This window comes from Myxine glutinosa, chromosome 5, assembly GCF_964187855.1.
Source record: "Myxine glutinosa chromosome 5, kmMyxGlut1.1, whole genome shotgun sequence".
NCBI lineage: Eukaryota > Metazoa > Chordata > Myxini > Myxiniformes > Myxinidae > Myxine > Myxine glutinosa.
In genome coordinates this window covers 139,530,390-139,602,478 of record NC_136265.1, presented here as the reverse complement: position 1 = coordinate 139,602,478, position 72,089 = coordinate 139,530,390, and the positions used below count along the sequence as shown (strand labels likewise).

General features: G+C 48.0%; 1 protein-coding gene across 2 annotated transcripts; it reads right to left on the bottom strand.

Moving 5' to 3' along the window:
• Window positions 1-28,814: 28,814 nt before the first annotated feature.
• LOC137426982 (limbic system-associated membrane protein) lies at window positions 28,815-67,829 on the bottom strand. 2 transcript variants are annotated; one of them, XM_068116064.2, is made up of 9 exons: window positions 67,639-67,829; window positions 66,508-66,933; window positions 59,927-60,205; window positions 58,533-58,817; window positions 57,880-58,164; window positions 57,090-57,491; window positions 36,026-36,048; window positions 34,811-34,959; window positions 28,815-31,548 (listed from the first exon to the last, which is right to left on the bottom strand). In XM_068116064.2, the coding sequence occupies exons 1-8, from the start codon at window positions 67,694-67,696 to the stop codon at window positions 34,819-34,821; spliced, it is 1,899 nt and encodes a 632-aa protein (XP_067972165.2). In that variant the 5' UTR covers window positions 67,697-67,829; the 3' UTR covers window positions 28,815-31,548; window positions 34,811-34,818. The 2 variants fall into 2 exon arrangements, with proteins under 2 accessions (XP_067972165.2, XP_078634925.1); XM_078778799.1 differs by lacking the exon at window positions 58,533-58,817.
• Between the last annotated feature and the right edge of the window lie 4,260 nt (window positions 67,830-72,089).

The following is a 72,089-nucleotide window of genomic DNA, read 5'->3' as shown; positions in this document are numbered from 1 at the left end:
TTTATCATATTTTAATGCCACCAAAACAGCACAACCATGTCATATTCATTATTTTCTCAGAGAATGGAACCGACAGAGGCTTGGTGAATGGAAACAAAATGGCGTACACGAATCACGTCACCAGAATTTTCCGGACACGTCATGTCGGAGAGAAGTAAATAGGGACTCGATACCCTCGATACTTTGATATGTAGTGACTCGATACCCTGGCCTGCCCCTCCCAGCTTTCCATCTCAGCCTTTCTCAGCTTCCCCATTTTTACACCTGCTCACCACGTGACCCACTCCATTTACACGATCCCCCACTATTCTCCTCGTTTCCCCCAACCCTCTCCACATCCATCAATGTCCGTGTACTGCTTTTACTCCAAATCCCAAGGAGTACCTTTGACTGCGACTTCCCCTCCGCTCCCATTTCTTGTTAATTGTCGGTGTTTTGTACTGTCCTCATAACAGTGATGACTCTATTTACCTCTCTCACTCAGCCAACATGGACCAATTTTACCCACTCTCTCTCTCTCTCTCTCTTCCTCATATGTGATGAGTTCAACTATCCCAATTCCAATTGGTGGGGTGTTGTTATCTCTTTAACCAGCCATGGCACTGCAGCAAAAGGACTTCTGTGACTCAATGGCCCTGAATCTCAATCTGTGGTCATTCTGCCCGGGATTTCTGCCAATGGCAAATCCTCCATTCTTGACTTGGTAATGACCAACTTTCCTCCCACCGTCTCCTGTACTTGCTCCACGTTCCCATCAGCCGCTGGACCTATTTTTCCTCTGCTACAATTAGTTGCAGTCTGATTCGCCAAACCTGATATTAACTACGTTGGAACAACTATCAGAGACACCTCTGCATGGTGGTTGTCCCCCCAACGCAAGTCGGGGGCAAATTTTCCCCATTCTTCCATGCTGCCCGGATTTGCCAGGGCAGCGCGGTCACTTCGTCAGGGCAGCACGGTCACTGTCAGAGTGCTAATCAGTCGCCATGGACCCTCTTTTCTCTGTCTCTCCTCTCTCTCTAACTCTATCGTAACCTTGACTTTGTGAAGACGGGGGTCACTGGGTCACTGGTCTGCAAAATCGATCGGCTGTCTCCATGCCACTGGCTTGTTCGAGAGAACTGTCTGGGGCTATACAACAGCAACTGCAGCAACAACTCAACTGGAAATTCTTCCACAATAACCTGCTCTCTCTCTCTCTGTCTCTCTCGCGTGCAGAGATTCTTCCCATCTTGTCTTCAGTTATCCTCTCCGCCTTCCTACCCATGGAACATTCCTGTGATGAGACGGGAATTTCCTGCTCAGTCTGTTCCTTCCAGGACCTCGAGATGGTGGGACACTACTACCTCAGGTCATCCTCCATCCCTACCCATGAATAAAAGCCTGGTGTTGGCTTAACGCTTTTAAGGTGGCTGGCTTGAGATGTTAGGGTCCTGCGTTTCAGCCCATGTCGGCCTTTAAATTAACACCAGGGGGTTGATTCAGCCTGTCATTCTTCCGAGGTTGGCAAAATGGAGTACCAGCTTATTGATAATAGCGGGAATTGCATCAGCGGCACAGCCGTGTCTCCAGAAAATGATGCAACCAGCAGCGACAGGTGGCACATGGAAGTTACTGAAGAATGATCTTTTCTACCCCCATGAACCATTACACCCATACCGTTTACTTTCTGGTTACAAATGTTTCCTTTCTCTCCTCCGATTTGTTCTCCCAAATTCTAATTGTGCCACCTTGTGTTACCCTACTGCCCCAAAGTCTGTTTGTTGGCTTCTGGTCATCTCGCTCTTCCATGAGCCTGGATCTTGCATGGAGCTTATACTCACGGAAATATTTTTAATACAATAACAATATGCAGATATGCAGAAGTAAAATAATTGACCACAAATATTTCAGGAAATCCCACAATGTGAGTTATGCACTTTTTGTTGCATTGTAATTAGTTTCCACTCTAGTTTAGTAACTTCCTCATATAATTCACAAGGCTGGCATGCGAGCTTGGAAGTTGTGTGCAGTCGCCTGTGAGTTGTCCAGCCTTGGTTCGAATCTCGACCCAGCGGTAACACGCGAGCTGTCACCCAGGTGTTTCGCAGCAATCTATCGCAGACTTCGGCTGGCAGACGAGTCTGTCAAATTGTGGAAGCTTTCATGTGCTGTCCAAAATGCTTTGGTAGTTGGTGAAAAGAGCAGTTAGCAATACATAAAATATCTGAGCACCTGCCTCTTAATAAGGGGCCATGGGTACATTTGAAATTCACAAACCTCTTGTTGACCCTGAGAAAGTATTCTTACCACCACTTCATTTGAAACTTGGTTTGATGAAGAACTTTGTGAAGGCCATGGATCAAGATGGTGCTGGCTTCCGCTACTTGCTAATGAAGTTCCAAGGCATTGTATCTGAGGCCAAAGTAAAGGCGGGTGTTTTCAATGGTCCTCAAATTCGTCTTGTACTCACTAATCAGGACTTTGTAACGAGACTATCTGAGCTGGAAAGCGTTTCTTGGGATAGCTTTGTGGATCTTGCCAACAATTACCTTGGAAATTTTATGAAGAACACCAAATTATGAAGAGCTTGTGGACAAGATGTTGAAGAGTTACCAGGCGCTCGGTGCTCGAATGTCACTCAAGATACATTTCTTCCATTCTCATGTGGACTTCTTTCCACAAAATCTTGGCGATGTCAGTGATGAACATGGAGAAGGGTTTCACCAGGAAATTGCCATCATGGAGACTCGATATCAAGGCCGATTCAATCCAAACATGATGGGCGACTACTGTTGGACTTTGCAGCGTGAAAGTGATTGCTCCTACAAACGCAAAAGTAAAGTTCAGAAGCACTTTTAATGTGACGTAAATAAAAACTTAAAGTTCATATTATTTTTTGTGATATTTTATAAAGTTCATATTATTTTTGGAGATTTACATTTTTTTATGTGATGTAAATAAAAACTTAAAGTTCATATTATTTTTTGTGACAATAAATAGACTTATTGAGACTTAATCAAGAAATTCGCATGCTCCAAAGATTTTTTTCCACACTTATGATGAACTACGTCAAGGTTACGTGATAGCGAAATCTTAAGGTCAGATTCGAATTCGTGGGCACCAAATTAGTTAGAAACAGTTGAAAATAATTCAGAACCAATTTGGCTGTTGACCAGTGTTATAGACGTTATAGTCTATTAAGTTTGTTATTGTGCAAAGTATGTTATGCATCTCTTCTTGGAGCTTATCTGTTCCGAGAGAGGAAGAAGAAGTATAACTTTAAAGGGACACAATCATGAAATTTTTTGAAGAGATATATTTTAGAGGATGATATTCCTGACCCATTAGCACAAAAATAAAAATAAATTGGGAAAATTTTCACTTCCGTTATGGAAATAAGATACTTCCGTCGATGTCACGAGCGCACAACTCATTCATTCACAGGCGTGCAGATCTGTTTTTCTTCAGAATTATCACAAGCTATTGACATGGAAAATGTATACAGATCAAATGTCCGCACACACACCACCAATGATTTATAAAAGACTAGCAGAAGTACCCGGCATTGCCAGGCGGGGGATGGGAGGGGGATGGGGGGGAGGGGGAAGGAGAGGGGAATGGGGGGAAGGGGAGGAGAGGGGGGGAGGGGGAGGGGGGAAAGGGAAGGGGTAGGGGGGAAAGGGAGGGGGAGGGGAGGGGCTAGGGTGGAGGGGGAAGGGAGGGGGAAGGGGAGGGGGAAGGGGAGGGGGGAGGGGAAGGGGGGAAAGGGAGGGGGAGGGGAGGGGAAGGAGGGAAGGGGATGGGAGGGGGTTAGGGGAGTGTGGAGGGGGGAAGGGGAGCGTGGAGGGGGAGGGAGAGGGGGAAGGGGAGGGCCAGTCAACAATGACGTTGCAGTTCTCATGGGAGGAGAGCAGCACAACAATCGCGACATCGTCCTGCATCTTCGCAACAACAGCACGAAGCGGATTTTGGAGACTCACCGATCCTGTGACACCCTCTAGTACCGGCGTTGCTGGGTGGGGGAAGGGAGACCCGTACATTCGCCCTCTCGACTCAAGCTCACTCGGACAAAAGCCTCACACAAATTACACCGTGAAGGACCAATGGCCATGTCTATGCCACAAATCAAGTACGTGAGCGAGTCTGGCGCACTGAATTGAAAATATATAGAACGCTCCTACTCCGTGAAAAGTGTAGCCGCCGTGTTGCCATCTTGGTTAGTACGACTCGACCAACTCGCTTCGCGGATCTCGTTTGTTTTGAACATGTCCCAGATTTTAAAAGCGAGACAACTGTTAAAATGCCATTTTGTGCGGCAATAAACTGCTTCAATCGGTTAAGGAAGGGTTGTGGAAAGACGTTTCACAGCTGTTGCAAAGACGTTTAATTCATATCGCACAAAATCGCCAAAAAACACGATCGCGCAAAAGGTGAAAAAACGCAATTGCTTTTCACTCTGAATTACGTGCAAACGCATGACGGAAATCACCATCGCCCAGCATTGAGGGCCAACCAAGATGGCGCCCGGTAGCTGCATCTCCACCTATGTGGTGTGAATTGCAATGGTCATTCTATATATTTTCCGTTCAGTGGTTTGGCAGCGAGGATGGAACATCACGTGATCGCTCTGAGCGAATCAGCGAGCTGCTCTGGCACCGGCTGAGATTCCGTGTATAATGTTCCTCACTGAAATAAATATGAATAAAAAATATGGATCTCGTCAAATATTTTTAAGGAGGCCATGTCCTTCCCAGGCTCATTGGCCATGTCTATGCTAAATATCAAGCATGTGAGCCTCTCCGTTTAGGAGTCTATCGGTAACATACTCACATACACACAAACTGTGTTTTATTTATATAGATTTATTATCAGGAGAAGATTCACGGGTATAACGAGTATTGCAACAGAGTTAACAGTACTATGCCGGCATACACAACCATTGGCTCAACACAAACGTTTCCAGCAAATCAAGCTTTTGGTACTCACTATCTGCCATGATTCTATTTCCTGGGAAACCCACATTTCCAATCTAGCCTCCAAAGCCAGTCGCCGACTGGACATCGCCCATCGTGCGAAGTCCTTCCTTGGCACACCTGAGCTCCTCACCACATACAAGGCTTTCATCTGCAGCTCAATGGAATACTATTCTCCCCTCTGGGCCAGTGCTCTTACCTCACACCTAGCACGTCTTCACGCTGTTGAAACCAAAGCTTTCGGAATCATTGGAATCTCCCGCGATGAAGCTAACTCCAAGGGCCGCGATGAAGCTAACTCCAAGGGCCTTTCACTCACTCACCGCAGGCAGGTTGGTGGTCTTTCTGTCTTCTACCGACTCCTCTCCGGCCTAGCTCCCCCAGCTCTGTCTGTGCTCTGTCTCCCAAATATTCCTTCAGGTCGCACAGGATCTGCCTGCAACCCTCTTATGGTGAAATTGCCAAAATCAAGACTCTCTGCTCACCTTCACTCTTTCATTCCTATTTTCTCCCCGCCTCTGGAACAAACTTCCTCACTCTCTTCAATCCCACTCCTCCCTCCAGGTCTTTAAAACAGCTGTTCACCACCATCTCTTATCTTCCCCCATCCAAAACCTTGATCTTTTCTACCCCTGTTAATTCACCCCAGATCCACTTTTTTGAAATTCCGACTTCTTTCCTGGAAGTCCAAGCTGTGTACATGTGTTTTATACCTTTCCTATTCCCCCCCCCCTTCCCATGCCTCCTCCCCCCCCTTCCCATGCCTCCAAACCCCAAGCCCTCTCCCTCCCACAGATCTGCCGATGTCCCTGTTCTCTACTGTTTTGCTTGTGTGCTTCCCTCTCTCTCCCCATCTTGTCTCCCGCTCCCTTTATCTTGTTTTATGTGTCCGTTTTTTTTTTTTGTGATTCATGTTAGCTCTTCCACGAGCCTCGATCTTGTATAGCAAAAAAAAAAAAGAAGATGAGCAGCATGAGATGAAAGGGTGTGCACATGGTGTTTGGCGCCGCTGGAGGGGACTGTCTGGTTTGAATAAGGAAAACAGCTTCGTTCGCCCCTTTTGTATATCTCCCTAAAATATATTGTGTTTCTTCCTTGGCCAGATCATCAATATAAGCTATATTCCCTTAAGTATTTATAAGCATAGTGAACACGCAAGTTCTATAATGGATAATGCAGATTACTCAAATAATTTTTCACTAAGTATGTGCTTCACCTTTATTCGCAATATATTGTAGTGCGGTGCTATGCGCACAACTTATTTGCCAAAACAGTAAGCCACAACGCGTAGGATCAAAACCAAAAGAGTCTTTATTGTAAAGCTCAAACTGTAGCACTGACTCGCTCGGGGCTCCGAGCCCCGTGTATATCCCGAGGCCACGCCCACCCCTCGGGCGTGGCCGACACCCCATTGGTGCATGGAATGATGTCACCGCGCCAGCGAGCCATCGTGTCCGCCACACGCGCCCCCCCAGAATTCCCACGCACCTGAAGGGTCAGTTTGCGGGGCAAACGGATGACCCGGCCAAAGCGCCTTCTGCCGGCTGGCGGCGTTTGGGATGGCGGGATGCCATCTGGGATGCCTCTGGCGGCATCTGGGATGGGTGCAGGACAGGGGGCCGAGCCGCTTGCGGGGGGTGGTCCACGTCGAGGTGGGCCGGCTTGAGGCGGTCCACAGAAACGCGGTCAGGAGTACCGCCGATGTCCAGGGTGAAATGCTTCGCCCTGGTCTCCAGCACGCGGAAGGGCCCGTCATACGGGGTTCGCAGCGGTGTCCGGTGGGCGTCGTGGCGGACGAAAGCGTACTCCGCCGTACGAAGCTCCAGGGCGACGTGCGTTGGCGGGCACCCGTGGTGCGCCGTCGGCACCGGGGTGAACATCTGGGTGGTCTCCTGCAGTGCGGAGCGCTGCTGCGCCGCGGACCATGGTGCAGTGGGGTCGGGGAGGAACTCGCCCGGCACCCGCAGCGGTTGTCCGAAGACCAACTCCGCCACAGATGCGCGCAGGTCGTCCTTGGGCGCCGTCCTGAGGCCCAGCAGGACCCAGGGGAGCCTGTCGACCCAGCCGCCGTCGCGGAGGGTGGCCCGGAGCGCGGCCTTCAAGGAGCGATGGAAGCGCTCGCACAGGCCGTTGGCCTGGGGGTGGTAGGCTGTGGTGCGGTGCAGCTGGACGCCGAGCCCCCGCGCTACCGCCCCCCAGAGCTCCGAGGTGAACTGGGGGCCACGGTCGGACGAGATGTCCGAGGGGGCGCCGAACCGGGCAACCCAGGTGGCGATGAACACCTGTGCGACGTCCGCCGCCGTCGTCGCCGCCAAAGGCACGGCCTCCGGCCACCGGGTGGTGCGGTCCACCATGGTGAGGACATGGTTGAAACCCCGCGAGGGGGGCAGAGGTCCCATCAAGTCCACGTGAACGTGGTGGAACCAACGTTCGGGCACAGTAAACGGGGCCAACGGGGCCTGGGTGTGGCGGTGCACCTCCGCGCGCTGGCACGCGAGGCACGTCCTGGCCCAATCGCGGACGGCTTTCCAGAGGCCATGCCAGACGAACTTGTCGGCGACCAGCCTCTGGGAGGCCTTCGTGCCCGGGTGGGACAGGCCGTGGATGGCATCAAAAACCCGGCGCTGCCAGCCAGCGGGCATGATGGTGCGAGGCCGGCTGAGGGAGACGTCACACAAGAGGGCCGTACCCGCGCCGTCGAACGGCACCTCGGTGACGCGGAGGCCCGTGACGGTGGTCCGCAAGGCCTGGACATCGGGGTCGGCGGTCTGGTTCGCCGCCATCCGGGCATAGTCGATCCAGAGGTGGACCGCGTGTGCGACGGACCGGGAAAGGCAATCCGCCACCGGGTTGTCCTTCCCCGCGACGTGCCGGATGTCCGTCGTGTACTCGGACACGGTCGAGAGGTGACGTTGGTGCCGGGCCGACCACGGCTCGGTGACCTTGGCCATCGCGAAGACCAGGGGCTTGTGGTCGACGAAGGCCGTGAACGAACGGCCCTCGAGCAGATGGCGGAAATGCCGGACCGCCAGGTGAAGCCCGAGGAACTCCCGGTCAAACGTGCTGTATTTGAGCTCGTTCGGCCGGAGCTGCCGGCTGAAAAAAGCGAGTGGCTGCCAAACCCCGTTCACCCATTGCTCATGTACGGCGCCCACCGCGTAGTCGGAGGCATCCGTGGTGAGGGCGATGGGAGCATTGAGCACCGGGTGAGCGAGCAGTGTTGCGTCGGCGAGGGCCCACTTTGAGCTTTGGAAGGCCGCATCCATTGCTGCGGACCAGGCAATGTCGTGCTTGGCCGGCTTGCCCCGGAGGGCTTCGTAGAGGGGCCGCATGAGTTGAGCAGCGTGGGGCACGAAGCGGTGATAAAAATTCACCATTCCCAGGAATTCCTGCAGGGCCTTTATGGTGCGGGGATGCGGGAACGTGGTGATGGCCTCGACCTTGGGTGGCAGCGGCACGGCCCCGTTTTTGGTGATGTGGTGGCCCAAAAAATCAACGGCCGTGGTGCCGAAGTGGCATTTGGCCGGGTTGACGATGAGGCCGTGCTCGCTGAGGCGCCCGAACAGTGTTCGGAGGTGGAGGAGGTGCTCGGCCCGGGACGTGCTGGCGACGAGGATGTCGTCCAGGTAAACGAAAAGGAACGGCAGGTCACGCAGCACGCCGTCCATCAAGCGCTGGAACGCCTGAGCCGCGTTCTTGAGACCAAACGGCATCCGCAAGAATTCGAATAAGCCGAACGGCATGATGACTGCCGTTTTAGGGACGTCGGCCGCCCTGACAGGTACCTGGTGATATCCCCGTATGAGATCAATTTTCGAAAAAATGACCCGTCCCGCCAGACGGGCGGAGAAGTCTTGGATATGCGGGATCGGGTACCTGTCGGGGGTGGTAGCGTCATTGAGACGGCGGTAGTCGCCACACGGGCGCCATCCACCCCCCGGCTTTGGCACGATGTGCAGTGGCGAGGCCCACGCGCTATCGGAGCGCCGCACGATGCCGAGGTGCTCCAACGTGTCGAATTCGGCCTTCACCACAGTGAGCTTGGCTGGGTCGAGGCGGCGGGCCCTGGCGTAGACCGGCAGGCCCGTGGTTGGTATGTGGTGCTCGATCCCATGCCGTACTGCGACGGCCGAAAACGTCGGCCGCGTGAGGGCCGGGAACTCCGTGAGCAGGCGAGCAAACTCGTTCACCGCCGGGACGGCGCATGCCAGCTCGGTCGGCGCGGAGCTGCTCAATGTGCATACCAGGGAGCTGAAGGTTTCGGCGTTGATTAAACGACGCCGTTGGACGTCCACCAGCAGTCCGTGTGCGCAGAGGAAGTCGGCGCCTAGCAGAGCCATGGGCACGTTTGCGGTTACAAACGTCCAAGCAAAGCGTTGGCCGCCAAAGCAGAGGGTGACGTTGCGCGGGCCGAAGGTGCGGATGGTCGATCCGTTGGCCGCAACCAAGGAGGGGCCGCAAACCGCGGATTGCCTGTCCTGGTCAGAGGCGGGTATGACGCTCAGTTGGGCGCCGGTGTCGCACAGGAAGCGCCGTCCGGACGCTTTATCCGTGATGAACAGTAAGTTGCCCGTGTGGCCGGCGCTCATGGCTGGTAATGAACGCCGGCCCAGCCATTTCCCGGCCTGCCGAAGGTGCACGGGGGTCGGCATGTCCGGGCCTTCTGTCCGAACCTGGCATGATAGTAACACCACGCTTGGTCAGGTGGAGGCCCCGGTCGTCGTGCTGGAGGTGGTCGGCTCGGTGTAGTGGCCGCCAATTGCGTCGGCAGTTCGGTCGTCAACCGTGCCGGGTGCTCGGGCGCCATGGGTGTTGCGTCAGACGGCGGTGGGTCCCATGTCGCCGCTGCGATGCGCTGTCCTGCGGCGGAGATCTTGTCGGCTTCTCTGGCAAGGGCCCGGGGATCTGTGATCGTCATGCTTGCCAGGGCGAGGCGTACCGGGTTAGGCAGCTGATGGAGGAACAGCTCCCGGAACAGGAATGCCGGAGAGTGCTCGCCGAGCAGTGAAAGCATGTAGTCCATTCGCTCGGAAGGGCGCGTGTCGCCGAGCTCGGGCAGGTCGAGCAGGCGCCGTGCGCGTTCCGCCGATGGAAGGGCGAAAGCGTCGAGGAGAAGCTTCTTAATCGCGCCGTATTTGTCAGCGGCTGGCGGGCTCTCGAGGAGGCTCAGGGCGCGGGCCGCGGTGGCCGAACCGAGCGCTGTTACCACATGGTGGAAGCGGGTGTCGTCGGCCGTGATGCCTCGCAGGGCGAACAGGGAATCCGCCTGTGCGAACCAAACCGCCGCGTGAGCCTCCCAGAAGGTAGGCAGTTTAAGGGCGACTGCCGTGTCCATGTCGGTAGGTCACCAATGAAGGAGCTGGGGCTCCCACGTCGATCGGAAGAATGGACGCGACAAAAAGCTGGAATTCATCCGAGTTGCTTTAATCAAACCAAACACTCAGGCACTCTGAAAAGCCCGTTTATCGGGCAGCAATATATATACATATTATCCCGGAGCGTTTGCCCAGGAAAGGCGAGAGGGGGCGTGGCCCAGCGTCCTGGCTGCGGCCTGGCAAGTTGAGGGCGAGCCTGCCCGGGCGTCCTGGACGAGCCCGGCATGGTGATCGCTCCGCGTCCTTGATAGGTGCAAGGCGATTGTGAAAACACAGCGGTAGCCGCTACAGTAATTTGTTTAAGGTTCAGTTGATAGCTTGCCTACTCATGGTGAAGGACACCGTGGGATCTCACACACCAACGAATGATAGCAGGCGGGATACCCGGCTTAACGTCCACCCGAGGGACAGCACACACATTGATGAATCACCCGACCTGTGAAACACTGGCATGACGTCAGTATGTCTGTCTATCCTTGCCCAGTGTGGTGGGGCGTGTCTGGTATGCCCCGCCCAGTGTGCATATCATTAGCACTGTGGGTCTTGCACTTTATCAAACTTTCCCTGAATCCAAGATGACGATTAGATGATTGTTTTTAGTTCATTATTTAGCTAATCAACATAATCTATGTCCACAAGATAAATTTAGAGTAGGGAGAGAAAAGGAAAAGGAAATGAAGATGGACGGAGATATGAAACAAGTAGATAAAAAGGTATAGAGGTGAAAGTTAAACTGATGGAAATACCGATAGATAAAGATAGATATGCAGTGACCATAAGGAACGACGTGCAGAATAAATAAATAATTATAAGGAGACAAAGAATAACAATGTAATATAGTTATTACATTTAAATTATATTTGGCCATCAATAAAAAGGTCTTTCTCCCACGATGTCTTTATCATATTTTAATGCCACCAAAACAGCACAACCATGTCATATTCATTATTTTCTCAGAGAATGGAACCGACAGAGGCTTGGTGAATGGAAACAAAATGGCGTACACGAATCACGTCACCAGAATTTTCCGGACACGTCATGTCGGAGAGAAGTAAATAGGGACTCGATACCCTCGATACTTTGATATGTAGTGACTCGATACCCTGGCCTGCCCCTCCCAGCTTTCCATCTCAGCCTTTCTCAGCTTCCCCATTTTTACACCTGCTCACCACGTGACCCACTCCATTTACACGATCCCCCACTATTCTCCTCGTTTCCCCCAACCCTCTCCACATCCATCAATGTCCGTGTACTGCTTTTACTCCAAATCCCAAGGAGTACCTTTGACTGCGACTTCCCCTCCGCTCCCATTTCTTGTTAATTGTCGGTGTTTTGTACTGTCCTCATAACAGTGATGACTCTATTTACCTCTCTCACTCAGCCAACATGGACCAATTTTACCCACTCTCTCTCTCTCTCTCTCTCTTCCTCATAAGTGATGAGTTCAACTATCCCAATTCCAATTGGTGGGGTGTGGTTATCTCTTTAACCAGCCATGGCACTGCAGCAAAAGGACTTCTGTGACTCAATGGCCCTGAATCTCAATCTGTGGTCATTCTGCCCGGGATTTCTGCCAATGGCAAATCCTCCATTCTTGACTTGGTAATGACCAACTTTCCTCCCACCGTCTCCTGTACTTGCTCCACGTTCCCATCAGCCGCTGGACCTATTTTTCCTCTGCTACAATTAGTTGCAGTCTGATTCGCCAAACCTGATATTAACTACGTTGGAACAACTATCAGAGACACCTCTGCATGGTGGTTGTCCCCCCAACGCAAGTCGGGGGCAAATTTTCCCCATTCTTCCATGCTGCCCGGATTTGCCAGGGCAGCGCGGTCACTTCGTCAGGGCAGCACGGTCACTGTCAGAGTGCTAATCAGTCGCCATGGACCCTCTTTTCTCTGTCTCTCCTCTCTCTCTAACTCTATCGTAACCTTGACTTTGTGAAGACGGGGGTACATCATCCAGGATGTGGGGGATCTCTGGGTCACTCCTGCAAAATCGATCGGCTGTCTCCATGCCACTGGCTTGTTCGAGAGAACTGTCTGGGGCTATACAACAGCAACTGCAGCAACAACTCAACTGGAAATTCTTCCACAATAACCTGCTCTCTCTCTCTCTCTGTCTCTCTCGCGTGCAGAGATTCTTACCATCTTGTCTTCAGTTATCCTCTCCGCCTTCCTACCCATGGAACATTCCTGTGATGAGACGGGAATTTCCTGCTCAGTCTGTTCCTTCCAGGACCTCGAGATGGTGGGACACCACTACCTCAGGTCATCCTCCATCCCTACCCATGAATAAAAGCCTGGTGTTGGCTTAACGCTTTTAAGGTGGCTGGCTTGAGATGTTAGGGTCCTGCGTTTCAGCCCATGTCGGCCTTTAAATTAACACCAGGGGGTTGATTCAGCCTGTCATTCTTCCGAGGTTGGCAAAATGGAGTGCCAGCTTATTGATAATAGCGGGAATTGCATCAGCGGCACAGCCGTGTCTCCAGAAAATGATGCAACCAGCAGCGACAGGTGGCACATGGAAGTTACTGAAGAATGATCTTTTCTACCCCCATGAACCATTACACCCATACCGTTTACTTTCTGGTTACAAATGTTCCCTTTCTCTCCTCCGATTTGTTCTCCCAAATTCTAATTGTGCCACCTTGTGTTACCCTACTGCCCCAAAGTCTGTTTGTTGGCTTCTGGTCATCTCGCTCTTCCATGAGCCTGGATCTTGCATGGAGCTTATACTCACGGAAATATTTTTAATACAATAACAATATGCAGATATGCAGAAGTAAAATAATTGACCACAAATATTTCAGGAAATCCCACAATGTGAGTTATGCACTTTTTGTTGCATTGTAATTAGTTTCCACTCTAGTTTAGTAACTTCCTCATATAATTCACAAGGCTGGCATGCGAGCTTGGAAGTTGTGTGCAGTCGCCTGTGAGTTGTCCAGCCTTGGTTCGAATCTCGACCCAGCGGTAACACGCGAGCTGTCACCCAGGTGTTTCGCAGCAATCTATCGCAGACTTCGGCTGGCAGACGAGTCTGTCAAATTGTGGAAGCTTTCATATGCTGTCCAAAATGCTTTGGTAGTTGGTGAAAAGAGCAGTTAGCAATACATAAAATATCTGAGCACCTGCCTCTTAATAAGGGGCCATGGGTACATTTGAAATTCACAAACCTCTTGTTGACCCTGAGAAAGTATTCTTACCACCACTTCATTTGAAACTTGGTTTGATGAAGAACTTTGTGAAGGACATGGATCAAGATGGTGCTGGCTTCCGCTACTTGTTAATGAAGTTCCAAGGCATTGTATCTGAGGCCAAAGTAAAGGCGGGTGTTTTCAATGGTCCTCAAATTCGTCTTGTACTCACTAATCAGGACTTTGTAACGAGACTATCTGAGCTGGAAAGCGTTTCTTGGGATAGCTTTGTGGATCTTGCCAACAATTACCTTGGAAATTTTATGAAGAACACCAAATTATGAAGAGCTTGTGGACAAGATGTTGAAGAGTTACCAGGCGCTCGGTGCTCGAATGTCACTCAAGATACATTTCTTCCATTCTCATGTGGACTTCTTTCCACAAAATCTTGGCGATGTCAGTGATGAACATGGAGAAGGGTTTCACCAGGAAATTGCCATCATGGAGACTCGATATCAAGGCCGATTCAATCCAAACATGATGGGCGACTACTGTTGGACTTTGCAGCGTGAAAGTGATTGCTCCTACAAACGCAAAAGTAAAGTTCAGAAGCACTTTTAATGTGACGTAAATAAAAACTTAAAGTTCATATTATTTTTTGTGATATTTTATAAAGTTCATATTATTTTTGGAGATTTACATTTTTTTATGTGATGTAAATAAAAACTTAAAGTTCATATTATTTTTTGTGACAATAAATAGACTTATTGAGACTTAATCAAGAAATTCGCATGCTCCAAAGATTTTTTTCCACACTTATGATGAACTACGTCAAGGTTACGTGATAGCGAAATCTTAAGGTCAGATTCGAATTCGTGGGCACCAAATTAGTTAGAAACAGTTGAAAATAATTCAGAACCAATTTGGCTGTTGACCAGTGTTATAGACGTTATAGTCTATTAAGTTTGTTATTGTGCAAAGTATGTTATGCATCTCTTCTTGGAGCTTATCTGTTCCGAGAGAGGAAGAAGAAGTATAACTTTAAAGGGACACAATCATGAAATTTTTTGAAGAGATATATTTTAGAGGATGATATTCCTGACCCATTAGCACAAAAATAAAAATAAATTGGGAAAATTTTCACTTCCGTTATGGAAATAAGATACTTCCGTCGATTCGCGTGACGTCACGAGCGCACAACTCATTCATTCACAGGCGTGCAGATCTGTTTTTCTTCAGAATTATCACAAGCTATTGACATGGAAAAAGTATACAGATCAAATGTCCGCACACACACCACCAATGATTATAAAAGACTAGCAGAAGTACCCGGCATTGCCAGGCGGGGGAGGAGAGGGGGAAGGGGAGGGGAATGGGGGGAAGGGGAGGAGAGGGGGGGAGGGGGAGGGGGGAAAGGTAAGGGGTAGGGGGGAAAGGGAGGGGGGAGGGGAGGGGCTAGGGTGGAGGGGGAAGGGAGGGGGAAGGGGAGGGGGAAGGGGAGGGGGGAGGGGAAGGGGGGAAAGGGAGGGGGAGGGGAGGGGAAGGAGGGAAGGGGAGGGGAGGGGGGAAGGGGAGCGTGGAGGGGGGAAGGGGAGCGTGGAGGGGGAAGGGAGGGGGAAGGGTAGGGGGAGGGGGGAGGGGAAGGGGAGGATGGAGGGGGGAGGGAGAGGGGGAAGGGGAGGGCCAGTCAACAATGACGTTGCAGTTCTCATGGGAGGAGAGCAGCACAACAATCGCGACATCGTCCTGCATCTTCGCAACAACAGCATGAAGCGGATTTGGAGACTCACCGATCCTGTGACACCCTCTAGTACCGGCGTTGCTGGGTGGGGGAAGGGAGACCCGTACATTCGCCCTCTCGACTCAAGCTCACTCGGACAAAAGCCTCGCACAAATTACACCGTGAAGGACCAATGGCCATGTCTATGCCACAAATCAAGTACGTGAGCGAGTCTGGCGCACTGAATTGAAAATATATAGAACGCTCATACTCCGTGAAAAGTGTAGCCGCCGTGTCGCCATCTTGGTTAGTACGACTCGACCAACTCGCTTCGCGGATCTCGTTTGTTTTGAACATGTCCCAGATTTTAAAAGCGAGACAACTGTTAAAATGCCATTTTGTGCGGCAATAAACTGCTTCAATCGGTTAAGGAAGGGTTGTGGAAAGACGTTTCACAGCTGTTGCAAAGACGTTTAATTCATATCGCACAAAATCGCCAAAAAACACGATCGCGCAAAAGGTGAAAAAACGCAATCGCTTTTCACTCTGAATTACGTGCAAACGCATGACGGAAATCACCATCGCCCAGCATTGAGGGCCAACCAAGATGGCGCCCGGTAGCTGCATCTCCACCTATGTGGTGTGAATTGCAATGGTCATTCTATATATTTTCCGTTCAGTGGTTTGGCAGCGAGGATGGAACATCACGTGATCGCTCTGAGCGAATCAGCGAGCTGCTTTGGCACCGGCTGAGATTCCGTGTATAATGTTCCTCACTGAAATAAATATGAATAAAAAATATGGATCTCGTCAAATATTTTTAAGGAGGCCATGTCCTTCCCAGGCTCATTGGCCATGTCTATGCTAAATATCAAGCACGTGAGCCTCTCCGTTTAGGAGTCTATCGGTAACATACTCACATACACACAAACTGTGTTTTATTTATATAGATTTATTATCAGGAGAAGATTCACGGAAATAACGAGTATTGCAACAGAGTTAACAGTACTATGCCGGCATACACAACCATGGGCTCAACACAAACGTTTCCAGCAAATCAAGCTTTTGGTCCTCACTATCTGCCATGATTCTATTTCCTGGGAAACCCACATTTCCAATCTAGCCTCCAAAGCCAGTCGCCGACTGGACATCGCCCATCGTGCGAAGTCCTTCCTTGGCACACCTGAGCTCCTCACCACATACAAGGCTTTCATCTGCAGCTCAATGGAATACTATTCTCCCCTCTGGGCCAGTGCTCTTACCTCACACCTAGCATGTCTTCACGCTGTTGAAACCAAAGCTTTCGGAATCATTGGAATCTCCCGCGATGAAGCTAACTCCAAGGGCCGCGATGAAGCTAACTCCAAGGGCCTTTCACTCACTCACCGCAGGCAGGTTGGTGGTCTTTCTGTCTTCTACCGACTCCTCTCCGGCCTAGCTCCCCCAGCTCTGTCTGTGCTCTGTCTCCCAAATATTCCTTCAGGTCGCACAGGATGTGCCTGCAACCCTCTTATGGTGAAATTGCCAAAATCAAGACTCTCTGCTCACCTTCACTCTTTCATTCCTATTTTCTCCCCGCCTCTGGAACAAACTTCCTCACTGTCTTCAATCCCACTCCTCCCTCCAGGTCTTTAAAACAGCTGTTCACCACCATCTCTTATCTTCCCCCATCCAAAACCTTGATCTTTTCTACCCCTGTTAATTCACCCCAGATCCACTTTTTTGAAATTCCGACTTCTTTCCTGGAAGTCCAAGCGGTGTACATGTGTTTTATACCTTTCCTATTCCCCCCACCCTTCCCATGCCTCCTCCCCCCCCTTCCCATGCCTCCAAACCCCAAGCCCTCTCCTTCCCACAGATCTGCCGATGTCCCTGTTCTCTACTGTTTTGCTTGTGTGCTTCCCTCTCTCTCCCCATCTTGTCTCCCACTCCCTTTATCTTGTTTTATGTGTCCGTTTGTTTTTTTTGTGATTCATGTTAGCTCTTCCACGAGCCTCGATCTTGTATAGCAAAAAAAAAAAAAAGATGAGCAGCGTGAGATGAAAGGGTGTGCACATGGTGTTTGGCGCCGCTGGAGGGGACTGTCTGGTTTGAATAAGGAAAACAGCTTCGTTCGCCCCTTTTGTATATCTCCCTAAAATATATTGTGTTTCTTCCTTGGCCAGATCATCAATATAACCTATATTCCCTTAAGTATTTATAAGCATAGTGAACACGCAAGTTCTATAATGGATAATGCAGATTACTCAAATAATTTTTCACTAAGTATGTGCTTCACCTTTATTCGCAATATATTGTAGTGCGGTGCTACGCGCACAACTTATTTGCCAAAACAGTAAGCCACAACGCGTAGGATCAAAACCAAAAGAGTCTTTATTGTAAAGCTCAAACTGTAGCACTGACTCGCTCGGGGCTCCGAGCCCCGTGTATATCCCGAGGCCACGCCCACCCCTCGGGCGTGGCCGACACCCCATTGGTGCGCGGAATGATGTCACCGCGCCAGCGAGCCATCGTGTCCGCCACACGCGCCCCCCCAGAATTCCCACGCACCTGAAGGGTCAGTTTGCGGGGCAAACGGATGACCCGGCCAAAGCGCCCTCTGGCGGCTGGCGGCGTTTGGGATGGCGGGATGCCATCTGGGATGCCTCTGGCGGCATCTGGGATGGGTGCAGGACAGGGGGCCGAGCCGCTTGCGGGGGGTGGTCCACGTCGAGGTGGGCCGGCTTGAGGCGGTCCACAGAAACGCGGTCAGGAGTACCGCCGATGTCCAGGGTGAAATGCTTCGCCCTGGTCTCCAGCACGCGGAAGGGCCCGTCGTATGGGGTTCGCAGCGGTGTCCGGTGGGCGTCGTGGCGGACGAAAGCGTACTCCGCCGTACGAAGCTCCGGGGCGACGTGCGTTGGCGGGCACCTGTGGTGCGCCGTCGGCACCGGGGCGAACGTCTGGGCGGTCTCCTGCAGTGCGGAGTGCTGCTGCGACCATGGTGCCGTGGGGTCGGGGAGGAACTCGCCCGGCACCCGCAGCGGTTGTCCGAAGACCAACTCCGCCACGGATGCACGCAGGTCGTCCTTGGGCGCCGTCCTGAGGCCCAGCAGGACCCAGGGGAGCCTGTCGACCCAGCCGCCATCGCGGAGGGTGGCCCGGAGCGCGGCCTTCAAGGAGCGATGGAAGCGCTCGCACAGGCCGTTGGCCTGGGGGTGGTAGGCCGTGGTGCGGTGCAGCTGGACGCCGAGCCCCCGCGCTACCGCCCCCCAGAGCTCCGAGGTGAACTGGGGGCCGCGGTCGGACGAGATGTCTGAGGGGGCGCCGAACCGGGCAACCCAGGTGGCGATGAACACCTGCGCGACGTCCGCCGCCGTCGTCGCCGCCAAAGGCACGGCCTCCGGCCACCGGGTGGTGCGGTCCACCATGGTGAGGACATGGTTGAAACCCCGCGAGGGGGGCAGAGGTCCCATCAAGTCCACGTGAACGTGGTCGAACCGACGTTCGGGCACAGTAAACGGGGCCAACGGGGCCTGGGTGTGGCGGTGCACCTTCGCGCGCTGGCACGCGAGGCACGTCCTGGCCCAATCGCGGACGGCTTTCCGGAGGCCATGCCAGACGAACTTGTCGGTGACCAGCCTCTGGGAGGCCTTCGTGCCCGGGTGGGACAGGCCGTGGATGGCATCAAAAACCCGGTGCTGCCAGCCAGCGGGCACGATGGGGCGAGGCCGGCCGAGGGAGACGTCGCACAAGAGGGCCGTGCCCGCACCGTCGAACGGCACCTCGGTGACGCGGAGGCCCGTGACGGTGGTCCGCAAGGCCTGGACATCGGGGTCGGCGGTCTGGTCCGCCGCCATCCGGGCATAGTCGATCCAGAGGTGGACCGCGTGGGCGACGGACCGGGAAAGGCAATCCGCCACCGGGTTGTCCTTCCCCGCGACGTGCCGGATGTCCGTCGTGTACTCGGACACGGCCGAGAGGTGACGCTGGTGCCAGGCCGACCACGGCTCGGCGACCTTGGCCATCGCGAAGACCAGGGGCTTGTGGTCGATGAAGGCCGTGAACGAACGGCCCTCGAGCAGATGGCGGAAATGCCGGACCGCCAGGTGAAGCCCGAGGAGCTCGCGGTCGAAGGTACTGTACCGCCGTTCGTGCGGGCGGAGCTGCTGGCTAAAAAACGCCAGCGGCTGCCAAGCTCCCTTCACCCATTGCTCGTGCACCGCGCCCACCGCGTAGTCCGACGCGTCGGTGGTGAGGGCGATCGGTGCATCGGGCGCCGGGTGCGCGAGCATGGTGGCATGAGCCAAGGCGAGCTTCGCGCCCGCGAACGCCGCGTCCATCGGCTCGGTCAAAGCAATGTCACCTTTGCCCGGCTTCCCCTGGAGGGCCTCGTGCAGGGGGCGCAGGAGCTGGGCGACGCGGGGCAGGAAACGGTGGTAAAAGTTCACCATGCCCAGGAACTCCTGGAGCCCCTTGATCGTGCGGGGGGCGGGGAAACCCCCTGACCGCCTCCACCTTGGCCGGTAAGGGGATGGCCCCATGCCTGGTGACGTGGTGCCCCAAAAAGTCGATTTCGGCGACGCCGAACCGGCACTTGGCGGGGTTGATGATCAGGCCATGCCGGCCCAGGCGTTCGAAGAGCGTGCGGAGATGGCGGAGGTGCTCCTCACGGGACGTGCTTGCGAGGAGGATGTCGTCCAGGTAGACGTAAACGACGTCCAAGTCGCGCAAGACGCTGTCCATCAGCCGTTGGAACGCCTGAGCCGCATTCTTCAACCCGAAGGGCATCCGCAGAAACTTGAAGAGGCCGAATGGTGTGATTACGGCCATCTTCGGTATGTCCTCCGGCCTGACGGGGACCTGGTGGTATCCGCGGATGAGGTCCACTTTGGAGAAGAGGGACATTTTCGCCAACCGGGCGGAAAAGTCTTGGATGTGAGGGACCGGGTAGCGGTCGGGGGTGGTAGCATCGTTGAGGCGGTGGTAGTCTCCGCACGGCCGCCATCCCCCGCCGGGCTTCGGCACGATGTGCAGCGGCGATGCCCAAGCGCTCTTGGAGCACCGTACGATGCCCAGCCGCTCCAGCGTAGCGAACTCCGCTTTCACCACCGCGAGCTTCGTCGGCTCGAGGCGGCGTGCCCGGGCGTAGACCGGTGGCCCGACGGTGGGGATGTGATGCTCCACCCCGTGCTTGACGACCTCCGCCGAGAAGGTGGGCCGCATGAGGGCCGGGAAACTGGCGAGGAGGCGGGTAAAGTCATCCGCTGCCGGAAGCGTACAAACCAAACTCGCCGGGACGGAACCGTTTAGCAAGTCGCTTGGTGAGCCGCTCGGTGAGCCGCTCAACGAGCTGCTCAGCAAACAAGCAAGCGAGCTAAAGGTTTCGGCCTGGACGAGTCGTCTGTGCTTCACGTCCACCAACAACCCATTTGCACATAGGAAGTCCGCACCGAGCAATGCCATGGGCACGCTGGCGGTTACGAACTACCATTGAAAGCGCTGCCCTCCAAACCGCAGGGAGAGGCAGCGCTTCCCGAATGTGCATATGAGTGTACCGTTGGCTGCAAGCAACACGGGGCCCCGGCCCGCGGTTCGCTTGTCGGACGTGTGGGCTGGGATGACGCTTACCTGTGCTCCTGTATCGCAGAGGAAACGGCGCCCGGACAAGGTGTCCGTGATGAATAAGAGGCTGCCGGAATTGCCAACGCTCAGTGCCGCTACTGAGCGCCTGCTCGGTCGTTTCCCGACTTGCCAAACGAGCACGGCGGGCAACACTTCTTAGCCTTGTGGCCGAACCTGGCGTGGAAATAGCACCAGGCTTGCGGCGGGATCGGCGGAGGCCGCGGCTTTCGCAGCTGCGGTGGTGGAGGGCGGGGCGTGGCAGCGGCCACGAGGTGTGCATCAGCCTCGGGATCCACGAGGTGTGCAGCCGCATCAGCCTCGGGATCCACGACGGCCGCACCGAAGCTCGCCCACGTGTCACAAGCCGCGGAAAACTTGTCGGCCTCGACGGCCAGAGCGCGGGGTTCCCCTATTTTGGAACCGGCCAACGCGAGGCATACCTGTGCCGGCAGCTGGCGTAGAAAAAGCGCCCAGAATAAAAAATCCGGGGCTTTGTCACCCAGCAACGACAGCATGTAATCCATCCGCACCGATGGTCGTGTGTCGCCGAGTTCGGGAAGGTCCAGGAGGCGGTCCGCCCGTTCGAACTCCGTGAGGCCGAACGTGGCGATGAGGAGACGTTTGAGCGCCTTGTACTTGTGCTCTGCCGGTGGGTGCCGCAGGATGTACATGACTCGGGCGGCTGTGCGGGCCCGAGGGCGGCGATCACGTGGTAGTAACGCGTCTCGTCCGCCGTTATTCCTCGAAGCTGGAACTGTGCTTCGGCCTGCACGAACCATACCTCGGCCTGTGCTTCCCAAAACTCAGGGAGCTTTACCGCGACCGCGTTGCTGGCCATGGCGCGTTCTGTGGTCAGCGATGGCTGAACCAATCGAGGTCACCAGTGTAGTGCGGTGCTACGCGCACAACTTGTTTGCCAAAAAGGTAAGCCACAATGCGTAGGATCAAAACCAAAAGTCTTTATTGTAAAGCTCAAACTGTAGCACTGACTCGCTCGGGGCTGCGAGCCCCGTGTATATCCCGAGGCCACGCCTACCCCTCGGGTGTGGCCGACACTCCATTGGTGCGCGGAATGATGTCACCGTGCCAGCGAGCCATCGTGTCCGCCACAATATAATCTGAAGATTTTAATGATTGGTGTGTCATAAACTTTTAGGATTTAAACAATACTAGCAGAGCCTACCTGTCGCTTCGGTGATGGACCAATTAGTCATCCTCTGCCAAATATGCTAGATTGGTTCACTGCGTCTGAATTGAGTCCATAGGCCAACAATGAGTCCATAGATCACTATAACTCGACCAGCGCCAGTATTGGTTGTTGTTGTTTCACTACATGGGACGTGACGTCATTTGACGCCATCCTGCGCAAATGCTGTTGTGCTCTTGTCGCTCAAATGATGTTCTTCTTCACTGTCTGATTTCCACTTGTTTTGAATGAGCTCCAAATAAAACTCGAGCTGTTCATAAATGCCATAGTAAGGGAAACATATGAAAATCTGTTAACTAAATTGTTACCAAAAAATTTCTTCACCAATATGTTTGTAAAGGTGTGTAATAACATGTGTTAAAATGTTGGAGGTCAACTCCCGTGGGAAACCCAGAAAAAAAGCTGTTGAATTCGGGTACCGATAAATTATTTTCGAGAATTTTTATTTTTTTAAATCGGCCCTTAAGTAACTTATGAGGGGTCAAATAAGGGTTTTTCATGATTCTGAGTTGATTGTTAACATTTATATTTCACCACAGACACTCCTTTGTGGAAAAATAAGTGTGTCTTTGTACTAAAATACTAAATAAGTACTAAAATAAATTTAAGTGTCTTTGTGGAAGATGGGAGCCAGACACTCAGACCCAGTAGTGCCAGTGTTTGAGCAAAGGTTTGAAGAAACCTTCAAACGACTCGCAAAAGGAGGAAGAACACCTGCACTCTGGGTGGAGTACCACCACATGGTAGATGTGATCAAGGTCTTTATCAGAACCGAGCGACTTGCAGACCACAATGGGCATCTGTCCTGCATTGTTACCAAGATGCTTCACATCTTTGCCGCTGCAGGCCATCATCAGTATGCCAAGGGCGCACGGCTGTACTGTCAACTCATGAAGGAACTAGAAACTTTGCCTGCTTACAAAGACACCTTAGAACGTCTCACTGCCCACGGGAACCACGTTGTCCGTTACTCAAGTCATGAGTGGTCCGGCACATGGTGTGACATTTGCATTGAGCAGACATTAATGAAGGCAGCCAAGTCACAAGGTGGACTGAGCAGAGGAAGAATGAGAAACAGTTTTTCTGGCCACAAATGCTGGGTGCTCACCCTCAGTCACCTGTCTGATGTCAACCGGCGGATGGAGGAGGACGTCAGTAAACATGTTCCAGTCCACAGAGACCTTGCCAAGACACAGATGAAGCGAGATGCAGAGGCAGTTGAACTTGTCCTAAAATGGTTTGAGGAGATCAAGCCATTCGACAACGATAGAGACAAGGAGTTGCTCGTGTCTTTCTCAACAGGATTCACAAGCACTGGAGATGACGCAGTCAATGCTGAGAGAGCAGCTGAAGTTGGGATGGAGATGCAGATCAAGCTGGATGGACAGTCAGTGACGTCGACCATGGATGTCAAGTCAAAGATAAAAGCCCTGTCATCACTAAGAAAATTTCCCTTGGTCAACGAGAAAAAGATTCACCTTGACTCACTAAAGTTGTTCAACCGACTGATCATTTTCGCCCAGCGGGATATGACAGTTGAGACAAGCTTACAGTATGAGCTGACTCCCTTCCCATTGTCCCTGTTCAGCAACAAAGATCAGAAGATGAACAAGGCAAACAAGGCAGACTTTTCAAATACAAGCCTGAAGGCGTTAACTGATCCACTTGACTTGACTAACCAACCCTGCTGCACCCTCGTAATTGATGGCGGATGGCTTGTCTACATGGTGAAGTGGGAACAACGTCAGACCTGGCAGGAGATCGCCAACAGTTACCTGAGCTACGTGCAGTATCTGGGCCGCTGCTCCCAGAAGATCATTGTGGTCTTTGATGGCTACAGCAGATCACCAAAAGATCACGACCACATCCGGCGTACCAAGAATTCCTGCTGTAATCTCCAGATTCGACAGGATATGTCCAACTGGACCCCAAGAGCAAAGTTTCTGGACAACATTTACCATGGACGAGATACTACATTGGGTGAAATTCGGTACAACATGTTCTCAAGGAAGGCAGCGGCAGGAGTGATCAAACCAGAGACTCTACCTCCAACAGATGGTGCAGCTGCACAACATTCACTCCATGCCTACCTGCAGACCCGGGACTGGATCCTTCTACAGAGCATGTCTCTGAACCCCAGTGACTACGGATGGACAATAGGTGTGCATGGGTATGAGCCAGTTCCAACACTGGACCCCACGGCTCCTGAGCTGTAATTGCTCCTGAGCTCCAACACTGGACACTGGACTCCACGGCTATTGCAGTTCACGAGCTGTAATTGTCATGGAGATTGCAGCAACCGGCGATGCAGCTGCAAGAAGAATGGGGTCACGTGCATCTCGGCCTGTGGAGTCTGTAATGGCATTACATGCAGAAACTGCAGTCATGATGTTGTTGAGTCTGAAGAAGACATAGACAATGACTGTTGAAACTTCTGACATTGTGAATGAGAAATAACTCTTGAGTATTATATATGTATGTGAAATAAAAGCTACTTTGTGTGTAAATGTAAAAGTGAAAATATAAATGTTAACAATCAACTCAGAATCATGAAAAACCCTTATTTGACCCCTCATAAGTTACTTAAGGGCCGATTAAAAAAAATAAAAATTCTCGAAAATATTTTTCGGTACCCGAATTCAACAGCTTTTTTTCTGGGTTTCCCACGGGAGTTGAACTTCAACATTTTAACACATGTTATTACACACCTTTACAAACATATTGGTGAAGAAATTTTTTGGTAACAATTTAGTTAACAGATTTGTGAAATATCTCATAAAATGCCCTTACTACCATGCTGTGTGTGGCCTGATGGATTGATAACACGATCATGTCTATCTCAACTAACTGACGTGGTGGCAGCGATTTTGACCGTACGCGTTCCAGCCTTTCAGCTGATGAAACGTGCTGCAGCCAAAGGCCTCATCATTTTTGATCTTACACGTTATCCCAAGACCAGTTTTGCTCCTTTTGTTGTGACCGGCTCACATTAGCACAAAACACGATCGTCCGTGATTCTATCTCCATAGATCCTAAATGGCAAATCATGCACCTGAATTTCGGTTTTCCTGCAGATGACGAGGATCAAACTCCATCTCTCAAAAGGGTCGTCATCCTCAGCTGGCTTCAAGGAATCCACCCGACGCTGCCTAAAATAGTGTTACGGGGTCCTCCCCTTACCTCTGGTCTCGGTAGACCTCCGAACCCCGAGAGGGTCCCCAGCAGAAAAAATGTGTTATCCTTGGTTGAAATCAAGCAAATAATGAAACCCTCAATGGAACCAGCAAATGAAACAGTCAAATCAATAATGCAACCACACCAGGTTATGAACAAACAATAATATATTAGAAATCACACCAAAAGAGCCATACAATAATGGGGGCAATCACCCCTACTATCAAATCTTCCGATGGTAACCTTACCAAGCCCCTTAACCCCCAAACTCACGGCACCTCCCCAATGTCTCTGCACCCCTCCCAGGGCGAAGTCCCAATGTCTCTGTGCGCTCCCGCGATCGGGGAGTCAAGGCCCGATCAAAGTCAATTGAGGCGTAGGCGATCGAGGCGACCCCGAGGTCACGTTGTTCAGCACCCAGCAATACAGCGGTGGAAAGGAACCTCACAAAGACGCGCTCCGACGTACACATTTGCGGTTCAATCCACGAGCCTCCGTATAATTCTCAAGTGCCCTTTGTTGCACCGCCGTACCCGGCAAACCACCGGGGAATAATGCCCAGCCGACACGACCAAAACCAGTTCACTGCGGGTTGCTCGCGTGGCGAAGATGGCGGACGGCTTTCACTCAAACCCGGGCTTTGAGGCCAGGATCCTCCGGAACCTCAATGAGGATACCCGACACAGGCTCCACGCACTCCGGCGATCTCTCTTAACGCCCGAACTTCCCTTCAAGGACGCAAAGTTCACTCGCATTGTACGTCGATCGCTCGGTCTGGAGCTTCAACAACCACGTCTCTTTCACGATCCCCTACCGCCTCTTCTTCTTCGCTCCACCTCTTCCGGTCACAATCCGGATTTCCGGCCACATTTTACCAGGAGCGCTTTTAAATCTTTTAACTATAATAACCCTTTCCCTTCAACCACAATCACCAGAATACTTCGAACCAACAACAATAATCATAACAACAATCATTAGGGCCGAATCCGTAACAATAGTCAAACATTAGGAACTGAACTATGTTCTCATACATTGGCGTCCATTAAACCAGAAATACGTTCCAGTGAAGACACAATAGTCATGCGGGCCCATCTTTCTAAAAGTCAAAAGAGACCTGTCTTTCCACCTTTAACATCTACTCCAACACTCCAAAGCCAAACAATAAACCTTCACAGCGCTTCCAAAGATCCTGCCAATTACGTCACCAAGTGGGGCGTGCAAACCAACATTTTCTCAGCGAGTGTAGCTACCTCTCTGAACAAGATCGTAAATACAGTGCAATAAAAAGTCTACGCCCCCTTTCAAAAAATTTCACCTTTTGTTACCTTATAGCCTGGAATTAAATTGCATTAAATTAGACTTTTTCTACCTTTATTTACACATCGTAACCCACAACTTCTATGAATTTCTGAAATTAAAAAATACAAAACTGGATATCGTGGTTGGATAAGTGTCCATCCCCTTATAATAGCAATTGTAAACTAGCTCAGTTGTAACCAGTCACCTTCAGAATCACACAAGTTAATTGGCCTCCACCTGTGTTAAATTGTAGTGATTTTGATTATTTCAGAATAAAATCAGCTGTTCCTGTAGGTTTCCTTTGCTGGGTAGTGCATTTCACAGCAAAGACTCAACCATGAGCACCAAGGAGCTTTCAAAAGACCTCTGCGGTAAAGTTGTGGAAAGGCACACATCAGGGGATGGGTATAAAAATATTTCAAAGGCCTTGAATATCCCTTGGAGCACAGTCAAGACAATCATTAAGTGGAAGGCGTGTGGTACCACCAAGACCCTGCCTAGATCAGATCATCCCTCCAAACTGGATGACCAAGCAAGGAGGAGACTGATCAGAGAGGCCACCAAGAGGCCATTGGCAACTTTGAAAGAGCCACAGGCCTTCATGGCAAAGATGAGTTACTGTGTGCATGTGACAACAATATCCCAAGCACTCCACAAGTCTGGCCTGTATGGTAGGGTGGCAAGAAGGAAGCCATTACTCAAAAAAGCCCACCTCGAGTCCCATTTGAGGTATGCAAAAAACACTCCAAAGATTCTGAAGCCATGTGGCAAAAAACTGTGGTCTGACGAAACCAAGATGAAACTCTTTGGCCTAAATGCAAAACGTTAGGTTTGGCACAAACCAAACACAGCAGGTTGCATCACAGGTTGCATCATTTTTCTGGAAGTGCGTTTGTGCTGCTGATACAGTGCCCCAATTACCAGTGAGCTGATACTCAATTTGCCGACCTTGGAAGGTTGACAGGCTGAGTCAACTCCCCTGGCGTTAAGTCAACAACTGACCAGGATTCGAGCTCAGGATCCTAGGATCCCATGCCAGCACCCAAACAGCGAGGCCAACACCAGGCTTACTCAACTCTGATATGCATCTTCTTCAGTACAGACATAACTAGATGTTTTTCATAGAATATTTACCCTGCGCAGTCAATGTGGTGCAAGCCAACTCTTCTGTTTTATAACGTTTTCTTTCTTTGATCCATATATGGCTGCCAGACCACGTGAGTGGTGAAATCATAAATTTATATTGTCTATATATAATTATATATAGACAATAAATTTATGATGTAAATTTATTGTGCATATAAAAACCACTGTTTAGAGGCCATTTTTCCCCGCAAGGCGGGGGTTGGCCTTTTCGGGGACCGTGGTTGTTGCTGTTTTTTGGTCCCCTTTTTGAAGCAATGTTTTACGGCCGGATGCCCTTCCTGACGCCAACCCTTTTTGTCGCCTTTTTACGACAAGCAGGGAATTACCAGTGAACTGGTACTCAATTTGCCGACCTCGGAAGGATGACAGGCTGAGTCAACCCCCCTGGCGTTAATTCAGCGATCGACCTGGATTCGAACCCAGGATCCTTGGATCCTAAGCTGGCACCCTAGCCGCTAGCTCCAACACCAGTGCATATAGACATAATAAATTTATTGTGCATGATCTATGCAACAATTATAATTGTTGCATAGATCATGCACAATAAATTTCAAACTGATCAGACTGTGTTGTCCCTGTCGAATTATGACGTCATAATTACTGCACCAATGACGTCATCGAAAACAACACCGATTCCATGCGGAGTTCTTTACAATGAGATACGTTTCAATTTTTTCCATTAAGTGATTTCAGAGATATAGAGGTGCGAAGGTTTTCCAAGATGATGCCTGGACCACCTTACCTATGACGTCATAATTATCATTAAAATATTCTACAGGAGGAGGCACTCCTATGGTAAACAATTCGTGTCAATCGGACCAACGGCTGCCGAGCAAATGAATTTTTAAAATGCAAACATGCACGTACGCCACACGTACGGATGCAACCGAATGCCTACCCCTGCATTTCGCTTCGCGAGCGCAGGGTAATAAACAGATGCCCCTTTAAGCTATGATCCCATGTTTGAATTCCTTACTTGCGCTTTGGGTTCTGTGTTGATTTATCCATCTTCTATGAATGTCCTGGTCCTGCAGCTAAGTAGGTTCAGGTTTATCCATTAGCAGTGGAAGTAAAAAAGCAGAACATTATTCTTTTAAATCTTTCATAAAAAAACAAAAAAACAATGATCATATACTTTATGTCCTACAAGATGATGCCGCACAGGAAATGAAATGAAATGCATTTGCTGGTATAGTTTCTAGAAACAAGTTTTATTCCTGAATCAACACTAATTTCACACTTTTAACAAAATGACACAACAAAACACAATTTTTTTTTTTCTCCAAACAGATTCATTTTATGAATTCTTCATTTTTTTAAACAAGACCGAAAGTCTAACAGCTGGGCTTGTTTGATACTTTAGTTGGAGGATAGTATGTCCTTGGTGGGGATACCAGTTAGAAAATAATGCAAGTAATAAAATTTTATGACTTCAGGCATGGACAGCCAGTTCGTGAATGACTTGGGTAAAAAAACGGCGAATGGCAAACGAAGAACCAATAAATTCGACATTCTTGTGCCACCTTCAGTCGAACGTCAGACATTGGCAGCACGTTCTCTATATTTTCATTCCAAATAGCATCATTCATCATTACAATGACAAATACAATAGTATTAATATATCAAAATTTATGTTAAATCATGGTTGTATTGAGATATTATCAAACCAGCGAATTGTCATCACTTGTTCACTTCCGGATTCAGGATCAAGGTCCGTGTCGATCACATTTTGAAAATCATAATTGCATTGAGGAATTTCTGAAACCTCCTATCTACCTTACGACAGCCGCTGGGAACCCAAAACGTTCCACAGAAGGTTATTATATTTCCTTTTAGTAAAATATGCAACTGCAATGGTTACTAAATAAAGAGTACTAAACGCGTCCCCCTGTCATATGACCAGATCCTCAGCTCTGATTGGTGTAATTTTGTGGGGACATACCGGCAGACAAACACTGTTCTAAACGGCATTGCCCGACGTCATAAAAATGTAATTTCAAATAGTTCATGTCGGTTACACTCTGGGCTGGCAGGGTATTCTAACAATATGCACACGAGCTTTTGAGCTGCCGAGTCTGAGTTAAAATATTGGCCCAGCTTTAAACTACCACCCTGGCATAGGGGCATAAACGTGTGTGCCATCCCTCGGGTGGATCTTAAGCCAGATGACCGGTCTGCTACTAGTTATAGTTGGTTTGAATTACATATCCAACGGTGTCTTTCATGAAGAGTAGGCAAGCTATCACCGGCACCCTGAACAAATTACAAATTCCTGCAAAAATGACCTTTGGTCCAACGTCAGGAATTCGTCAGGTTCATGAAAGACTTCGACTGAAAATATTCCTTGCCGACCCAACAAAATAGGAAGGAAGTCGTAGTAGTAGTAGTAGTAGTAGTAGTAGTAGTAGTAGTAGTAGTAGTAGTAGTAGTAGTAGTAGTAGTAGTATGAGTATGCTATAACTCCTTGACTCTCTTCACTTCCAATACTAATGTTTGATTTAATTCCAGTCAAATGAAAACGATGTTTTCTTTTGTTTGTACAGGATCTCGGGCTCGCAATGGAGCCACACACACATGGACATACGGATGAATACACAAGACACAACGCAAAGACTGTTAGACATCACAAACACACAGCCGCTGAGCTTGGGGGAAGTGCCGTCACTTCCGGGGTAATCTGGGTACCAGTGACATCACAACAATGCGTCACCTTTCTCATCTCACTCAGCGGGGAATTTCCTAAGGAGAAATTTCCAAGTCAAAAACTAATGGAAAAGCAAGTCCGTGTTGCACTCGTAAACAAAGGAATTAGCACGTCAAAAGCAATATTATTATACGAAAAAATAGAAGCATAAACAAAATTAATCTGATCAGCAATTCTAATAAACAGTACACCTGTCGAGGAGATACAAATATTTTGAAGTGCTCGTTCATTGTCCAGGTAAAAGAAGGAATCTGGTCAACTTCCCTTCAGAAAATTTACCATGTGCCAACACCAGAAGCTGCCATGCAGTTATAGGAAGAATCCCAAACCACAAATATTTAAAATTAAAGCAAACTTCCTGTTGGACATGTGCAAGTCCTTCCTCCTCCATATTAATCGTTGGCCCAATCTGGAAGTGGAATAAATGTGAAGCCAAAATCGGATTAAGCCATGTCTCAAAGCTTCCAACCGCCATCACGTTCCGAGTCCCAAATCACCACAACCCTTCCCTTCCCAGCCCCCATTCCACACCAAGTTGTCCATCTCCCATTTCCCTCCTCACGAAGCCTCCCAGCTGCCTCACCCTCTGCACATCATCAGGCTTCCTATCTGCCAAATCTGCACACCATTGATCCCAGCCCAAAATTTCCATCACCACACCTTGCATTTTCCTATCCCATCCACTTCCATCCTCCTCACCCCCTACACTTCCTCAACGTCACATAACAGAATAATGTAAGATTGTTACTACAGGAACTGCAGTTCTTGCCACACAATTTCTGCTTTTCCAACATCAACAATAAATTGCCAAATTGATTTGCACGACATTTGGCGACTGCGTTAAAATAAACTTGTCAAAATGGAATGGTAAAGTCTTTCTGAATTTTCGTGTGAGAGTCAATATGGCATTTGATAGCAATTATTACCAATCCCTGAATGCACAAAGAACGGTGGTAGTGAGCCGTCTCCTTGAACCACTGCAACCCATGTGGTTGGTGACAGTGCTCCCACAATCTTGTTAGGAAGGAAGTTCCGATATTTCAATCCAGCAACGACGAAGCCACAGCGATACATGTCCAAGTGTCAATGGTGTGGCACTTTGAGAGGAACATGGAGGTGGTGATGCTCCCATACACCTGCTGTCCCTGTCCTTTAAAATGATGGAGGTTGCAGGTTTGGGAGCTTCTGCTAAAGTAGCCTCGGTGAGTTGTTGCAGTGCTTCCTATAAAAAGGTTACAAAAAATAGCAAATCAAGAAGAGAAACGTTCAAAGTACACCGCTCCCATGCCAAACAAATAAATAACATATCCTCCAGTGCGCAGGACATAGAGAGGTATTGGGAGTGAGTGGTGTACAATAATTGATTGATTAATTGTGTAATTAAAATCAATAAATAATTATCATAAAATAATTAATTTCTTAATCAATTGGAAATAGCACAACGAAACCACCAATCTTTCATCCGAAGCTGTAGCTTTTCGAAAAATAATTAAATAACAATTAATTGAAATAAATAATAATTATTTGATTAAATGATGAATCAATAAATCAAAAATATCCTTTATGGTCACATCACCTGGTCACTGTCATGTCCAAATATCAGCTTCATAACTCAAAAGGTGTCTGAGATATTGCCCAGATGAGAAAAAAAAAAAAGTGCTTCATTAATTGATAAAAATTAAATAATTAATCAATTAATTGATTAATCAAAAAATAAAATAATATCGTTTTTGCCAAAGCATGTACTCACGATTATGCCGAAATTTCAGCTTGCTAGCTCAAACAATGGATGAGATATCACCCGGACACGCAAACAAACAAGAAGAAAGCCGAAAACGGCACTCGGTAGAGCACATACCTCCACCAGGCTGAACAGTTTGTTTTGTATCCAATGATAGGCTGGATCTGGATTCGGACCTGAACCAAAATCTAATCGGCTTGTTCTCGTCACCTAACCACCTTGTCCACCAAGTTTAGTTATAACTGGTCCACATGCTTTTCTAATATCATGTTATATATCATTTTTCACCCGATCTCTCAATGGTGAAGATTCACTTTTTTTTTCTTTTTTTTTTTGTATACAAGATCGAGGCTAGTGAAAGAGCTAACATTAATCACACAGAAAGACAAACCGACACATAAAACATATAACATGGGGAGCGGTAGACAAGATGGGGAGAGAGGGGGAAGGACACAAACACAACATTTGAGAGCAGGGACATCGAGAGATCTGTGGGAGGGAGAGGGCTTTGGGGGGGGGGGGGAGGCATGGGAAGGGGGGAGGGGGTGGGAGAGGTATAAAATATATGAACACTGCCAGGACTTCCAGGAAAGAAGTTGAAATTTCAAACAAAGTGGATCTGGGGTGAATTAGCAGGGGTAGTAAAGATCAAGGTTTTGGATGGGGGAAGATAAGAGATGGTGGTGAACAGCTGTTTTAAAGACCTGGAGGGAGGAGTGGGATTGAAGGGAGTGTGGGAGTTTGTTCCAGAGGCGGGAGAAAAGAGAAATGAAAGAGTGAAGGTGAGCAGAGAGCCCATATTTCGGCAGTTTAACCAACAGAGGGTTGCTGGCAGATCTTGTGCGACCTGTAGGAATATTTGGGGGACAAAGCACAGAGAGAGCTGGGGGAGCAAGGCCGGAGAGGAGTCGGTAGAAGACAGAAAGACCACCTACCTGCCTGCGGTGAGTGAGTGAAAGGCCCTCGGAGATAGCTTCATCGCGGGAGATTCCAATGATTCTGAAACCTTTGGTTTCAACAGCGTGAAGCCGAGCAAGGTGTGAGGCAGGAGCACCGGCCCATAGGGGAGAACAGTATTCCATTGAGCTGCAGATGAAAGCCTTGTATGTGGTGAGGAGCTCAGCTGTGCCAAGGAAGGACTTCGCACGATGGAGGATGCCCAGTCGGCGACTAGCTTTGGAGGCCAGCTTGGAAATGTGGTTTTCCCAAGAAAGATCATGGCAGATAGTGAGACCCAAAAGCTTGAGCGACAGAACTTCTTGGAGAAGATTGTTGAGAAAGTAGATGGGAGGGTTGTCCAGTCGGTCTTTTCAGAGAGGCATAGTAAGAGTATCAGATTTGTCAGGATTGAAAGACATGTTCCACTTGTTTGACCAGTCTGTGATTTTGTCCAGGTCTTCAGAGAGTGAGGAGGCTGCAGACTGCCGATCTGAGAGAAGAGGAATGGAGCGGCAGAGAGTGGATTCATCAGCAAAGAGATAGAGAGGATTTTCCAGAGAGTCGGAGAGATCATTGATAAAGACCAGAAAAAGCACAGGGTCCAGAACACTGCCTTGGGGAACTCCAGCCTGAACAGGAAGGGGAGATGAGAGAAATCCATTCAGGGCCACACGTTTACTACGACCAGAGAGGAAGACCGCAAGCCATGCGTGGAGATTTCCATGGATACCATTGGAGGAGAGTTTGGTGAGCAGAGCTGGGTGCCACACCGTATCGAAGGCACTTAGAAGTTAAATAATTCTTGTATCCGAATCCAGATTCAGATCTTCACCAAAATCGAATCGATTAGTTGTTGTCACATACTCAATCGGTCCACCAAGTTTCAGCCAAATCCGTCCATAACTTTTTGAGATATCCTACTGTGTATTGTTTTTGGCCCTATCTCCCAATGGTGAATTAATACTTAAAAATTCTAGTGGGCGGATCCGAATCCTGATCTTCACTAAAATCAAATAATTTCATCTGTGTCACATACACTACCTCTCTGCCAAATTTCGTCCGAATCCGTCCACAACTTTTTGAGATATCTTGGTCACAGATAGACACAGACAGAGGTGAAAACATAACCTCCATCCATCCACCTTTGGTGGCGGAGGTAAAAACGGAGTGAAAATTGACTGAGTACTCCCTTTCAGCACAAGTCATCGCCGGGCCTCCTCTGGCACCTGGCGATGACATCATGAAGCGCCTGGAGATGGAATAGGCAAAGAGCGGTGTACAACAAATTCGACGAAGGACATGGCCGAAATGGCAGCTACATTTTGTTTGCTTTGGCACACATTTGTCAACTTCCAGTGGATATAACCTATCATCCTGTAGTCAGGGTATGTCGTGGATAAATGCTTAAACTAATGAGTTTCATCATTGATCCATGACATCCCCTTGCTGCAGGATCCATGACATACTAATTAATGGGCGACATGGATGAGTGTTAAACTACTGGGTGAGGATCCAATCAAGTGGACTCCTTTTATCCTGGATGTTGTTGAGCCCCTTTTAAGAAGTCTGGCAGGGGTCTTTCGTCTGCATTCCATTCCCTTCAGGATACAAGATAAACCACGAAATATATTCAGGTAAAAGTGATGCTTTAAAGGAGGAAGGAGATCAAATTATAAAGTGAAGATTAATCAGATAAAAAGGAGGAAGAATTAAAGGAATGAATAAATAATTGCCTTATTGCCACCAAGATGTTCACCTGGTGGCAAATCTTGATTTTTGAATGAGGTGTTGTTGGTGCAGATACCTGGATGTTTAACGCTTAATCACAGCGTAGACACATTCATCTTGCGTTGAGTGAACAACAGTGCCAATGGATCTTTCTGAGATTGGGGCTGGAGGATGGTAGTTGAGTCGATCACTTAAGACGGCATACGTCACCTCCTCCTCTTCATTCTGCAAGAAAACAAAAGTCTGTGAGAACAATTACAGCGAACGAATGAACATATTGTAAATATTGTATTCTGAATAAATGAGTGACAGAACGGCAGAGAACAGATTAATGAATTTGATTTAAATTATATCAGTTGAATAACACAATCCGAGGAATTATTTCCAAAAATAAATTTAAAAAATGATTAGGAAAATCTGCAAAATTAAGCAAAGATTAATATGGAATAGGATATGGAATAAATGTTTATTCACGCCAAATTATTGAATGCACCAAAAATCCAATGAATGGATAAAGTAAACAAAGCTTTCATCTGTAGCTCAATGTAATACTGCTCTCCCCTCTGGGCTGGTGCTCCTGCCTCACACCTAGCTCGGCTTCACGCTGTAAAAACCAAAGCTTTTAGAATCATTGTAATCTCCCGAGATGAAGCTGATTCTGAGGGCCTTTCACACGCTCCCCGCAGGCAGGTTGGTGGTCTTTCTGTCTTCTACCGACTCCTCTCCGGCCTTGCTCTCCCAGCTCTGTCTGTGCTCTGTCCCACAAATATTACTGCAGGATGCACAAGATCTGTCAGCAACCCTCTTCTGGTGAAACTGCCAAAATCAAGACTCTCTGCTCACCTTCACTCTTTCATTCCTCTCTCCCGCCTCTGGAACAAACTCGCTCACTCCTTTCAATCCCACTCCTCCCTCCAGGTCTTCAAAACAGCTGTTCACCACCATCTCTTATCTTCCCCCATCCAAAACCTTGATCTTTTCTACCCCCGTTAATCCACCCTAAATCCACCTCCTTCAAATTCCGTTTTCTTTCTTGAAAGTCCTAGTAGCGTCCATTTTGTTTATCCCGTGTACAGCCCTCTCTCTTCCACAGATCTCCCGATGTCCCTGTTCTCTACTGTTGTTGTGCTTCCCCTCCCCCCCCCCCCCCCCGTTATCTTCCGCTCACTTTATTATATGTTCTCTGTGTTAGCATAGGCTTTACACGAGCCTCGACTTAGTACACAAAAAAAAATTAAAAATAATAATAAAGCAATGAAATGAATAAAAACAGAGAGTAAATGAAACTCACAGCTTTCCGGTGAGAACGACAATCTGAAAGAAAACAGCAGTTAGTGTGAACCTGATCACTTGAGCTGAATGCTCTTTACGCATGATGGAGAACAAGAATAACAAAAATAAAGCCTAATCAAGATTAACCACATGGCAACTATGATAACAGTTTTCATGATAATAAAGCGAAAAAGAAAATTGGCATCATTTCGATGATTTCCTTTCAACCTGATAGCTGAATCCCAGGTATGGCGATACCAACAAAGACCACAAAGCAAAAGTGCCAAAGATAAAAAAAACAAAAAAACAAGTACAATACATTCAAAATACACCGCCCCCATGCCAAATAATTAAATATCCTACAGCGCGGCATTGCCAGGTCGCCTCCGGCGCCCGGCAATACCGCAGTGCAGCTCATCGAGGCTGCATTGGGAGGGACAGGTGTACAATAATTGATTGATTAATTGTATAATTAAAATCAATAAAAGATTATCACAAAATATTTTCTTAATCAATTGGCTAATAGCATCACTAAACCACTAGTGCTTCATCTGAAGATGTATCATTTAGAAATTTAATTAAATAAGTCATTAATAAAAAATTTAATAATTAATTGATTAATCAATAAATAATTAATCGATTAAATGATTAATCAAGAAATCAAAAATATCCTTGATAGTCACATCACTTGGTCACTGTAAAAAATAAAAAAAATAACCACCTTTAGAGGCCATTTTTCCCCGCAAGTGGGGGTTGGCCTTTTTCGGGCACCGTGGTTGTTGTTGTTTTTTTGGTCCCCTTTTTGAAGCAATGTTTTACGGCCGGATGCCCTTCCTGACGCCAACCCTTTTTGCCGCCTTTAACGACAAACAGGGAATTACCAGTGAACTGGTACTCAATTAGCCGACCTCGGAAGGATGACAGGCTGAGTCAACCCCCCTGGCGTTAATTCAGCAATCGACCGGGATTCGAACCCAGGATCCTAGGATCCTAAGCCGGCACCCAAGCCGCTAGCCCAACACCAGGGTCACTGTCATGTCCAAATATTAGCTTCCCAGCTCAAAAGGTGCCTGAGATATTGGCCAAATGAGAAAGAAAATAAAGAAATGATTAATAATGAAAATAAATAAATAATAATCATTAAAAAATTAAATTATTAATCAATTCGGTCACAGAACACATAAACCACAACCATTTCATGAGAATCTGTAACTAAAAAAAAAATTTTTTTTTTGCCATTAATCAAATAATTAAATAATTAATCGATTAATTGATTAATTGATTAATTAATAAATCAAAAATAGCCTTTGCAGCCAAATCACCTGGTCATTGGCATGTCCAAATATCAGCTTCCTAACTCAAAAGGTGCCTGAGTTAATGGTCAGAAGAGAAAGGAAATTTGATTAATTAAATAAGCACTTAATTAATCGCTAATAATTAAATAACTCCTCAATTAATTGATTAATCAAAAAACAAAAAATACCGTTTTTGACAAAGTACGTGCTCACTATTGTGCCGAAATTTCAGCTTCCTAGCTCAAAGGATGGCTGAGATATCGCCCGGACAAGCGAACAAGAAAGCAAGAAAACAAACAAGAAAGCAAACCAGAGTGAAAACTGAGTACTCCCTTTCAGCGTGCGTCACTGCCGATCCCCCTTCGGTGCCCAGCAATGACGATTTGCAATGCCTGGAGATGGCATAGGAAAGGTGCGGTGTACAATAAATGAAGGCACAGCCAACTGTAGAATTTGTGTAGAGTCACAAATTGTTTATGTCACTGTTAGGCAGTGTGTTTTGTTCAGTGCTTGGTTAATACTCGGATATTTGTGATTCGATATGGAAGGAATTGTTGTATTATACATGACTGTGTAATGCCTGTTGAGGGCTGGCAGGATGGCCTAGCCCCAGAGGTAAGCACACTCACCTCTGAGCAGTTTAGCCTGGGTTCGAATCCTGACCCAGCCATAAACAGGCAAGATGATTCACACCTAGCACGTATGTTTCACAGTCAGGGTGATTCATCGATGCATGTGCCGTCCCTCGAATGTACGCTAAACTGGGTATCCCGTGGGCTGGAATCACTTGGTGGACAGTAAAGATAGCATGATGTCCTTTGTGGAGAGAAGGCGAGCTATCGCCGGCACTGTGAACAAATTCCAAATTCCTCCCCTAACTACTGCTGGGAAGGCAATGGCAACCCACCTAATATATCCCTGGCCAAGAAACTGCTTTGGCAGCACCGACACTATGGTAACAGAATATGGCACATCAGAATCAGACATGTTTGTTGAGGTGAGATGTTCATTGCAAACGTTGAATAGAGTAAGGTGACAAGCATTAATATTGTGGTTGGAGGTTAAGCCATGTGGAAAGATCCTGAGAGTTCAGGAAATTTCTAGCGACTTCCAGATATTCAACCATTTCATATTATGGAGCAATTTAGTGACTTCCAGATATTCAACCATTTCATATTATGGAGTAATTTGGCGACTTCCAGATATTCAACCATTTCATATTATGGAGTAATTTGGTGACTTCCAGATATTCAACCATTTCACTTTCGGGAATAATTTGGTGACTTCCAGATATCCAACCATTTCACCATAGGGAATAATTTGGCAACTTCTAGATATTCAACCATTTCACGATGAGGAGCGATTTGGTGACGTCCAGATATTCAACCATTTCACGTTAGGGAGCAATTTGGTGACGTCCAGATATTCAACCATTTCACGTTAGGGAGTAATTTGAGGACTTCTAGATATCCAACCATTTCACATTAGGGAGTAATTTGGGGACTTCCAGATGTCCAACCATTTCACATGAGGGAGTAATTTGGGGACTTCCAGATATTCAACGATTTCACATCAAGGAGTAATTTGGCGACATCCAGATATTCAACAATCTCACATTAGGGAGTAATTTGGTGACATTAGGGAGTAATTTGAAGTCATCAATGGAATACTGCTCTCCCCTCTGGGCTGGTGCCCCTGCCTCACACCTAGCTCGGCTTCACGCTGTAGAAACCAAAGCTTTCAGAATCATTGGAATCTCCCGTGCTGAAGCTGATTGTGAGGGCCTTTCACTCACTCACCACAGGCAGGTTGGTGGTCTTTAGTCTTCCATCGACTCCTCTCCGGCCTTGCTGCCCCAGCTCTGTCTGTGCTCTGTCCCCCAAATATTCCTATTCCTACAGGTCGCACAAGATCTGCCAGCAACCTTCTTCTGGTAAAATTGCCAAAATCTATGCTCTCTGCTCACCTTCACTCTTTCATTCCCCTTTTCTCCTGCCTCTGGAACAAACTCCCTCACTCTCTTCAACCCCTCTCCTCCCTCCAGGTCTTTAAAACAGCTGTTCACCACCATCTCGAGTCTTCCCCCATCCAAAACCTTGATCTTTTCTACCCCCGTTAATTCACCCCAGATCCACTTTTTTGAAATACCGACTTCTTTCCTGGAAGTGTTAGCAGTGTCCATTGTCCATGTGTTTTATACCTCTCCCACCTTTTTTTTAATACCTTTTATTGATTTTGTGACTGGCGAAAATTAACAATGTGAAATAATTTTAGTCACCTTGGAAGAGGCTATTTTTATTTGGAATAGTTGTCCAGAATCGTTCTTGGGTTCGAGGTGAGGAAGTTTTGGTTTGTAAATGGAGGTTTATGGAATAAACTCTTGCATCCCACAAGCATTGAAAAAAAGGAAATTACACGTGAAACTTCCTGAAATATTTCATTCTGGGTTGTACGCCTCACAAAGTTATAGCAAATGTTAGAACTGCCGAAAACCATGAAAATTATATGTAGATATATATATATATATATATATACAGTGGTACCTCGGCTTACGAGTGCCCCAACGTACGAGTTTTTCGGGATACGAGCCGTCGCTCGGGCGGTTTGTTGCTTTGGGATACGAGCCGAGATCCGATGTACGAGCTCAAAAAATTTATTTTTTTGAATTTTCCGGTTGTGGCTTCCGGTTCCGGTCACGCGGTTATCTTGCCGTGAAAGCATCTCTGCTTGGATATAAAACACGCAATCGTCGAAATACATGAGCGAGGAATCTCCTTGCTCCAGCCGGTGACGTCATCGGCGGGGATCCCCGCCTCCAGAGTGGCTGGTCACGTGACCGCCAAAGCGTGTCGCGCGTGCGGGTATAATGAGCTACACCTGTGGATCACGTGACCACGGAAGCACGCCTCGCTTGAGAGGCATGGCTTTCGGTTTGCGTTTTGCTTTATAAGGCGCGATAAATGGGCTTTTGAGTGTTAGCAGTTCATGGCGGTTCATGGCGGTTGACGGTTCATGACGGTTCATGACGGTTCATGGCGTTGACGGTCAAAAACCCATTACATCAATTTTACCAGGCACTGTACAGTAAGTACAGTGGACACCAAATGCACGGTGGAAGGCTAGAAGTAGAAGATCGTCCAAGACAAGTGAGAATAAGCCATACTTTGGAGGAGATGACGTCATTCGCTGGTCCGATAACCAAAGATGTGGTATAAAAAACCAGGTGAGCTAACAATGCAGCAATGAAGGAATTCGGCCAAGGCACCGGCACACAACGACCTACCTACATCGAAAGACTCAATGCCAATGGTGACAGAAGCCAAGACGGCCGGCTTAAACACCGCCGAAAGACCACGGTGTACCAACTTACGATGCAGAACATCTTGCACTTAATATGATGACAACAGGTGCCATCCTCTGACGTACCATTACAGGTACAGGTACAGTACACGTGAGCACAGAGCAAAAGTTCACTGAAACCGAGATTAAGAAAAAAGAAAAAACACCTCGTGGTCCGTGCTCGATATCCGAGTTTCAATCTTTTCAAACACATGATGCTCTCGGTCACGGTATCTCCTGCGAGCTGCTTCTCCTTCAACCACACAAACAACAACTTCTCCATATCTTCATGGATAGAGGTCCGGAGCTTTGAAATAATCGTAACGCCCTTGGCTGGCGTTATAGCCTTTATGGACTCCTTCTGCTTCAAAATCGTACATATCGTAGAAGGAGTACGATCGTACTGCCTCGCCAAGTCGACAACACGCACACCTCACCTGGCATGCTCTTCTCCTCTGCTTAATAAAACCAGTTTATTTCTTTACATTCTCTTGTATTATGTACAGTATATACGAGGTCGTGCTTGTTTATACATTATTTGTTATTTATAAAGTACATTTTTGTTATTTAAAAGCACCTAACAAAAAAAATTGGTGTTTTTTTTTTGAGGCTGGAACGGATTAATAGCATTTCAATGCATTTGAATGGGAAAATTTGCTTTGACTTACGAGCGATTTGGCTTACGAGCTCCGTCACGGAACGGATTAAACTCGTAAGCCGAGGTACCACTGTATATATATATATATATATATTGTTGCGAATATGGAATTTGGCCTCCATATCCGCTTGTAAATATTCCCCTATTTTCTCCAATACTCCCCAACTTTCCCCAGTCCCCCATTCCCTAGTCCCATTGCATGTAAATAACAATCAGTAGAGCCGACCTTCCCCTTATTCCCCCATTAAATGTCGTGCCCAGGTCCACCGCACCACACGTAGACAACTTTCGGACATCTTCCTAGTTATTCTTAATCTATGTCAGTTAAGGCCTCGTTTCCATTAATTATGACTCTTCGTTGCACCAGAATGTGATTATATGGCACCAGTAGTGAGTTTAGGACCTTCCCATACCTCCTCCCATCTTCTTCCCCAAACAACAACAACAACAACAACTACAGCTACAACAACAACAACAACAACTACAGCAACAACAACAACAACTACAGCTACAACAACAACAACAACAACTACAGCTACAACAACAACTACAACAACGGCGCGCGCGGGGAGTGTGCGTCCTCCCTCCGGCTCGGTTAGCCGCCATTATCCATGCGCCCCACGGGGTTACCACGAAGGGGCTGGCTGTCAGCTCCTCGTCAAGGGCGGAGCCTGGTAAACCCCCCCCCCGCACCCAATAAGAAGGGCGGACCGATTCCATCTGGGCGGAGCTAACGAGCCGAGGGCGTGTCACTCCCCGCCGGATATACGCAGCCGCTTGCCGGACGTGACGTCAGATGCGCCCCCAGCTTGAGACGACAAGACGCCACCTCGAGCGCTGAGAGACCTCCTGCATCTTTTGGGCCGCGCCATCCTGTCCCTGAGCACAAGGTGCACCTTGTGCTGGCCATCGAATACCCGCTTTCCTCGCCATCAATCCCCGTGTGAGTCAGTTTTTGTCCTGTTTCTCTGTGGTCTGTCGGGAATAATATAAGGTTGTGTCTAAGTGCCTGTCTTCCTATGATGTACCTCTTGTAGTTGTAATCTGACCTTCCGCCTTAATATAACCTCCTCCGGAGGTCTTGAGAACTGAACCCCTGGTGTCGTATTGTGTCATTATAACCCAGCCGGGTGTCTTCTCTTTCCTATTGAGCCAGCGTAGCGCGGCTTCGTCGACGTTCGAGTACAATCGGGTAATTTGTGCGGACACGACGGCCATTCCGCTCGGCCCACCTTAACATCAAAGTCGTGTCTGTAACAATTGGTGTCGGGAGTGAGATTCGAGGCCCGACCAAATTTTGAAAAAAAAAAAAAACGAATAGAGGAAAAAAAAAATTTGGTCAAAATTTGGAGCGGCCGAAATTTGTTTTGTTTTACGAAACTCGAATTTTGCAAGTCGCGCTATGGCGGATCAAGACGGCTGGGGTCCGGTAGGGGAGAGTGAAGCAGGGTCGATCCAGGACCAAAATGAGGGACAGGAGGAGAGCGAAGCAGTGAGGGCGGCAGGTTCGCAAAATAGCGTTGTCATGCACGAGGTGGCCACGGCGTCCACGCCCGCGACCGTAGTGGCGCCACCGGTGGATTTGAACTTGTTTTTCATACAAATGAAGGCCCTTATGGCCCAGAATAGGGAGGAAATGAGGGCTCAGAGTGAGCAAATGAGGGCTCAGAGTGAGCGATTGGAGGGCCAATTGGGGGTAATGGGAAACCAAATGGGGGTAATGGGAAACGAAATGGGGGTAATGAGGGACGAAGCGAGGGGTACCAGTGAGGGATTAGACAATAATTTTAAGGGATTAGACAATAATTTTAAGGGATTAGACAATAATTTTAAGGGATTAGACATGAAATTTGGGAAATTAGACGATAGATTAGGGGAAATACAGGAGGGGTTAACGGGGGTAGAAAACAGAATGGCCGCTCAAGAGAATCAAATGGAAGGGATGCAAAAAGGGTTAGAGGGGTTAGAAAACACCATGGAAGGCAAATTGAGGGACATGAGGGACCAAGCGGAAAGGGAAGTTAACCAAATGGGGCAGCAGATAGAGGGGGTCAGAATGGGGGTAGAAACCAAACTGGATGCTCACAGGGAGGAAATGGAGCAGATGAGGGTGGCATCTGGGCAGGAGATGCAAGTGATGGGAGAGGAGATCAGAAGAGGTGTGAGTGAGGAGGTCGGAGGAGTGCGCGAGGAGGTGAGGCACTGTAAGGAGCGCATGGAGAAAGAGGTGAGAAAGGGGACTGTAAAATTGCAAGGTGGTATAGAGGAGTTGACGCTGGGAGTAGAACAACTGACAGTGGGACAAAAGGAGTTGGGGGACCAGGTAAAGAAGAACACAGCGGTAATAGAGGGTTTAAAATCGACACAGAAGGAGATGAAAAAGGACGTAGGGGTAATTAAAAAAGAGTGTCAGACGGTACATGAGGACCTGACGAGGAAAATGGACAAGGTGGTAGAGGTAATGGAGGTTAAAGAGCGGGAGGTGCGGGAGCACATAGAAAAAAATAAAGTGGAGTTAGAGGAAGAACTTAAAGGGGCGCACGAAGAGATGAAGGAGATGAAGCAAAAATTAGAAGAAGTGGAAGAAGGGGTGAGCGAAATTAAAAAGCGACGGAGAGAGGATAAGAAAGAGATAAAAGAGGAGGTAAAAGAATTGGTCCAGAGTCTGTGTTCGGATCGTGATGATGTGCTCATTAACCGGATGAGGGATTCGCAGGTGATGGAGGAGAAGCGAAGAGAAAGAGGACCCGGTGTAAGTGGTGACCAATATGGTCGTGCGTATGATGCGCCAGGTGATTTAATAAGCTTGGGGGTCGAGATAGACCCGGATGTTCGTGAGAGGCCAAGAGTGAGGTGTATGGCTGGTCCGGAGGGTATGGAACGAGAGGTGCGAGGTGTGGGTGAGCAAGGTTGTGGTGGTGGTGGTATGGAATGGGTAGCGGGTTGCGGAGGTGTGACCCATGCATCGACACCAACAGGGGTAGTTGTTGGAGGGACCGGGGAGGCACGAGAGCCCCTTGGGGGTAGTGTACTGTGGGGGCCCGGCCGGTTCGGCCCCGCGCTGACCCCGCAAGGGGCGACGCACGGGGTCCGGCAGGCGGGCAACGACTCACATACGAGGTGGTCCCACAAGGTCCCACTCGCGCCGTATGACGGCAAGAGTGATCTACGCGCGTACCTGGCGCAGTTCGACTGTGTGTGTAAGGGCAACGGTTGGGGTGAGGACGAAGGTGGAGTACACCTGGTGGCCGCATTGCGCGGCGCGGCGGCGGAGGTGCTGACGGCATTACCAGCGGGTGCTCTCACCCTGCCAGCCCTCCGCGACGCCCTAATTAATCGATTCGGCATAGAACAGCAGAGCGAGCTTGTTAAAGCTCAGCTCGCGCTGCGAAAACGCAAGCCCCAGGAAGCCATCGGGGAACTTGCCCACGACATTCGCCGCGCAGTGGGGATCGCACATGCTAGCATGGCAGCGGATTCCCGGGAAAGCCTGGCGCTGGACCATTTTATCCAGGCCCTCCCGGATATTGAGCTCCGGCAACAGCTCGCCATGTGGCGCCCGCAGACTCTGAGCCAGGCGGCTGACGCTGCGGCCCGTTGGGAAGCAGCGAGGCCCCTGGCCCGAGGGGGCGAGCGTCTCGCAATGGCGGTCCGCCAGGTGGGACCCCCGATGGAGGGCGGACCCCTTAGGGGACCCGCCCCCGACGTGGGTCCTGACCTGGCGGGCATGGTCCGGAGGCTGGTGGACCAGCGCCTGGCGGGACCTGGACCATGGCAGGCGGCCACGGAGGTGGCCCGCGGTGGACCACGAGCGGGTAATCCAATTCGGACCTACAGGGGGGGGAATTTGGAATTCCGGAGGCAAGCACCTTATCAGGTGAGGTGCTATACCTGCAACCGCCTGGGTCACCTGGCGCGGCACTGTCGAAACGCGCGCCGGGATGATCCCCGGCAGTTGAGGTCCTCAACTCCGCCCAGGGGGGAGCGGGTTAGCCGACCCCAGACACCCCCCCGCCAGACCCCGGGAAACTAGAAGGTGTCGGGCACGTAGGGCGGTGTTCGGCAGCAGAGGATGGAGGAGAGCCCTCATTGACGCGACAGGTCATTTATTGTGGCCAAATTGGAACCGGTAGCCTGACAATTAGATGCAAAATTGCCGGCGTGGGGGTAGACGCCGTAGTGGACACAGGAGCTAGCGCCACGATCATCAGCCCTGTGGTCCTTGATTCGAGCGCAGGTGGCTGGGATAAGATCCAGCGCCTGCAAAATTATAGTTTGCAGCTTGCTACCGGTGTAACGGCCCCGATCATAGGGCGTGGTTCTGTGACCCTCAAGTTAGGGTCGGTAAGGAGGGAGATAGATGTTTGGGTGGCGGAGGTGTGCGACCCATGTTTAATAGGGTTGGACCTGTTGACTGCCAGCGGTTGTAAAATCGACTTGTGCCGGGGGATCCTGCAGGTGGGAGTAGAAGAGCTGCCGTTAGGGGGAGTGAGCACGGCCGAGAGAGCGGAGCTGGAGGCTTCCGAGGCCGTGACCATCCCCCCAAGGGCCGAGGCGATAGTGCCGGCCCGGTGGGCAGCTCGCCCAACATGGCAGGAGTCCTGCGGCCTGGTCGAACCGGTGGCAGCGCAGTCCATACCGGGTTTAATCGTGGGCCGCACCCTTGTAAAAACGGACGGACCGGTAGTGGCCGTCCGAGTAGTAAATGTGAGTACAGAACCACGCACTATAGTAAGGGGCACGAGGGTAGCTGGCTGCACCCCAGTTGAGGAAGTCGCGACAGTGAGGGGCGAGAACGTCCAGCCGAGCCGACCCCGGGGGGAGCCTTCAATAACAAGTAGGAATTGGCCCGATCCCATTTGCGAGATGGTAAATCGTAGTAGCGTAGAGTTGGGAGGTACCCAGAGGGAGGCCTTACACAAACTGGTTGGGTCCCATTTGGACCTCTTCTCCCTGTCCACCGAGGATATTGGACGTACGGGCCTGGTGAAACATCAGATCCACACCGGTGAGGCCCGGCCTATTCGTCAGGCCGCCCGACGGCTCCCTTGGAGCAAGAGGGCGGAAGCTGACGAGCAGGTTGCAAAAATGCTCGACGCAGGCGTGATCGAGCCCTCGGGAAGTCCTTGGATGTCACCTGTTGTGCTGGTCAAAAAGAAGGATGGGACCACGCGGTTCTGCGTGGACTATCGCCAGCTAAACAACGTGACACTCAAGGACTCATATCCCCTGCCAAGGATTGATGACACCCTCGATGCCGTTGCGGGCTCAAATTGGTTCACAACTTTGGACCTCAAGAGTGGGTATTGGCAGGTGGAGATGGATAGGGCAGGGAAGGAGAAAACGGCATTTTCCACAGGTAAGGGACTGTATCAGTTTACTGTGATGCCGTTTGGTTTGTGTAACGCCCCCGCCACCTTTGAGAGATTGATGGAGCATGTACTAGGCGGCATGCCATGGCAATCATGCCTGGTGTACCTGGATGACGTCCTGGTACATGCCCAAACGTTCCCCCAGGCACTAGCTAATTTGGACCAGGTGTTCGGGTGCCTCAGACAGGCAGGGTTGAAGCTGAACCCGAGTAAGTGCACTTTGTTTGCAAGAGAGGTGGCCTATCTAGGTCACGTGATTGGCCGCGAGGGGGTAAAAACAGACCCAGACAAAATTAAAGCGGTAGAGGAGTGGCCCGCACCACGTACCATCAAAGAGGTGCGGGGATTTTTGGGACTCTGCTCCTACTACCGGCGCTTTGTGGCGAAATTTGCGGAGTTGGCCCGTCCCCTCCACCGGCTTACGGAGAAGGGGACGCGATTTAATTGGACACGGGAGTGCCACGAGGCCTTCCAAAAATTGAAGGGGTGTCTAACATCCGCACCCCTTCTAGCTTACCCCACTAGTGACGGGACATTTACCCTGGACACGGATGCGAGCCAGGAAGGATTGGGCGCAGTTTTGTCTCAGACACAGGAGGGCGTGGAGAGAGTGATTGGTTATTATAGTCGGGCCTTAAGTAGGCCCGAGAGAAATTATTGCGTCACTCGCAAAGAGTTATTGGCTATGCTGGCTGCCATGAACCATTTCCACCCGTACTTGTACGGGCGGAAATTTTTGGTTAGAACTGACCATTCCTCCTTGCAATGGCTCCTTCGGTTCAAGGAACCGGAGGGCCAAATTGCAAGGTGGTTGGAGAAGTTGCAGCAGTACGATTTTGATGTGGCCCATAGGGCCGGGAAGGCCCATGGTAATGCGGACGCACTCTCTCGGCGTCCTTGTCTGGGAGAAAACTGCAAATTTTGTGCGAGACACGAGGAGAGGGAACAATTGGGCGATTCGGACCCGACCCTCGTTGTCCGGGCAACCCGGGTGAGAGGGCCAATTTTGCCACTAACCGCGGACGAGGAATTTGGAGAGTTGGCTTGGAGCACGGCCCAGCAGGAGGATCCTGTTCTGGGGCCGGTGTTCCAATGGGTCAAATTGGGGCAAAGACCAAAGGGGGAAGAGGTCACCCCCCTCGGGGCGCAGACAAAGGCATATTGGGCTCAGTGGCAGACCCTGGAATTGAAAGGCAACATCTTGTATCGCAAGTGGGTGGAGGTTCCCTCTGATAGAACTTCCTGGCTGGTGATAGTCCCTGACAAATTCAAGAACGTCATATTGCAACAGGTGCATGGTACCCGCTCCGGCGGCCATTTGGGCAGGACAAAGACAATATCTCGGGTCCGCCGGAGGTTCTATTGGGTGAATATGGGGCGCGACATACAGGACTGGTGTCGGAGATGCGACGCCTGTTCTGCCAAAAAGGGACCAGCACGGAGGATGAGGGCCCCCCTTCAATTACATCAGGTGGGGGCCCCCCTTGAGCGGGTGGCTATGGATATTCTAGGACCGCTGCCCCGCACCCGCCAAGGTAATAAGTACATCCTCGTGGTAATGGACTATTTCACCAAGTGGCCGGAGGCCTACGCCCTCCCCAACCAAGAAGCAGGGGTGGTAGCGCAGGCCTTCGTGGAAGGATTTGTGTGCCGGCATGGGATTCCACAGGAGTTGCACACCGACCAGGGACGAAATTTTGAGAGCAAATTGCTAAAAGATGTGTGCAGTCTCCTGTCAATTCGAAAAACCAGGACAACGCCTTTAAGACCTCAATCTGACGGGATGGTGGAAAGATTCAACCGAACTTTAATCCAACAACTGGCACTGTTCACCACCACCCGTCAGGATGACTGGGACGAACATCTCCCTTATCTGCTCATGGCCTACCGAACCAGCCAGCACGGGGCCACCGCATGCAGTCCAGCGTTGCTTATGTATGGGCGGGAGTTACGGGCTCCCGCCGACTTGCTATGCGGTCCCGTGCCAGACACAGTGGTTAACCCGCCGAGGGAGGGGTACGCACGTCACCTAGAGGAAGGCATGGAGCTAGTCCATGCCTTCGCTCGCCGCCAACTCCATCTGGCGGGGGAAAAGATGAAGCGCAGGTACGACGACCGGAGCCAGGGGAGTCAATACGCTCCGGGGATGAAGATTTGGTTCTTTAATCCCCGGAGGCGGAAGGGAAGGTGCCCAAAACTCACCTCCCCCTGGCAAGGCCCAGGAGTCGTCCTGTCGCAAATCTGTGACGTGGTCATTAAGATCAAAATGGGGCCACGAGCCCTCCCTCGGATCGTCCACGCCGACCGGATAAGACCTTACACCGGCGAGCAGGCGCCCCCGTGGATTGCCTCGGCTTTAGATGCCGAGGCGGGACCCAGTACCTCTGAATAAGGGGGGCTTATTAGTGCCAGAGGACTGGGGGATTGAGGAGCGATGTGCCCGGTGGGTAAGAGTGGCATCCCTGCCACCCTGCCCAGTGGGGCAAAGGAGCAATAGCTTATGGGGTGTATGGCAGTGAAAACTAGCCCGGGGGGGTTAGGATATTGTGTGTAGGGATTTAGAGAAGATGACATTAGGTGACGTCAAGGTTAGTTAGTGACTGATACCTGTAGTGGGGACGCAGGTAGATTAGTATGGATGATAATGACGAGGGAGCGCAATAGTTTAAAGGGACGACTGGGAAGCGCAAGTTTCAGAGGGGAGTAGTTAGATGAGATGATGCTGTGTGAGAATTGAACAGGTGTGATTGCACAGGTGTGCAACTGGACAGGTGTGTGGAGCAGTGTGGAGCAGTTTGTGGAGTAGTGAGTGTTGTGGATCAGCGCGAATGCGCTTGGGGAGAGAAGGGTGCAGGTGGCACCAGGTGTGAGAGCACAGGTGTGCAAGTACAGGTGTGTGGAGAGAGTTGGAGTAAGTGGTACGGAGTGGTGTGCATGGTGCGAAGGTGTGGATGGGGGAAGAGTGGACCCCTTTAACGAGTACCCGGGGCGGGTAGTGTAAGTGTTAGGTAGAGGGTATAGGTAAATTGTGGTTGGATATTGGCATTTGTGGTGCGGTGGCAGAATGGTGTTGTGGATGGGTGCATTAGTGTTGTGGAAATGGCTGGGCGTGTAGCCTGTTAGTGTGTGTAGTTGGTTGGGCACTCCACCACTGTGAGGATGTCGGCCAGGTGAGGCCGCAGGTGGGCTCTGGGAGCCGGTAGAGTTGTGGATGGGGCCCGAGGATCCGGAGGATGGACCCGGGTAGCCCAGTGCCAGAGAGGGCACCGAGTGGGGAGAGAGCCAGAGGGCCTTCCCCAGGTAGTTAGGTTAGGGTAAGGAGCAGGTAAGCTCGGAGGCAACTGCAGTGGTGGAGGTGTGCAGGTGGGTAGACCCACTGGGAGAGGTACACGCCGCAGCCCTGAAATTGTGCGAGGGCACCGAGAGATGAATCGGGGGAGTGAGACCCCAAATTGAAGAGCACCACAGTTTGGCCAATGGGAATTGGTTTTTAGAACCCATAGTGTAAGAGGGCCAATGGTTTGGCCGGAGAGAGACCCCGGGTAGTGTAAAGTTGTTAAAGTCATTTAGGAGATAGTTAGGATTGATGAACCCGTCGCACCATACGCAGCCACTTACCTGTGGTGATGATGATGACTCCACACCTGTGTTTTCTTTGTTTTGTTGCAGGAGATGAATCGCTGTGTGGATTTGTGAGACGCATCACGACGTGGATGAGACATTGGGGTGATTCCATCTCTCCCTCCCTAGGAGGGACTGATGATGAATTGGTAATGGCAAATTATGATGTTGAGTTGGAGATGGCAAATTTTGATGAGAGTTGAAAATGGCAAATTTGATTGGTTAGGAGGGAGAGAAGACGAATTTGGTTTATGGGAGGAACGGGGAAGACAGTAGGGATGTTTGTTGATTTGTAAAGTAGATGTTTATGGGTAGTGTTGTGTTTTGTGGATACAGTAAGGGGTAAGGGAGGGGCCATGTAGGTTACCTGGTGGGGGGGGGGGGCGTACGATAGGAACGTACCTGTCTCACCTGGTTCCCATGTGCCCCCAGTGTGCATTACCTTATATTGCGTGCACTTTTGCGCCCTTACCACCTTACTCACTTGTTTCTTCTTTTGTCTCCCACCTCCGAGGATCTGGCTTTGGGGTAGAGAGAGAGGAGAGAGAGGTGCTGGCTACGCAGTTGTGGGCCTGCACTTTCGCTGTTGGCTGCCTGGATCGATACACCATATGGACCGCAATGTTTGTGGCCACCCACAATGGACCGCAGCTCTTTTGCGGCCAAGCACCACCCGTGGAAGGACCTATGGGTCAACGTGGCACCTATGCCATAAAGGTGAACCACTGTTAATTAACACCACTGAAGGCCACACGAAGAGCAAGAGACACCTGCAGGGTTAGGGGTTGTCGCATTTATTTTTAATCATTGAACAATGGTGACTGCACCGATTGGTGGTGGGGTGGTGCTTTTGATGCTGGGAAAGGGTGCTCTGCACGTTATTAAAGGCCGTCGGCCACAGAGCACTCGTGGGTTGGTGTATCGATGTTGGCAAGCGCGCTCTCTCTCTATGCATAACATCTGCATGTGTTCCTCCAAAAACAGGTCCTGGATCGTAGTGTAAATAGCAGCATAGTCTTGTAAATAATGCTCCCTACCGGCTGTATGTTTAGTTTGAGAATTCTTTCCGGATTCGGTTATCCTGTGGGTGTGTTTCTGTGAGGAGAAGGGTGCAACGTCGCAGGGGGACATATTTACTCATTTGTGAATATCTGTAAAACTGTCGCACTCAGGGTAGAGTTAATAGTAGAGGGAACTACATTGCGTGCCACACTAAAGTAGGTAAAAATTTATCGGGTCGGGACGCCCCGAGGGTAGAGAAGGGTGCAATGTTGCGAATATGGAATTTGGCCTCCATATCCGCTTGTAAATATTCCCCTATTTTCTCCAATACTCCCCAACTTTCCCCAGTCCCCCATTCCCTAGTCCCATTGCATGTAAATAACAATCAGTAGAGCCGACCTTCCCCTTATTCCCCCATTAAATGTCGTGCCCAGGTCCACCGCACCACACGTAGACAACTTTCGGACATCTTCCTAGTTATTCTTAATCTATGTCAGTTAAGGCCTCGTTTCCATTAATTATGACTCTTCGTTGCACCAGAATGTGATTATATGGCACCAGTAGTGAGTTTAGGACCTTCCCATACCTCCTCCCATCTTCTTCCCCAAACAACAACAACAACAACAACTACAGCTACAACAACAACAACAACAACTACAGCAACAACAACAACAACTACAGCTACAACAACAACAACAACAACTACAGCTACAACAACAACTACAACAACGGCGCGCGCGGGGAGTGTGCGTCCTCCCTCCGGCTCGGTTAGCCGCCATTATCCATGCGCCCCACGGGGTTACCACGAAGGGGCTGGCTGTCAGCTCCTCGTCAAGGGCGGAGCCTGGTAAACCCCCCCCCGCACCCAATAAGAAGGGCGGACCGATTCCATCTGGGCGGAGCTAACGAGCCGAGGGCGTGTCACTCCCCGCCGGATATACGCAGCCGCTTGCCGGACGTGACGTCAGATGCGCCCCCAGCTTGAGACGACAAGACGCCACCTCGAGCGCTGAGAGACCTCCTGCATCTTTTGGGCCGCGCCATCCTGTCCCTGAGCACAAGGTGCACCTTGTGCTGGCCATCGAATACCCGCTTTCCTCGCCATCAATCCCCGTGTGAGTCAGTTTTTGTCCTGTTTCTCTGTGGTCTGTCGGGAATAATATAAGGTTGTGTCTAAGTGCCTGTCTTCCTATGATGTACCTCTTGTAGTTGTAATCTGACCTTCCGCCTTAATATAACCTCCTCCGGAGGTCTTGAGAACTGAACCCCTGGTGTCGTATTGTGTCATTATAACCCAGCCGGGTGTCTTCTCTTTCCTATTGAGCCAGCGTAGCGCGGCTTCGTCGACGTTCGAGTACAATCGGGTAATTTGTGCGGACACGACGGCCATTCCGCTCGGCCCACCTTAACATCAAAGTCGTGTCTGTAACAATATATATATATATATATATATATATATATATATATATATATATATATATATATATATATACACACAGGGTGAGTCAAAAGTAGCGCCCGATTTCTGTTTATATATATATATACAATATATATATATATATATATATATATATATATATATATATATATATATATATATATATATATATATATATATATCTGTCAGTTGATTGTTTGTTTGACATTTGTATTACATTGTACAAGAACGTATAAATAAATGAATGACGTGTTTATCGAACCATTTAGACCTTTCACTCCCCAGACGCTTACTTACAACGCTCCTTATAACGTTTAAGACTCCTTATAATGCTCCCCAGACCTTACACCTCCAGATTTCTTTCTTTGGGGGCTCATGAAAGACCTTGTTTATCGTGAAAAGCCTCGTACCATTCAGGAATTCAAGGCTCAAATCACTGCAAAGTTTGAGGAAATTTATATCGAACTCTGCAAGCGTGTGTGCCACTCTGTGCCTGCTCGGCTGCAATTGTGCATCGATCATGAGGGAGGGCACTTTGAAAATTGCAAGTAAAACAGCTTGGTACACTTCCGTAATAATTTTCCCCCGAATAAATGTTTAGATAAACATGTCAATTCATTTATTTATACCTTCTTGTACACTGCAATACAAATGTAAAACAAACAATCAACTGACAGAAATATATATGTATATATAAACAGAAACCGGGCGCTACTTTTGACTCACCCGATATATATATATATATATATATATATATAGTCACGTGAAAAAGTAAGTACACCCCATGTAAAGTTTTGACTTTTTCAACATACAGTCAGTCACGTGAAAAAGTAAGTACACCCCATGTAAAGTTTTGACTTTTTCAACATACAGCTATTTGATCTTCATTTCAACAATATTGATAGATAAAGGTGATATAATACAACAAATATCATGAAACATTTATATTTTGTAGTCCATTGCATAATTTAAATAAACATAAATGCAAATTTCGCATGTGGAAAAAGTAAGTACACCCTGACATTTATCACTACTTCAAATACCTATAATTTGAATCAGGTGCACCAGCTCAGGTGCAAATGATTAGAACATCGTCAGAGAGGATCTTGGAGGAACCTGTCTTATTTAAACCTCAGACATTTAGTTTGGTTTGCTCTTTGTTGTTGAAGTGTGCGGTGTCACCATGCCGAGATCAAAAGAGCTCTCTGAGGCCTTCAGAAAGAAGGTTATAGATGCCTACGAGTCTGGGAAGGGATTTAAAAAGATCTCCAAACAATTTGAAATCAATCATTCGACTGTCCGGAAGATCATCTACAAGTGGAGAAGATTCCAAACAACTGCCAACTTGTTCAGGCCAGGCCGCCCCAGCAAGTTCAGCCCGAGAGCAGACCGCAAGATGCTGAAAGAAGTCTCTAAAAAGCCCAGAATGTCATCACGGGACCTACAGGTAGCTCTTGCCACTGTTGATGTCAAAGTGCACGAGTCTACCATTAGAAAGAGGCTGCACAAATTTGATCTACCTGGGAGGTGTGCCAGGAGGAAACCTTTGCTGTCCAGAAAGAACATCAGGGCAAGACTAAAGTTTGCCAATGAACACGTAGGCAAAGACCAGCACTTCTGGAACAATGTGCTCTGGACAGATGATTCAAAGGTAGAGCTATTTGGCCACAGTACCAGAAGACATGTTTGGCGAAAACCAAAGACAGCATTTGACCACAAGAACCTGATACCAACTGTAAAGCATGGTGGTGGAAATATTATGGTTTGGGGTTGCTTTGCTGCATCAGGGCCTGGGCAGCTCACCATCATACAGACTTGGCATTTAATATGGAATTTTTTTTTTTCTTGACTTGGGTTTATTTTCTTAACTCAGTATATCAATCTGGTGAGTTTCTTTTACACTTTGGTGATTTATTTGTTAAAAGAACTATTTCACTGATTGTCTGTCGCAACAAGAAGTCAACAACAGGATTATATCACAGGTGGTGTGGCAAAATGTACGGACAGGTGCATTTGATGATTGGCTTCACAGTCGGGTATACAAGGGTTGTTGCGTTCTGTATTAGTGGAAAACAACTGCTGCATGTCTCCAAAAGTTATTGCCGCTTCCTCTGGAGATGGTCCGTCAACTCGACAATGCTGTTTGTCATGGAGTGGTGGCTTTACGAAATTAAGGCATGAAACAGCGTGCTATTGCTCGGCAGTATGGCATCACTCAAGGTCAGGTGTCAAAGATCCTGAAACGAAATGCTCAGAGGGGTGTCCCTACTCCAATACCGAGGCCAGGACGTCCCCGCAGAACCACAAGGAGTGATGATCGCCAGCTGCACCGGTTAGTCCGCAATGGCCGTACCAAGTCAGCTAATCGGCTTAGGGCTGAGTGGCAGCAACTGACAAATGTGCCTGTATCCAGAAGGCGAGTCAACCAACGACTGGTTCAAGCAGGCTATCGTGCCAGGCGTCCCCTGAGAAAGCCACGCCTGACCAGACAACACCGCCAGTGCCGATTGCAGTGGGCCAGAGAGCACCGTCAATGGCAGCCAGGACACTGTAATCACGTGATCTTCAGTGACGAGTCTAGATTTCTGGTCTATCGTCAAGATGGCCGCGTCCGAGTGCGCAGACAAGTGCATGAAGCCTACAACAAAGATTGTATAGTGCCAAGAGTCCAAGCTGGAGGTGGTGGGGTGACCGTTTGGGCTGCTTTTCATGCAGGGGGCAAAATGCAGGGGGCCTGCCCCCCTTTTCATGCAGGGGGCAGGCATGCCTGGTTGTTCTGAATGGAAACCTGAACCAGTTCAAGTACAGGGCCATTCTGGAAGAAACATTGCTTCCATTTGCTCGTGCAGCCTTTCGAGGAAACTTTGTCTTCCAAGATGACAATGCACGGCCTCATCGTGCTCGCATGATCCAACATTTTATTGCTGACCGTGGTGTGGAGCATATGGAGTGGCCTGCCATGTCCCCGGATATGAATCCGATAGAGAACTTGTGGGCAGAATTAACGTGTCAAATCGACCACTTGGACCAGCAGCCGACCTCTGTGCGTGAATTTCAGTAGGCTATTGTCACTGCATGGCAAGCGATTCCTGTCCAAACCTTGGCAAATCTCGTGAACAGCATGCCTCAATGTGTACATGCTCTCATGAATGCTCGTGGGGGTTACACGAAGTACTGAACTGTAATTTTACTGTCCGTAATCCCAGTCGTAATTTAACTTTTGTTTTGTTTAATTTTTTTTTGGCTAATGTGCAAAATAAAGAGATACTTCTGGAAAACGAACAGAAGTTTAACACAGTACTGTCCATGAATTGAGTTCGATATCAGTTTACATCACTTTCAAGGATCAATTTATTTGCTTCGAAATGTCAAATGTGGTTTTTGTTTCTTTTAAAGGTCACATTAACAAAATCTAGAATAATTTCAACATAATTCCAATGAACTTTTATTGGAATTATGTTGTGTATTTTTAGTGCATTTCTAAAACATCTTGAAAAGTAAGTTCACCCCCGCAAAAACAATATTCCATATTAAATGCCAAATCTGTATAATCCACTATGAATTCTTCATTGTACCAGAGGGTGCTTGAGGATAATGTGAGGCCATGTCGGAAAGTTGAAGCTCAACCGAAGGTGGACCTTGCAACATGACAATGACCCTAAACATACCAGTAAATCCACCAAGGAATGGGTGAAAAGAAAGAAATGGAGGGTTCTGGAATGGCCAAGTCAAAGCCCGGATCTAAATCCCATCGAGATGTTGTGGGGGGATTTGAAACGAGCTGTGCATGCAAGAAACCCCTCAAACATCGCACAGCTGAAAGAATTCTGCATGGAGGAGTGGGCAAAAATTTCTCCCAGTCGATGTCAGAGACTGGTAGACAGTTATAAGAAACGCCTGCTTGAGGTTGTTTCTGCCAAAGGGGGCAATACCACCTATTAGAGCCAAGGGTGTACTTACTTTTTCCACATGCAAAATTTGCATTTATGTTTATTTAATTATACAATGGACTACAAAATGTAAATGTTTCATGATATTTGTTATATTATATCACCTTTATCTATTAACATTGTTGAAATGAAGATCAAATAGCTGTATGTTGAAATATGTTGAAAAAGTCAAAACTTTACATGGGGTGTACTTACTTTTACACGTGACTGTATGTGACATAATAGGGCGAAGGCATGTTCGGAGTGTCTGGGCCATAACAGCAGTGGGTCAAAATAGTAGCGTTTTCAATTAACGATTGTATTTTTGGTCAGGATGACCGAACAAGGCAAGACGATGCGATCTATGAATGCTGTTTGTTTATAAAGATTTACACGTTCAAATAAAAACATTCAATTCAAATCATTCACCTTCTTGGGGTTTCCATTTCTTTCTGTAGATACAGATTCCAATGGTAACAAGAAGAAGAAATAGGCACAGGGAAGTTGACCATGCAACCACAGTAAAGATGATCTGAGGATTATTTCTTCCTGATCCTTCATATAAAATGTATGCCCGTGCTGTACCGTGAATATTCTTCACCAGGCAGCTGTAGTTTCCTGCTGGATCTTCTTCTTTTATGGCATAATCACCAGTGATGTGTTGTAATTTGTTTAGATAATTTTGGCCCACTGAGACATTGACCATTAAGTCTCCCTTTGGGTTCCACAAGGTGATGTTCGGTCCGGGTTTAGCCTTGGCCTCACAAAAAAACTTCCAGGAGTTGCTCGAGTTCACAAACTCCTTCCAGATGCGCAAGATCTTCGGAGCCACTGTGGGATCAAGTATATAAATATTTTATATATAAAACAATTATTTTGTATAAAAAGGTACACTGCAGGACTTCATAAGCAAAAGTACCTGACCAGAATTGTGCTGTACACATACAATACAAGATTTAACAATATGTTTCCCAAAATATCTCTCCAGTGGATAACTATTTTGATGAAATAAACTTGCTCGAATATAAAACGCAAATGTTATATCCACAAAAAGGTGTTGTACTTTCGATCTAAACTCTTCAAAAGAGACAAATTTGATTGTAAGTAAAATCCTCAGGGTGAACAGAAGAGTTGGAACAAACAAAATAAGAAGAATGAGGCACGAGGAGATGGACGAGACAATCACAAACCACAAGACCTCCCCCGTTCGGTGCCTTACTGGAGGGTATGTCGAAGATCACATTCCCCGTGGCGTTTCCACAGTTGTTCTTCACCAAGCAGGTGTAGTTTCCTTCTGGATCATCTTCTGTTCGTTTCAAAAAACTGAGATATCGTATCTTGTTTTGATCAATTGCAACCAGTGTGGCCTCACTCCCATTAACCTTGCGTCCATTTGGGTTTAACCACATGATAGTTGGACTCGGTTTGGCTTTAGCTTCACAAAGCAGCCCCCAAGAGGTGCTGGAGTTCAACTCTGGCTGGATCCGCAGGATCTTCGGACGCACTAAGGGACCAAATAAATATAATTAATATAAATTACAATACAATGCAGAACATCAACAACAATTTTACTTTACATGACCCTAATATACCAAAGACTAAACAAAACAATATTTATCAAAATTCCTCAGATGATAATTAGCACGTCTGTATAGAATTATAAACTTGCCCTGATGTAAAATAGAAATGTTTATCCATCACAAAAAAGTGTTGTACTTTCGATCTAAACTCTTCAAAAGAGACAAAGTTGAATGGAAATGAGATCCTCAGGGTGAACGGAAGAGTTGGAATAAACAAAATAAGAAGAATGAGGCACGAGGAGATGGACGAGACAATCACAAACCACAAGACCGCCCCCGTTCGGTGCCTTACTGGACGGTATGATGAAGATCACATTCCCCGTGGCGTTTCCACAGTTGTTCTTCACCAAGCAGGTGTAGTTTCCTTCCGGATCATCTTCTGTGCGGTTCAAAACACTGAGATATCGTATCTTGTTTTGATCAATTGCAACCAGTGTGGCCTCACTCCCATTAACCTTGAGTCCATGTGGGTTCATCCATGTGATAGTTGGACTAGGTTTGGCCTTAGCTTCACAGCGCAGCCCCCAAGAGGTGCTGGAGTTCAAGTCTGGCTGAATCCGCAGAATCTTTGAACACACTGTGGGACCAAATAAATATACTTAATTTGGCCGAGGTTGAGATCATTTATTCCTGTAACATGAAACACCTTGCATATGCATGCCTACAGAAAACAGACTTATGGAATGCCGGCTATATTTTCCATCCAATCATCATGCAACTTCATGAAAAAGTGTCCATGCTAAGGTGCTCCCATGTTGAAAATGTTGCGCAAATCGCTCAAACCATTGCATTAAAACGAATTTAAAAGCGAATAAAGGTGAAAAAGTGAGGGGTGGGTGGAAGAAAAAAAAGATTTCCTGCTACATGAAACACTGCAACCAATTCCTGGAGATAAATGATTTTTTGGAATGCTGTCCGCCGCATTTTCCATCCAATCATAATGGAAATCTGCATGAAGATAGATTTTACCATTGCAAACATTTCTTGTTAAGTCAACTTGGTTGTGGGATGGCTTTGAAGGCCACAAAATACAAGTTGATGAATCTTTCCTTCGTGTTGGGAAAGGAGGTGCACAGAGCACACCGCACAAGCATATCTACACTTGCCACTGGAGAGCTCAAATTTTCCGAGCCTGAATTGAAAAATCTGTGTGGAATAATTGGTGCCGTTGTGGTACAACAGACAACATAGAAGACAATGAAGACTAAAATATTATCCTGAACTTTGTGAATGACCAGAACTTTCAGTGAGGTCCTTTTTCATCGCAGTCACACAAGGGCCTCGGCAGACGTTCCACAACCTGGTCACAGCTGGTTGTGGACATCTATTAATCGTATAGATTATAATACATGGCAGAACATCAACAACAATTTTACAATTGTACTTTACAATACCCTAATATACCACAGACTAAACAAAACAATATCTATCAAAATTCCTCATCAGATGATAATTAGCACGTCTGTATAAAATTATAAACCTGCCCTGATGTAAAATAGAAATGTTTATCCATCACAAAAAAGTGTTCCAGTTTCACCTCAACTCTTCAACAGAGATGAAGTTGAGTAGAAATGACATAAATATGGCAAACGGAAGAGTTGGAAGAATCAAAATGAGAAGAATGATGCACAAGGAGATGGACGAGACAATCACAAACCACAAGACCTCCTCCGGTCGGTGCCTTACCGGAGGGTATGACGAAGGTCACGTCCCCCATGGCGTTCCCATGCTTGTTTTTCACCAAGCAGGTGTAGTTTACTTCTGGATCTTCTTCCGTGAGGTTCATCGAACTGTGATATTTCATCTTGTTTTGAACAATTATTTGACTCCTTGTAATCTTTCTCCCAATAACAAGTTGTCCGTGTGGGTTCAACCATGAGATGTTTGGACTCGGCTTGCCCTCGGCCTCACAAACCAGACTCCAAGGGTTCACATCTGATCTCATCTTCAGGATTTTCGGACGCACTGTGGAACCACAGAAACACATTCTGTTTAAAGTTCTACACTGTGTTACATCAAACACTGGTAAAGTTTATGCTTTGGTGAATTAACCCTTTAAAAGTATTATTCTTCATAAAATCTGAAACAATTTCCTGTAAATGTGTCGATCCACATCGTAACTACCAAGGATGTTCCAGAATTTTCTATTTGGTTATAACTTCAGATTAACTGCAGTAAACTTGTTAAAATTTACATTTTTATCCTCACGTGTTCATAATTTAATGACCAACTTGTAGTGAAATTATACCAAAGTTGAACCGAGGAGAGTTACTCGCTTCGGCCACTGAAGGGCGTCTATAAAACCTGGGACGTCCGTGACGCGAAGCCACACCTGTGACATTTACTTTACATGTAGTCGTGAATGGTACGTATATGCTAGACTCGCACATATATGCTAGACTAGCTTGCTTTGTCTATTATTATCGGTCCGCTCAGTATGATACCAAGATCCTGATATCTACTGCATGATTGTATTTTACAGCATGATGTCAAAGATCTAATTGAGATTAAACCTACCTTTGGGACAAGTTGTGGATCTGGTTGATTTCCACAACACTTAATCTCAATTAAGATCTACGGAAGTGGCGGGACACAAGATGATCAACGTACCGATACTCGGCTCCGACCCACAAGCTGAGGAGTCGGGCTCGGTGTTCGCTCACTGGCTCAAAACGCTGAAGAACCAGTTCGGCGCCCATGATGCCGTACCCACCGCTGAAACGGAGCTGTCTGTGCTACAGACCAAAGTCGACCACAACGTTTACAGGAGCATCGTTCGATGTACGACGTACGATACCGCCGTGGCAGAACTAAAGCGACTCTACATTAAGAAACGGAGCGTGGTGTACAACCGGCATCTGCTCGCCACGCGACGTCAACAGCCAACCGAGTCGATCGACCGCTTCGCTCAGGAGCTGCGGCACCTCCTCGCGGACAGTACTCAAGAGGTACGGACACACGAGCAAGTCCAGGACGATCTTGTCCAAGACGCTTTCGTCTCTGGAATCAGCTCTACAGATCTGAGACTCAGGCTCCTGGAGACAGCTGACCTAACGTTCGCGGAGGCTCTACGGGTGGCCAACGTTTACACTGAAGCCCGGAAACAATCCACCGCTTATGACCACTCTCGGATCGTTGCGTGGACTACTCAACTCGCGCGACTGGAGAGGGCTACCGCCGAGGATACGGGTGCGGACTCGACTACGGCCGAGCCCCTGGCCGCTCCCGAGGTGGACTCGGATTCCGGCCTAGCAGCAGCTACAGCAGCCAGGCCTGACCGGAACGCGACGTGTTACTTCTGTGGCAACCGGCAGCATCCCAGGTCAGCGTGTCTGGCTCGGGAAGCCATATGCCATTTGTGTTCTACGAAAGGACACTTTGCTAAAGTCTGCAAGAAGGCCGCGCGGGGCACACGAGCACGCGCGACCTTGAATGGGCTTATCGCGGAGCCAGCGGACCGAGCACGGAGTAGGGCGCCTCACCCGGCCTTGATGAGCTGTCCTCCTCCTCCCGGGCCCCTGGCTGCACGCATGTCCTTGGTGAAATACATCGGGCCACCACAACAAATGTCGCGAACGCGACCGGCCGCGGAGCGATCGACCTTGACTGGCATTCGAACACCTTCCTCAAACAAACAAACAGTTCCGGCTTTGAAAGCTCCTCCTATTGTGCATGCGCATGCGCCATCTGACGGCAGTGAAAGTACAATTGACTGCGATCTTTCGCACGTGACACGAGCGCCATCTGATGGCGGCTCGTACGAACTACACGCTCTTGGATCGGCACGTCCAACTATGCGTTTGGCACGGGGGCCCTCCGGAGGCTCCTTCGACGACCGGAAAACTGCAGCCGGTGTGGGATCCACGCATGAGGCGCGATCTTCTCGCTCGGACGGCGCAATACCTGCCGGATCTTCTGGCCTTGATCAGGCCATTATCCCGCTCTTGGTCGAAGGCATTTTTGCACGGGCCCTAATCGACACAGGATCTACGGATAGTTTCATCGATCAGCGGCTGGTGCGTCAACATGGTTGGCCGGTCATCGGGACTACACGACGGATGTTCATGGCCTCCCAGGGACTTCGGCTCAGCACGAAAGGGGAATGTCGATTAAAACTTGTGATAAAGGGACGCATGTTTTCCGATGTACATCTCATGGTCTTGCCTGCCTTATGTGCTGACATCCTGTTAGGACACGATTTCCTTAAACGACATGGACGTTTGGAAATTGAATTCAGTGGGACGGACACGCTTGCTGTGTGTGCACTCGCGAAAATGGAAATTGAGCCTCTTTCGCTGTTTCCCAACCTGACCACTGACTGCGCTCCTGTAGCAGTAAAATCGTGGCGCTACTCACGAGTGGACGCGCAATTCATTGCGGAAGAAACGGCCCAACTCTTAAAGGACGGTGTTATCGAACCTAGCCAGTCGCCGTGGCGGGCCCAGGTCTTAGTGGTGCGAAGTGAGGCCCATCGCCGGCGTATGGTAATCGACTACTCACAGACGGTTAATTGCTTTACACAGCTGGACGCCTACCCCTTACCGGGGATGGACGCGCTAGTACGACTGGTGGCCCAGTACTCCGTCTACAGCACTCTCTATCTGCGTAGTGCGTATCATCAGATCCCCATCTCTAGGGCTGATCGCATCTACACCGCCTTTGAATCGGGTCAAAGGTTATACCAGTTCACCCGATTGCCTTTTGGGCTAACGAACGGGGTCGCCTGTTTTCAGAGGGCTATGGACGACCTCGTTACTAAGGAGAACTTGACAGATGTCTTTGTCTATCTGGACAATCTTACGGTTTGTGGGTATGACCAAGAGCATCACGATGCTAATCTGAGGCGCTTCCTCGAGGTCGCACATCGGTATCGCCTAACCATGAATGAGGCTAAGTGTCGTTACTCTCAACGCATGATAGATCTTCTGGGGTACACGGTGACCCATGGCTCTGTCTCTCCGGATAAGGAGCGTCTGCGACGTTTGCTCGATATGGCCCCGCCCGGCGATCGAGCTTCGCTGAAGCGTGCTCTCGGGCTGTTCGCCCACTATTCGAAGTGGGTGCAAAATTTCTCCGCGAAGCTCCGCCCCCTCGTGGCCTGCGACATGTTCCCCATGAGCCCGGCGGCCTTGGGGGGCCTTAAGGCCGACATCGCTTGCGCCGCTGTGGCGACAATCGACGAGAGCGAATCTTTCGTCGTAGAAAGTGATGCCTCGGATCATGCGATAGCGGCAACTCTCTCCCAATGGGGGCGCCCGGTGGCTTTCTTCTCGCGGACTCTCACCTCCGCTGAGCGGAGGTGAGAGTCCGCGAAAAGAAAGCGTATGCGATCGTCGAGTCGATTCGGCGGTGGCGACCGTACTTACTCGGGCGATGCTTCCAAATCATCACGGACCAACAAAGCATTGCGTTCATGTACGACACCTTACATGCTCAACGTATTAAGAATGAGAAAATCACTCGCTGGCGTATCGAACTCGCTGACTTCTGCTACACCATCAAATACCGCCCGGGGAAGGACAACCTGGTCACCGACGCCTTATCGAGGCCGGCTACGTGCGCGGGGATCGTAACTTTGGAGGGGCTGCGCACTCTGCATGACACTATGTGTCATCCAGGGGTGACGCGTTTTGCTCATTTTGTGCGTAGTAGTAATCTGCCGTACTCGGTTGAGGACATCCGCCGGATCTGCCGTGACTGCGCTATATGTGCGGAACTCAAACCGCGTTTTTACAACCCTCCCATGGGGTCGCTGGTTCGGGCTACTAGACCGTGGGAGAGATTGGCAATGGATTTCAAAGGACCGTTGCCGGTGTCGAGCAATTCTCGTGATCTGCTCACTATCGTTGATGAGTACTCGCGATTCCCCTTTGCTTACATGTGCGGGGATATGATGGCTGCCACGGTCATACGGTGCCTGCAGAATTTGTTTTCTATGTTTGGGTATCCGGCCTACGTGCATACCGATCGGGGTGCGGTGTTCCTGTCGCAGGAGGTGAGGTTTTTTGCTCCAAAATAATGTTGCTTCGAGTTACACCACACCGTACAGACCCCAGGCGAATGGGCAGATCGAACGCTTCAATGGGATTATATGGAGGGCCGTCACGCTAAGCCTCCGGACCCACGGCCGGGGTCTCGATAAATGGGCTTGGTCGCTACCTGCGGCTCTGAACTCGATCCGGGCTCTCCTATGTACGGCCACCAACCAGACTCCTCACGAACGACTGTTCCACCACCCTAGAAGCTCAGCTAGTATCCGATCTTTACCCCGCTGGCTCGCTGAGCCGGGGCCGGCTTATCTCAAACGAGCGGTGCGCACGAGCAAGTACGACCCCTTTGTGGATAAGGTGCAGGTACTCCAGGCTAATCCCGAGCATGCTCGTGTGCTGACGGCAGATGGACGCGAGTCCACTGTCTCCGTACGCCATCTCGCCCCTTGTGGAGTCATCGACCCTTATAGGGATATCGACGAACCGATCTACGAGTCTATGGACTCCACCGAAGCTTCCTCTATGGAACCTTTGCCGTCACCTCTGTCGTCACCTACACCCCTGCCTGAAGGCTCTGAGGTCCCCCCCTCCGACACCTGCCTCCAGCGGCTACTCCGACGGGGACTCCGGGCTTGGGGACGCCGCACCCGGTAGTTTCCGGACGCGGGCTGGCAGGGTAGTTCGCCGCCCCGACCGCTACGGGTGGACCGACTGACATGGAATGACGTACCCTAATCAATTAATGCTGACGCACGCTTACGATCTGCCTAGCGGCAGTATAGTTCTAACGGCGGGGAGAATGTAGTGAAATTATACCAAAGTTGAACCCAGGAGAGTTACTCGCTTCGGCCACTGAAGGGCGTCTATAAAACCTGGGACGTCCGCAACGCGAAGCCACACCTGTGACATTTACTTTACATGTAGTCGTGAATGGTACGTATATGCTAGACTCGCACATATATGCTAGACTAGCTTGCTTTGTCTATTATTATCGGTCCGCTCAGTATGATACCAAGATCCTGATATCTATTGCATGATTGTATTTTACAGGATGATGTCAAAGATCTAATTGAGATTAAACCTACCTATGGGACAAGTTGTGCATCTGGTTGATTTCCACAACACAACTCATGTAATTATGATTGGGAAATGTATCAAAATCAAGGAAATCGTTTGATGAATGAAACTTGTGAGTATGTTCGTTGGAATCCTCAGCATTTACATGAGTTACCTGCACTGTAACAACTTGATTCAGGTGTTCAGGTATTAAAAAAAAAGGGGAAGAAAGTTGTAGATTGGATTATATAACACCTTTTATGGTAAAAACTTCCTTAAAGGATTTCCTTTATTAAAACTACAACAGTATTGGAAGAACGCATACCTCCGCCAGAATGAACAGTTTATGTTTTATATTCCACAGACAGGCCAGATCTGGATCCAGATCTGAACCAAAATCGAATCGGCTTGTTGTTGTTAACGACACAACTCAACCAGCAAGTTTTGTCATAACTCCTCCACAACTTTTTGAAATATCATGCTAATCTGTTTTGGCCCCATCTCTCAATGGTGAAAATTCACTCATATCCGGATCCGGACTCGGATCTTCACCAAAACCGAATCTATTCGTGCTTTTCACACACCAAACCTGTGCACCAAGTTTTGTCTGAAACCATCCATATCGTTTTGAGATATGGAGTTATATATCGTTTTTAGCTCAATCACTCAATGGTAAAGAATCACTTAATAAATTCTAGTATCTGAATCCAGATCTTCACCAAAATCTAATCATTTCGTCCTTGACAAATACCGAAACTTTCCACCAAATTTCATTCAAATCCGACCACACATTTTTGACATATCCTGTTCACCGACAGACAAACAGACACAGGTGAAAACATAACCTCCGTCCACCTTTGGTGGCGCAGGTAACAAAAGTTGTTTCACATCGTGTAACAGTGTAAATAAAAGTGACGTTCACTTAATATGCATTCAAAACACTTTATAAATAACATGATACAAACTTTCTACAAAGTCAGTTTTCAAACAATTCGACATAAATGTTAAATTAACAAGATACAAGTGCTATGTAGGTCTTATGTTCAAAATTATATTCTTTACTTTCAATATCAACTCACAATTGTAAATTTTGTTGTTGTTCTTTTTATAATCATTATTATTATTATTATTATTAATGACTGAGAACATTATAAATTGCAGCAAAAACTGAGAACACATTTTGATGGTAATTTCAAGTTGATATACTTTAGATTTACTCACCATCGACTTGAAGGTTTGTTCGTTTTGTGTGACGTGTTTCAAATCCATTTGGATGTCCATTTGACTCTCTCCATTCAAACCGACACACGTACATCCCCTCATCCTCCATCGTCAGGTTTCTGATCCTCACCGAGCAATCACCTTTACGTGGGTTCTCTACAGGTTTGATCCTGTTTATTAAATGCCCAGATTGGGAATCTGATGAATTGCTGTAAACTAAAAATTTTTGGGGGATTTCTTTGTTCAATTTGTACAACAAGAAATGTAGAGATGTGAATCTGCTTTGTTTACTGTGACTAAACCGACAGGTAAGAACTACATCCTTGCCCCAAAAACCGATCACTTCCCGATCTGCACAAATTCCAATTTTAACCCTTCTAGATATTTCCTCAATTGTACAGTTTTCCGTGTCCAGATTTTGTGATTCTGTGGGAAATACAACACCACCAGCACTTATGTTGATAATCACCAAGTTGGTCATTCTGTAAAATCTATAAACAACTAACACGAAGATATAAAACAGTTACAACCCAAAAAGGAAGTTTAAAAGTTTAATTTTTGATTGAGGAAATGTATTCAAAACGTAAAAATATCGAAAAATAGCAAAAACTGGAAAAACACCAACCAGATGAGGATTTTATCCAAAGACAGTTTCCGAAGATTCATCCGAGACAAAATGTCTATAAAGTGACATCTAAATATAATGTACGTGTGGAATAGGGAAGCGGAGATTTGGCAAGATTAATACATTTATAATTGATAAAGAAAGAGAAAAAGGAGGTAAGAGTAATATTAGGGTAAGATTCAAGCTCAGGACTACAGACTTTGTGTTTTCCGTGAGGCCGAGTGAAACAAGATCGAGGGAGGCCATATATGTCCACATAAGTAAGGATGGCCATATATGTAAGGAGGCCATATATGTAAAGATGGAGAAAATTTACCATGTTTGTGTACATAATAAATAGATGGTCAAAGTTATGGAATTGTCAATTCGTTATGGTAATTGTGAACACTTTAAATTGGTTTTGTTTGAAATACATGAAGGTCTTCCATCAAATTAAATTAACGTTTAATAAGGGAGAGGGAGTGGTGTGGGGTCATGGATGATCAGAAAAGTAATAAATGACTTACCGGTTATTACAGATCCCGAGATCATCATCAGAAGAGCGGGATAAATGATAAAGATCATTGTCTGAAGGGAGAAGAAGATCCTCAAATTGGTGCCGATGTGAAATTGGTACCTGAGATCAGAGATTATGAATCGAGCACCGAGTTCCAGATCCCGATATCAAACACTCCCAATAACACCAAGAGCACTTGTGGACAATTCACTTCACATCCAATCAGAACGTTCCACAATCTCCTCCCACAAGGGGGCGGAGCCTGAACGATATCGAGGAGGTTTGAGACAAGAGAGGTCGAGGTGACAAAATAATAAAAACTGCAATTATCCCTCATGGACACTCATTGTTAGCATGTCTGAATTTCCTCATAATAAAAATACATTTGCAACTATTGTCCACAAACTAACTTTGGAGACATGTCTGCAGCTTTGTCAGAAAATGGAGAAGGAAGAAATTGAATGCGTTCAGATTGCAGAACTTGAACTGGGAACGTTTTGTCACATTTGTTCCACCAATCCTGATATTTTTATCCATGGGTTTTCCGGTAATTTCTCAATAATTAAAATTTCAGGATCTTTCATTGTGTCGATATTAAAGGATCTCAATCCCACACCTAATCCCTCCATGATCTGGAATTAAAACGAATATGGTCTACAAAGTACACCCCAATGTTCTCAAACGAACAAACCAAACTAACCTTCGGGGCAGACTTCGTGATTCTGGGGCCCTGGGCAGAAGTCAAGGATAGGGCCCTCCACACCAACCCCCCCAATCCCCACCACAGCCGCACACACCCCACCCCACACCCCAACCCCCACACCCCCTCTATTCCCACCCAACCCATTCTGAACAAGAATAAAGAGTCCAATTTTAACAATGCATGTCCCTTCAATAACACACCACAGTTTGCGATTTCACTTCACTCTATTCTCCAACATTCACCAACACAACACAGAAAATGTAGTGATTACAATGAAGAAGAAAATTAATAATATAACACGAATGTAATGTTTCTAAATTCATTTGACATCACAGTGTTAGTGCATTGTGTAAGGTTAAAAAAATGACAAACTCGAGCTATAACTCGGAAATAATGAGGTTAGTGAGGTGCAAATGTTTTTACCTGTTAGTCCTAACGTTACCAGTGCTGCTTCATTCTCCGTTTTACTATTGAAGAAATTGGAAACTTAAAAAAACTTACATGTGACTTCTCATCTACTTTTAATTTTCTAGTTTTTCTGCAGCACTTCGATCATTTTGTTTCATCGCTTCCGGCTATCTTTGACTAGGGCCGAGGTAGGCCGTAAAATAACGTCACTCCATTGATGACGTGTGTGCATCAATTTTGAAAAAATAAATTACGACCGGGGAATCACGTTAGCTCATCTATCATGGGTCGAGGTTTGGGCGACATTACGTCATTTACGTCATTTACGTCATCACCTCAATTATCATAATGTAGTTGTTCCACAGTTCCCACATTTCTCGAGGGAGGGCGTTTACTGCTCATGGCAATAGTATCGCCTGAGTGACTTGGAGGGAGACACAAAATAATCTGTACACCGCGTTTCATCGTCACGAACAAATTATATGAAACAAAACAAATTGAAGGAATAATTACGGACCCGATTAGCCTTAGGTCCGGACCCAGGGGTGGTCGTCCCCCCTACCGCCCCCCCCCCCCCTCTCAGCGGCCCTGTGGGCAGGTAAAGGTTGACAATTTAAAAAACACATTATAAAACAATATATAAACGTAATAAGTCGCGAACGGCTTATGTGAGGTTGCCATTTCCACAAAAACACGTTTTTTGAATAATTGTTCCCTTATGAGTAAAAGAGCAAAGGAAGAGCTTTGCAGAAGTTTTCATGTGATAACACAAGTTCTTCTTTTCTCATGCAATCGAAGCCTTCTCGTGTTCTAAACCAATTTAAACAAAGGCGTATACCAGACATAATTCCAAGACGAGAAATAATTACTGGACTGGACATAATTCCTGGACTAGACATAATTCCGAGACGAGAAATAATTCCTACACGAGACACAATTCCGAGACTAGACATAATTACTCGACTCGGCATAATTCCTAGACTAGACATGATTCCTAGACTAGACATAATTCTTAAACTAGATTTAATTCCTGGACCAGATATAATTCCTCAACGACATAATTCCGAGACTAGATATAATTCCTAGACTAGACATAATTCCTAGACGAGACATAATTCCTAGACTAGACATAATTCCTAGACTAGACATAATTCCTAGACTAGACATAATTCCTAGACTAGACATAATTCCTAGACTAGACATAATTCCTAGACTGGACATAATTCCGAGACTGGACATAATTCCGAGACTGGACATAATTCCGAGACTGGACATAATTCCGAGACTGGACATAATTCCGAGACTAGACATAATTCCTAGACTCGACATAATTCCGAGACTCGACATAATTCCGAGACGAGACATAATTACTCGCCTCGGCATAATTCCGAGACTAGACATAATTCCGAGACTAGACATAATTCCGAGACTAGACATAATTACTCGACTCGGCATAATTCCGAGACTAGACATAATTCCTAGACTCGACATAATTCCTAGACTCGACATAATTCCTAGACTCGACATAATTCCAAGACTCGACATAATTCCGAGACGAGACATAATTACTCGCCTCGGCATAATTCCGAGCAGACATAATTCCGAGACGAGAAATAATTCCTAGACTAGACATAATTATTCGACTAGGCATAATTCTGAGACTAGACATAATTCCTAGACGAGACATAATTACTCGACTAGACATAATTCCGAGACTCGACATAATTCCGAGACTCGACATAATTCCGAGACTCGACATAATTCCGAGACTCGACATAATTCCGAGACTCGACATAATTCCGAGACTAGACATAATTCCTAGACTAGACATAATTCCTAGACTCGACATAATTCTGAGACTAGACATAATTCCTAGATGAGACATAATTACTCGACTAGACATAATTCCGAGACTCGACATAATTCCGAGCCTAGACATAATTCCGAGACTGGACATAATTCCGAGACTGGACATAATTCCGAGACTGGACATAATTCCTAGACTCGACATAATTCCAAGACTCGACATAATTCCGAGACGAGACATAATTACTCGCCTCGGCATAATTACTCGACTAGGCATAATTCCGAGACTCGACATAATTCCTAGACTCGACATAATTCCAAGACTCGACATAATTCCGAGACGAGACATAATTACTCGCCTCGGCATAATTCCGAGACTAGACATAATTCCGAGACGGCATAATTCCTAGACTAGACATAATTATTCGACTTGGCATAATTCTGAGACTAGACATAATTCCTAGACGAGACATAATTACTCGACTAGACATAATTCCGAGACTAGACATAATTCCTAGACTAGACATAATTCCTAGACTAGACATAATTCCTGGACGAGACATAATTCCTAGACTCGACATAATTCCGAGACGAGACATAATTCCAAGACGAGACGTAATTCCTGGACAAGACGTAATTCCTAGACCAGACATAATTCCTAGACTAGACATAATTACTCGACTAGGTATAATTCCGAGACTAGACATAATTCCTAGACTCGACATAATTCCGAAACTCGACATAATTACTCGACGAGACATAATTCCTAGACTCGACATAATTCCGAGACTAGACATAATTCCTAGACTTGACATAATTCCTAGACTAGACATAATTCCGAGACGAGACATAATTCCGAGACGAGACATAATTCCAAGACTGGACGTAATTCCTGGACTAGACGAAATTCCTGAACTAGACATAATTCCTGGACTCGACGTAATTCCCAGACTAAACACAAATAACTAGTACGTATTGTGGATGTTGTCCTGTTTGTAAGTGGGCTAAGGCTAAATCATGTTGAATTTTCTAAGAATTGAATTCGTCCAATGGAAATATTCTCTGTTTGAGTGAAATGTAGCTTTCACTTTGATAACCCCTTCGATATCGTCAGGAGATAGCGGATGTACAAGATGTTCATTATCTACTCTTGTGTGATCATGTAGCCCCTGATCCTCATCATTCACTCTTCTTCCTCAACATTGTGACCAACATTAATTAATTTATTCAGTTTGATTAATTTACAGCTAATTAAACTGTTTTATTTTCGTTATCTTTGTCCTTACATCTCATTTTTATTGACCTTATTTTCCTGTCATTCTCGTTATCTTTAAGTTTCCACTTAACCCCAGCCTGTAGAGATAACCGCCAGTATAGCGAAGCAACTCCTGGTTATTTGGTAATGTCTTCCTGGAAATTGAATAAAAGAAGAGAGAAGAAAAACTAAAAAGGAAGTTCCGCATCGACAATGGAACCACAGGAATAGAACACTGTACAGCAAATAAAAACCACAACAATCTGATAAATCAGGACTGTACATCTTT

Coding starts and splice junctions, on each gene's coding strand:
- LOC137426982 (XM_068116064.2), bottom strand. CDS start 67,696: ATGATCTTTATCATTTATCCCGCTCTTCTGATGATGATCTCGGGATCT. Junction 58,165..58,532: donor GATCTTCATCATACCGTCCA/GTAAGGCACCGA, acceptor TTGGTCCCTTAG/TGCGTCCGAAGATCCTGCGG. Junction 36,049..57,089: donor GAAATGGAAACCCCAAGAAG/GTGAATGATTTG, acceptor GTTTTCTTTCAG/ATTGTCGTTCTCACCGGAAA.